The sequence below is a fragment of the Ostrea edulis genome, chromosome 9 (genome assembly GCF_947568905.1).
Source record: "Ostrea edulis chromosome 9, xbOstEdul1.1, whole genome shotgun sequence".
Taxonomy (NCBI): Eukaryota; Metazoa; Mollusca; class Bivalvia; order Ostreida; family Ostreidae; genus Ostrea; species Ostrea edulis.
In genome coordinates, this window is record NC_079172.1 from 47,066,672 (window position 1) to 47,138,760 (window position 72,089).

At 34.8% G+C, this 72,089-nt stretch overlaps 3 protein-coding genes and 1 non-coding gene across 5 annotated transcripts in view; 3 read left to right on the top strand and 1 right to left on the bottom strand.

Moving 5' to 3' along the window:
* Positions 1-267: 267 nt before the first annotated feature.
* Positions 268-31,395, bottom strand: LOC125660112 (neurogenic locus notch homolog protein 1-like). Its single transcript, XM_048891951.2, has 31 exons — positions 31,391-31,395; positions 30,871-31,073; positions 30,127-30,351; positions 28,417-28,533; positions 27,865-27,975; positions 27,645-27,758; positions 27,166-27,279; positions 25,678-25,791; positions 24,916-25,029; positions 21,496-21,609; positions 20,714-20,827; positions 17,832-17,945; positions 17,220-17,333; positions 15,181-15,297; positions 14,801-14,914; positions 14,471-14,590; positions 14,021-14,134; positions 12,122-12,232; positions 11,495-11,608; positions 11,158-11,271; positions 10,716-11,018; positions 10,193-10,513; positions 9,700-9,867; positions 5,238-5,342; positions 4,930-5,043; positions 4,387-4,500; positions 2,679-2,792; positions 2,199-2,312; positions 1,631-1,957; positions 1,153-1,467; positions 268-828 (listed from the first exon to the last, which is right to left on the bottom strand). The coding sequence occupies exons 1-31, from the start codon at positions 31,393-31,395 to the stop codon at positions 659-661; spliced, it is 4,542 nt and encodes a 1,513-aa protein (XP_048747908.2). The 3' UTR covers positions 268-658.
* Positions 31,396-47,304: 15,909 nt separating this feature from the next.
* Positions 47,305-64,032, top strand: LOC130050190 (gamma-aminobutyric acid receptor subunit rho-2-like). The gene is made up of 10 exons (XM_056149416.1): positions 47,305-47,639; positions 47,997-48,078; positions 48,300-48,506; positions 48,868-48,993; positions 54,085-54,276; positions 54,395-54,649; positions 55,594-55,746; positions 57,776-57,961; positions 62,289-62,336; positions 63,795-64,032. Exons 3-10 carry the CDS (start codon positions 48,303-48,305, stop codon positions 63,918-63,920), a joined length of 1,290 nt encoding a protein of 429 aa, XP_056005391.1. The 5' UTR covers positions 47,305-47,639; positions 47,997-48,078; positions 48,300-48,302; the 3' UTR covers positions 63,921-64,032.
* On the top strand, positions 53,072-53,144 carry Trnas-aga (transfer RNA serine (anticodon AGA)). Its single transcript has one exon. It is a non-coding gene; the product is annotated as a tRNA-Ser (tRNA).
* Positions 64,033-64,111: 79 nt separating the features above from the next.
* Positions 64,112-72,089, top strand: part of LOC130050189 (monocarboxylate transporter 12-like) — a 30,447-nt gene continuing 22,469 nt past the window's right edge. Inside the window, exons 1-2 of one of the 2 annotated variants that reach the window (XM_056149414.1) lie at positions 64,112-64,387; positions 71,750-71,973. In XM_056149414.1, coding sequence (XP_056005389.1) covers positions 71,757-71,973 — 217 coding nt within the window. In that variant the 5' untranslated portion in view covers positions 64,112-64,387; positions 71,750-71,756. Of the gene's footprint in view, positions 64,388-65,017; positions 65,202-71,749; positions 71,974-72,089 lie in introns of those variants that run through there. The other variant, XM_056149415.1, reaches the window with a different exon arrangement.

A 72,089-nucleotide genomic window follows, 5' to 3' on the forward strand; every position in this document is an offset into this window, starting at 1 on the left:
GACTAAATGCTGGAAATATTTTTCAAAATAGATATAGTATACACTGCCGTCTCACCTTCTCCGTCATCAAACAAAAAAAACCAACCGTGTAGGGCTAGTCCGTTTCAGAAACTGTCATGACGTCACGAAGTGACCTAATTCTTAGTTGAAAAGGTAAACGATCGGCTGTATATTTATGGCCCTTAGTAGAATAGAAATGTAGTTCTTGTTTTCGTGGATGATGAAGAATACCTCAGTGGTCGAGAAATGTTGTTTTAAAATGTAAACGAAAACGCAAATTTTATTTCTCAAATATCCTCTTCATTCATATTCGAGCGGGAGTACATGTGACGTATTAGTCATTCTAAATTAGTCATTGAGGATAGAGTAATATCAATCATATTTACCTATCCTTGCACTAGTAGAAAATACTCAATACGTATGAACATTCTAGATTGGTAATATTGCGCTATGCAAATCTAAAGGTATTCAAGCAACCACTCACGCAGTTTGAATGTGAACAGCTTTCAATATAGGATATATCATTTATCAATACAACTATTTAGAATTGCTCTACTAAAAATGATGATAATGCTTTCTAATAAATACACCAGACACTTTAAATGAATTTTTGTAATGAATGATAGTTTCAGATTTTAATCAAAATCTGAAAATGACTCTAATCGTCATAGTCACAAGTAAAAAGGCACTGCTGGGTTCTGTCATCAAAGCATGTAGTTCCCGGACAGTTCCGGACTTTCGGAGCCTCTATTGTACACGTGATGTATTTTCCTGGGTTGTAGGGGTGACGAATGCCGCTGTTAATGGGTACGCTGGCACAGATCTCGGCTACAGAAGAAATAGTTTGTAAAATTTGATTGTGATAAAATATGCATAGAAATACAATGTTCTAAAAAGGACGTAGGGATACTTATGTGGGATTCGGTGCAAGACAACTTACTACTTGATAATAGATTGTTTCATCAAACAAATTGGGGATGGACAAGGTATGTGATAATCAATAAATGTGTGTTTCATCGAACAAATTGTGGATAGATAAGGTACGTGATAATAGATAGACGTTTGTTTCATCGAACAAATCGGGGATAGAAAAAGTACATGATAATAGATAAACGTTTGTTTCATCGAACAAATCGGGGATAGAAAACTTACGTGATAATAGATAGACGTTTGTTTCATCGAACAAATCGGAACTTTTTGATTTACATCTTATCGCCGCTTGATTCCACTCCATATTCATAAAGTAAGTGGAGTTCACAATTTGTTTTCGGACACATCCCATATCTATGTTTTGTCTGGTGGCGCTGTAGAACGTAAAGTCTCGGAATTTTGTTTCGTTTTGAAGTTTGATCTGAAATTCTAGATCACCATCGGGGTATCCGGGTAACCCTGTGCAGTTGAAAGCGATGTTTGCTTCACCGTACAATTCTTCTATCTTTGAAATAGTTGGTGTTCCACGGGCTGGATCTGCAATACAACTTGGGCAATTACCGAGTGAAATTTACATCCATGTGTTTTAAGAATTGAAACGTTTGATTTTTTGCATTGTGAAAAAAAAATAACTATGGTCACATAAACAAAAATTACTATGATTATCAACTGTTTCCATGACATTTCAATGTAGTCTTACTTGTAACAACTATTCTTGCATCCTGCTTTTGATTATTGTCTAACAAACATCTGTACACTCCCTCGTCTCTACAACGCAAGCGCGTGAACTGTAGCGAAACTTCTGCTTGATCCCGCCCGGTATCAGGTGTGTAGATAACCTGGATGTTTCTCTTGTTTAAGATGGAGTTGATGCCACCGTTGGGGTTAACTCTGACAACAGGTCTATTATTTTTATCACTCCGAATGATATCAAGCCGTTTCCAGTCTTTATACTTATAAATTGTGCATGTGACTGCAGTGACATTTACCGAGTTCATTTCTCCCCGATGTCCGTCAACAAACAGACCTATGAAAACATAAAAACACATTGATTACTTCGTAACCAAATTATGTTTATCCATAAAAATTTCTTCGTACGTGTTCCAATGATCAAATACGTGTAATTCATTTTAAACATTACAGATTATTCGTACCTGTTTATATTAGAAAAAAATTGTTGTTTTGGAGGATGGAAAACTTGAGAATCTTGCCTTTTGTTGTTCAATTGATGACCTAGAGACATGCCACAGTAACACACTGCTACTTACCACTTTCACATATCTTTCCAAACCAAGGTTGAGGACAATTACAAGAAAAGGAACCTATCAGATTGATGCAGCGTCCACCATTTATGCAAGGATTCATCAAACACTCGTCGACATCTGGAAGACATAATCAAGATTAAGGTTGACGGATACCTCTGAATCAGTTTTTTTTTTGGTGGAGTTCATTTTTTCGTTGTTAATAGGGACCGAATTTTATGGTTGAAGAAGTATCATTCCTTACGTTACTTCCTCATGTACTAGTATATGGAACATTTCAATACATGTGTAAGAACCTGAAGACAAAAGGAACGAAAGTTAAACCACCATAGATATTGGTGATTTTACAATGAGAGCACATACATGTTAATCATCAGGTTCAAACACCATATTTGCACTTTACTACTAAATAAAAAATTACCTGTTTCATATTTTGCATAAAAATCTGACTATTTTATTTCAGTTCACGTTAGATAAGATATATACCCTTTTCACAGAGTGTTCCATTCCAGCCAGAAGAGCAAAGACACACAAACGCTCCCCGTGTGTTCAAGCATGTGCCTCCGTTGAGACATGGATTGGTCAAACATTCGTCAATATCTATAAATATAGAAAATTATTATATAAAAGGGTGAAGATAACGGAACAGTAAACAATCGCTTACATCCCATAGAATATTAAATTAAGAGTAGGGCAAAAACTGACCCCTGTATATACCAGAGGTGGGATCAGGTGTTTAGGAGGAGTAAGCATCCTTTATTGACCGGTCATGCCCACCGTGAATCCCATATCGTTTGTTAAAATTCATATTTAACCTAGTGGTTGTATTATTGTATACTGCAAAATGTGTCAGCATTGTTTCAGTATAACTTCTTAGAATCCAAAACAGGTATGTTTTTTTCCTCAAAATCTTTGTATGAAAAGGGGTTTAGTATTGTAGGTGACTTGTTTGATTGTAATGGCAACTATAGGTGTTTTAAAAATATTATTGAAATTTTTTCTCTTAAACTCCCTTTCATTTTTTATGAGGGAATAAAAAGAGCAATTTTGCATTACTGGCCTAATGTTAAAAATTACAAGTCAAACTCCACTACAAGACCTTTTCAGCCAGATTTTATGAAAATATTGAATAAGAAAGGTTCTAAGGCAATATATGACATATTTTTGTCTTCCCATAAGTACAATAAACCAAAATGTGAATCTAAGTGGACTAAAGAACTCAAGTTAAAGGAGGATCTGGATTGGAAACAGATTCATAAAAATGTTTTTCAATTACATTAGATACAAGGTTAATATAGTTCAAGTTTAGAATTATTCATAGAATCCTAGGCACAAATAAGTACTTATTTCTGTCAAAAATCAGAGATGACAATTTTTCAGTATGTCGAATTGAAGCTGAAACAATTCTGCATGTTTTCTTTTATTGCCCAAATGTTTGTCCATTATGGTCCCTTTTAGAAAAAGAGATATTTGAAAAATGTAGAAATTTGATGCACTATACAGTCATACTAGGTCTTCCTAGAGAAGATGAGAACTTTAATCGAGTAATATTGCTTATCAAAAGGTATATATTCCAAAAGAAAAATGAAAAATTACTATTTCAGAATGTAGTTAAGTACGTGAAAACATAAGTTTGAAGAAAAAATGTGTAAAGTAAAGAACGAAGCTGATGTGTTGAAAACAAAATGGTTGAACTGGAAATGTTTATTTGAAGATACATGTATGTAATAATCTATCAATAGTTTGTTGCCATATCTTCCAGCCATGATGTGCATGTGTGTATGTGAGTGATTGTTTGTTAATCTGCAATTGAAATTTAAAAAATTAAAAATCTTAGAACAGGTAGCTCAGTGTTGGGATGTTCGCTTCGTAACCGAAAGGTCGTGAGTTCGAGCAATGCTCGTGCTATCACCACGTCAAACCTAAGCCTTGAATATATGAAGTGATTGCTATCGGTATGCAGAAGTGAGAATCACGGGACTTTCGGTGATGACCATAAAAACGGAGGTCCCTTGTCGCGGCAGGCGCTGGCACGTTAAAGAACCTTCACTGCTACGGCCCTGAGCGCTAAGCATTGATCTAAATTTGTGGTTCTTCAGCCACAACTCCGACGTGACGTCTCAATATAGTAAAAAATTGTAGATGGGACGTAAAACAAACTAAGATTCATCGTTCAGACTTCAATAATAGTTACCAATATCGCATTGTTTTCCTGTCCAGCCATTAGGACAGGTACACGTGTAGGACGCTATCGTGTTACTGCATCGTCCGCCATTCGCACAGGGATTCATCAAACACTCGTTAACATCTGTTGAATAAATGTAAAGAAAAAATCATTCACACACACACACAGCTATATTTAGCATTATCGAACACAACAACGGGCGTCTATAAGTCAGCTACCAAATATGTTTGACTATTTCTAGTGGTACTTTAGATAAAAATAATCACTCAAAATCAGATTATCTCCTTGCTGATGAGGGAGGGTTTAGTCTTTCATTGAAATATATTTTGAATATTTTTCGTAATTTACCTCGCGGTTTTGGAGTTGGTGAATGTGAAAATACATGTAACGCAGACGATGAACATTCTTCAACCAGAAAAGCTCCCAATCTCTACTGGCGAAAAGTGATAGTTCGCTATCTTCACCTTTTCGTTGTTATAGAGATTTTTCTCCTATGTTTTCGGATGTTATTCAATATTGTATTGAAATCCATTCACGTCTTCCTGCACTTACCTTCGCCACAGACGGTTCCCTGCCACCCTGCGGCGCACACACAGTTATAGGTACCCGGAAAATTCTGACATAATCCTCCATTACGACATGGAGAAGACAAACACTCGTCCACGTCTGAAAAAAAAATATTAAGTGGATATTTTGCAAAGATTTGTCACATACATCTTTACAGGATGTCGTTTTCTTATTCATGTAAATTGCATTCATAAGAATTTCGATTTAAAAATAATCTGTATTAGTTGCTTAATATTTCACAGCTATAAACGATTGGATTTTGTGAATAAAGATGACTAAAAATAAAACCTTACCTATCTCGCACAAGGAACCACTCCATCCAGGTTTGCAATCACAAGTTAGATCGCCATTTATAATCCAACAGGATGCGTCATTGTCACACGTGTTCACAGGACATTCTATAAAGTGTAGAAAATACATTAAATAGGAAATGCAACGAACCAAGTTTCATTCTTGGGGCTCTCCATGAGTGAAAAATTCTCGAGCAATAATCAATCATTTTTAAGGTTGTATCAAGTCCATCAGAAAAGAACAGGCCAAAAATGTGTACTAATACATCCGAATGAAAACAACTACACCTTTTTCTTTCGAGGATATTATATAGATTTCATAATATTTTCTGTCCATTTATTAATGATGTCTACTGAAAAAATATTCGCTGATTTAATATTATCTGGTATTTAAAATGAAGAAACAAATACTAAAATTTCTGACAGGTTTCACTCCTCATAACCATTGGAGTAGGATATTTAAATCTTCATCCAATTTCATCAAAATAGGTCTATTCGTCAAAGAAATCGGTATGATTGCATGAAGTTTACAACTGGTTTAGACTGACACACGGGCACACTTTATTTTCCATATTTTTTAATACATTAATTAAACCGACAATTTCAGCAATTGTGCAAACGAAGAAATTTAAATTAGAAAGAATTGTTTTAGCACACTAAAACTGAGGTCCCCCTTCCATTTTCCATAGTTTTTAAAATATTTTAGGGATCATTTTTAAAGTAGAAAATTAAGAGTTAGGGTACATAAAAGTCACATATGTATTTGTGCTTCAACCACGGAACAGTATTATGAACATAAGATAGTAAATTAAACTTACCAACATACCCAGTCTAATTAAGATTAGATCCTTTGATCTGCTCACGTACATAACTACACAGGGATCTAACAAATCCGCATACGGAGGCCAAATCTAGTGACATTTTCGTCTACCCAATCCGCGCATTGGCTATTAAATTGACGGTGCAAACTCGGGTCATTCGGAACTCTGAAATCTTACTTATAGCTGTCAAAGTATCCGATAATAACAACGTGCCAGACACGCCGATGACACCTCTAAGAGTGTATAGTTTGACAAATATTTGTTCTTTGTATGGATTTTCACTTGTTGTAAGAGAGACCGACAGTGAAGGGGACTCCCAAATAAATTGAAATTAAAACTTAGAGAAAAAGTTTCAAGATGTGATTCGACAGATGATTAATTTATCACAGCGCGCGGAGGGTAGGAAAAATTGCCATACAGTCTTCATTACTCAGCACAACTATTAGCACATCTTTCTGTTCCTCTTTCAAAGATTGAATCTTGCAATATTTCAAAATTTATAACGTGCGCCAATATTCGGTGCTTTCCCAAACTTTTCGTTTACCGAATACAAATGTTAAGAGTTCTTTGATTGGATGAACATATTGATGAATATCCATGATTAAAAGGTCACTGGATTTGACCCCCGTATGCAGTTTCGTTAGATCCGTGTGTAACGATATACATGAGCGGATCAAAGGATCTAATTTTGATTAGATTGCAACATACCCAATATCAAAGGACTACTAGTATGTCAAATGACAAAAACGTCATTGTCCGGACAAAAAATGACCAAAATTCTAGTGTTTGACCTTTACATAAAACGTCAAGGTCAAAGATCTTACGAAATGCCACGCGATGGTATCATGGTATACCAACATTCCAAACATCAAAGGCCTATATCAAAAGACAAAAAAGTAATGGTCCGGACGTAAAAAATGACCAAAAATTTCTATTTTTTACCTTTAAATAAAAGGTCATGGTCAAAGGTCATAAAAAATGCCACGCGACACTATCTTATCATGCGATATCCACACACTAAATATCAAAGACCTATGTCAAAATCAAAAAAAAAAAAAAGTTTTGGCCCAGACAAACTTTGCATGAAAAATGGAAGAAGAAGGAAGAATTCACACTGAAAGAATATGCCACCCTTCAGGAAAGTGGAGACTTAATTAGATGCATGGCAAAGCTAGAAACGAATGACAGTAACTGACAATAATTTCCCAGCGTTATACACATGATGAGTTTTACAGGTGTCAGAAATTTTACAACAGTAAACAGTTCATTTCCATCATCATCTGCACTACCCCATTGGTAATTTCTTGCAACCACTCCTCGTCAGGGATAACATGGTACTAACCATTTCAATATTACCACCGCCTGTTGGGTTAACGTAAGACAGAGTTTAAAATAGCCGCTGTCAGGGTATATCTTATAATAAAACGTTTTGGACATTCCAAAACGAAGTACATTGTATATGGAGATATCCCTAGTGAACAGTTTGAAAGCAACTTCTTCTTTCTTCATAGAAAATTATGATTTGATACTTCCGGAGACTGTAAATTGCGAATGATACACGCTGAGGGACCATATGAGGTGCGGTGCTAAGATATTCTGTACCAAAGTCAATTAGAATATAATTTCCGAAAAAAGCTCATGGTGAAAAGATTCCTATTACCATGGTCTTTCAAAATATGCTAAGAAAAGTAAAGATCACCATACAAATTATTAGAATATTGAATTGTTTCTACATTTCTACAAGGGGAGATAACAAGAGTAACAAAAAAATCTAATTCACTATAAACTCGTAGATCTATAGGCACGATGCTGGTTCTGTCATCTTTATCTCACTAATTATTAGGAATTTTGTTTTCACAAAAAGATTTAGTGCTACAGATATTTTGACTTTTTATGAAAATAAATGCTTTCATGGATCAGATACCTTAAGTAGTTTAAATTTTAGTAAATCCTGAAACGTGTTAATTTTTTTTAATGATTTTAAACGTCAACAACAAAACATAAATAATAAATGAAAATGTTTAATTTTTCAAATGTAGTTCATGATAACCTATGTACAAATTTTCATCAGTGGAAAATTATATTTAAAAAAAAATATCTTGGTATCATATTAAAGATTCCTCATAAAAAATTATTAAGCAAGAGGTTATAGGGAAATGATAATTACATGCTTAAAAAATATTGGCTCTTTAATTTTACACTGAACCGTATGGGGGAAGTCTCTTCTGCATACGATCGAAAATTAAACATGATATCCTACGTAAAAATATATCTTTTCCTAAATCTACAAAAAAATATAGGTCACGTGGAATTATTCTATTTCATATATCCTATTTATAATTCTTATTTTCAATTTAAGCAAGATGAGGTAACATTTCATTTTTAGATTAACCTGTTTATATGATAATAAGTCGTTTATTTTCTAAAGCTTATTTGGAATATGTTAATTGACACTGTCTAATCATACCAGTAATTTCCCACTGTATCATTGGTTTAAAATTTGCAGACCTGCACTATTACTTATACATAGAATGCAAACAACATTGCAATAGAAACAAATAGGGGAAGTTTACCAGCTTATATTTCAATATAATTGTTTTTAAATTTCTTAATTCAGTCACCGTTGCATAAATTAACTGTTCATTTCCAAATTCAAACTAAGCAAAAACTTTTGCTCAAAGTCTCATGTAAATTATCATTCGTGGAAATATGTGGTAAAAAGATCGGTATATATTACATTGACATGTATATATTCATTAAATGTCTAAATCTATTACTAATTTTGTAAACAAAATAACTTTTCTTCCGACTTTCATGATAGAGTGGCTTTAAAATATCATTTATTTATAAATTACTAGATAATTTTATGCCTATCATCCGTATGTTACTACGTCATTCAATAAAGCAATGTTGTCAACAGACAACAATATTCGCATTCTTTTTTAGTATGAATCATCTCCATGCGACTATAAAATGTAGAGGACCACTATATACGTATTATCCTTTGTGTTACAAATCTTCAAGCGCGTTTTAGCAATTATGAAATAAATTATACTTATCACCCCTTACATTCTAGTAAATTCTATGCATTAAACCTTTTTTGTGGTGGGTGGGGGTGGGGTGGAACTTAATTAAACTTTCCAAGCCATCAAGCACAGCGCACATGGATATATTGCAGGGCGGTTGAGCTGCATCACACCTTCACTTTTCTTAGATACATAAATGAGATGATGGAAAACGTCCACCAATGTATGTCATCTTATATTCAAAACTCAATTCCAACACAGAAAGATCTGTTTCCTGATATGTAAACAGATGAAACAGATATGGATTTTTTTCTCAGTTTATTGTGTATCTATAAATGAAATAAACTTTAATTTTCATGAGCATTATGAAACTTGCACACGAGACATTATATGGACGATTTCTTCGCTGATTAAATGGATGGAAGGATTAGACACACAGCATAATAAAAATAAATGAATATGTTTCATTGAACCAATGCTAACTGCACAAATTGATTAAAACTAAAGTAATATTAAAAACCTGCGAAATTGCTTTGATGTGTACCTATTCGCTTGAAAAGTTCCACTCCAAGAAATACATTCTGTACTTTGATTTTTTTTTTAATTCACATCACTCACCCTTGATACACGATCCACATTGTTGCTCATTCTCGTGGAAACAGGTGTCTGTCTCACACACCATGACTGCCCTCGGTTGTTGATTGAAACAATGTACGTATTTCTTTGGATCGTGTGGATGCTCCAGAAATGACTCCGTAGAGAAGGGTGCTCTAGCACAATAGTTGTCTAAGAAAAAATACAAAACGTTGATATAGGTAAGAATTTCAATTAAAAGATGCCAAATAATTCAGTTAGCACATGCATTTATATAAGGTGATATCTAAATTAAATACGAGAAAAGGGATGAAATATTCAAGATTTCTCTGTTGAATGCTACGACCTGTACATTCGTAACATTGCTTATGCTATTTCAAAGAAGGTTAAATGAGAGAAGGTTAAATACTAAATGATTCAAAATAATAAATGCTACAAGTCAAACACTGTATTTCAATATCCATAAACATTATGCAAAAGAGAGGATATCATCAGAAAGAAAAGCAGATTTTCAAACCTGGGATGACATCTAAAACGGTTTCATCGAAATTTCCAGAATCTCCATCCACGCATCGAATACTTGCTTGGTCCCATTCCTGACCAAAAATATAGTTTACATACATTGTCTGTGTACGCCAACAGTCTATAGAAAGCTCGTTCCGAACTTCAATCGGAAAATTATAATCTTTGTAAACGGATTCATTTTTCAATTTCACTTGGAACTTCAGACTTCCGTGTGGATAAGAGGGGTGTCCTTGGCAATGTACGTTAACAGTTCTGCGATCATTAACAATTCCCTCCATCTGATAAATTCTGGTAGGTTCTCCAGAGGATGGTTCTGCGAAATCGAAGAAATGAAAAGGGTATTGATTTAAAGTTCTTTTATTTTCAATACTTACTCCTCTGAACTAGGAAAACAAAATAGCAGCTACATTGTTGAAAAACTAATATTCAGAAAAATAACTTTCAATGAGTATATGTAAATCATATGAATGTGTATCCAAAATGCTCTCAATGAATTTGCTTTGAAAAAGTCTTACTTTTTACTATGAGATTCATGGTGTTTTTAGAATTTCCATCAACAGTACAGTGATATTTTCCATCATCCTCACATCGAACAGTCTGGAAGGTCAGTGATAAATCAGCCCCACTGCCTCCTATAGTACTGTTAATTTTCACCTTTCCGCCGGTAAAATCAGTGAAAAGTCCATCTGGCCTAATTTGGTACAAGGTCTTGTTTCCATGTTTGACGTCAATTGATTTCCAGTCCTGCAGACGTTGAACACCACAGCTGATGGTAACACCAGAGCCATAGTCTGCTTCAGCACCCATTACAAACATTCCTTACAAAGTAAAGTCTGTTTATAATCATGTGTTGATCATACATATATCAAATGTGTGTATCATTTACTCCCCAAATCCATAGTATGATTCTTTAATAAGAGAAAATGAAAGTTAGTATGATGCTGGTGTAATACGTACGTGCTGTACAATTTTGTCCGACCCAAGGTGTAGGACAATCACAATGGTAAGCACCGACATTATTCTGACAAACACCTCCGTTAAAACAGGGACTTTGGACACATTCGTCCACGTCTACAAAGAAAACAGATTTTCTTATTAAAAGTGTATTGAGAAGTAGATTGTAAAAAGTTCAATTGAAAAACTTATTTTTTGCTATATACGAATAAAGCTGAAAATTTCTTTAGCTTTCCCATTTAATACATGAATTGTACTAAAATAGTAGTGTGCAAGCAAACCAGTAAACCGTTTCCGTTCTGGTTTTGTGTTTAATTTTGAACTGAATTTTGTGTGCTACCTGTATCGCATAGTTCGCCATTCCAACCCGATGTACATCTACATACAAATGAGCCAAGGGTATTCTCACAAGTACCCTCGTTGACACATTGATTGTGCTTGCATTCATCAACATCTATAAATAAGAGAAAAGGGCGACTAACCAATTTTGTTACTCCTATTTTATCTATATTACGCAAATGATGCTATATGATTGCTTGAATATTGTTTTACGTCCCTCTCAAGAATATTTCACTCATATGGAGACATCACCACTGCCAGTGAAGGGCTGCAAAATTTAGGCGCATATGGCCATTGAGCAGGGAGGGATCTTTATCGTGACACACCTGCTGTGACACGGGATCTCGGTTTTTGCGGTCTGATCTAAAGGATCGCCCCATTTAGTCGCCTCTTACGACAATCAAGGGGATTCTGAGGACCTATTCTAACCCGGATCACCACGGGACAAATGATGCTATATATACACTCCATAATGATGCTATATATACACTCTATACTAAGATGGTAAATAAACTATTCTTTAATTTGTGATACATGATCTTCTTATCTTAGTCGTCAATAGTGGTGTTTATTTACAAAAATATTAGTTTGTCACAACTTCATATCAAACGTATACTGTTTTGCTTACCTCTACAAGGTGTCCCCGTAAATCCATCGGGACAATCACAATCGTAAGAACCATTGTAGTTATTGCAAATACCTCCATTTCCACAGTCAGCCAACAAACATTCATCTACATCTTTATGACAGAAAATACTCAAAATGTGATCAAACATGAAAGGCAAAGATAACAAACAATCTCATAACTCCCACAATAAATACAAAACAAAGAGTTAGGCAAACACGGACCCCTGTACATACCAAAGGTGGTATTAGGTGCCATGGGCAAACTGAATTATTATAACAACTGTAGAAATTGCAAAATGCTGACTTTAAACGAGACTGTTGAAACCCCTGTAACATTAACTTGTTTGTCAATAGCCTGCCTTGATTTAAAAACGAATCATACGCAGGACTAGCTCTTGCGTATCCAGTCAAATGAGAGATGTAAACACCATATGCAGGTGATAATGGAATATGACTACATAAATCTGGGAAGTTGACGATGTAGAAGTTGAAATAATCCCGTTTGTCATGAAGTTGAGTTTTTAGTTTGTCGTTAATATCCATTTTCAATAAAAATAAATAAGTACGAAGCAGATGTGATGGACTCCGTAGTTTCTTTTATCTCGAGTTCACACAGATATATCGAATCAAAAATGAAAAGGATCATTCATACTAGATAAAACGTCGTCGAAATACATGTATCTAAATGTCGAATTGAAGGCCACAACAAGGGATTTTTCTTCTCATGAGGAAGCTTTTGGATAACCTCTGCTTTATGAGAATAAAAAAGGTCAGCTAACAAAGTAGTACAATTCGTGCACATGGGAATTCCAACAGACTGTTGGATGACCTGATAACCAAAGGAATCAGAGTGGTATTTAACAAAGTAATTTTTGGATGACTGATCACTAGATACGAATATTTCCTATTTCCATTTTTGCTGAAGAAACAGCTGTCTATAATATCAAAAAGGTTCGTCTTTAATTTATCGTAAGGAATGGTCATCTAAAGTGTTGAAAAGTCATATACGTTTTGATATTGTTGGTTTGAGAACGGTTTTGCGATTTGAAATTTACTAAAAGTTATTTAGAATTAGAATCTTTTAGAATCCAGATTTCATATACACCACTTCTGGCATTTGTTTTGACACAGTCCAATTTGTTTCTTCATCTTTTCGTAAAACTAATATACTAGTATACTACTCCTACTAGGCACTTGATCCCATCTCTGTTATATCGAGGAATTTATGTTTGCCGTACTCTTAATTTTGTATTCTTTATACTATTGATAAGATTGATCGCTGTTCGTTATTTCCACTTGTTCATTGAGATTTCTAAGCCAAGTTGACAAGTCAGAGCTGCTATTGAAAATGGAATACAATGAAACAGCAAAGGTTTATAAAGAGCAAGGTCAAAAATTCAATATCTGACAAAACAAAAAATTCAAATAAACCATGCCTTAAAACTAAATATGATGGTCGTTATACATTGAGTACCTTATTTTAGATATGATATTTGGATATTGAATGGTGAAGATAACGAACAGCGATCAATCACATAATTCCTATAACCAATACAAAATAGAGAGTTTGGCAAACACGGACCTCGAGGAGTAAGTATCCCCTGTCGACCGGTCACACCCGCCGTGAGCCATATATCTTGACCAAAATCAATTATCAAGTACAAGAGTTGATGACACACTCTATGTTGTATTTTTATACTATTTATTCACAAATGAACATGTAGTATTTAAATGAAGATTCCTTTTTTTAAAAGATCCTGTACTGAATATCGGACACGACAGCAGGAAGTTACCGTATTTTTATCCCTCTCAAGTACTTGAATTTAGATTTTTATCCGACATCAATCTTTTCATCTAGCACATTGATTGATGTAAACATATAACTGTCTATGATAATTACCTGTCTCGCAGTATTGTCCCGTCCATCCATCCATACAATTACATTGAAATGATCCAATAAGGTTTACACAACTACTTCCATCTGGACATGGCGAAGTAAGACACTCGTCGACGTCTGAACATAGAAAGATACAGTAAGGAAAGTGTATTTATATATAATATATTGAAAGAAGAAAACGTATTCTAATCTACCATTTATTATCATGAGGCAACCGTATATGAAAGTTTACGTTTTGTCTATTAAAGATCAATTTACGAAATTTCGTGTTTTGTCTAAGCAACCATTTACAAAATTTCACGTTCTATCAAAGCTACCATTTAGAAATTTTACATTTTGTTTTAGCAACCATTTGTGGAATTTTATGTTTGATTGAAAAGTAAATCTCATAGAGAGGCAGGAGAGTGAAATGAAAATAATACGAGTATTGGAAAGAAAAAACATTATTTCTACCTTCTTCACATGACCTTCCTGTCCAATTATTGGTACATTCACACCTGTACGAACCCTCTGTGTTATTACATATACCTCCATTGTTACATAGTTCTGGATCACGTAAGCATTCATCTACATCTGAAAAACATTTAAAGCCATGTCAAAATATTCATATATTGCTGTAACAGCAAAATCGTATATCTTAATTACACAAATATTTACCTCAAATGAATTCTTTCCACGATATTTTCTGATGAAACGTATGTACTAGAAAAAATACTACCCGCTGTAAATATCCGACTTAAGCAATTCTAAGGAATTACTTGAATAATATATAATAAGGCCTACCTTCTGTACAGTTCTTGCCTGTCCATTCCGGTGGACATTGACAGGAATAAGACCCCTCCACATTGAAGCAAGGTACATCCTCCCCACATGGTAAATGGGAACATTCGTCTACATCTGAAGCATGCCAATATTCAAACCGGTGTGTATGCAAGGTTTTCATCGTATCAAAACCATAATTAGATATAGCGTTATTTGCTGTTTTGCTATTTGAATTTTATTTACACATTATTTCTAGTATGTATAATCTAAAAAGCATGTTTATTTATTTGACAGTTTATATTTTTTCTATTACCTTCATCTTTCTTAAAAATTGATATAAGAAGCTGTCCTTTTTATGCCTAGGTTCAACACAAGTTCAGAAAGACATAATTTTATTGTACCTTCTGTGCAGTTTTGTCCGGACCATCCTGTGGAACATGCACATTCAAAAGATCCGATTGTATTTTTACAAATTCCATCATTGGCGCATGGTTGTTTGATTTGACATTCGTCTATATCTACAACGTATAGATTAATGGATAAACAATCGAACTTGACAAAGCAGTTGCTAGTATTTGTTTAAAGCAAATATATTTATAGTTTACATTATCTGGAACCATGTACATTATAGACAAAGTACGATACCGATTAATGATTACATCTTGAACCACAAAACATATTTGCTCTAATAATCATTGAGACCAACATGTTAGCATATGTCCTCGGCAAGTATCCTCGTCAAAGAAGGGCCACTTTGCCCCGGAGCTAGAGAGTCATATTTAGGCAATATTCTGCACTACTGTTAACGCGAAATTCTTGTGAGTAGCATTTGGTTACCTATCAAGTCCATGTAGTAGAGGAGTTTAAAAATAAGTAGCAGAACCTAATATGGCTAATATATGTATATTTAAAAACTTACTAACATGAAAGGTGAAGATAATAAACAACGATCAATCTCATAGCACTTATAAAGAATACAAAATGAAGAGTTGGGCAAAAACGGACCCCTGGACACACCAAAGGTAGGAGCAAATACTTATGAAGAGTAAGTATCCTCTGTCGACTGATTATTTTACAAATCATTTAGAGCTATGTATAAAAAAAATTATTTATAGTATTTCCACTTTAGGGTATATGTCTTCTTTCGCTAACATAAAGTGCTTGATATTCCCCCTCCATAATGTCTAAAAGCCGTGAAACGTTTTTATAAGAAAAAACGGGTATGCAACTAGAGGGTAAAGGGTTTACTGGTGCTACATGTATATTGCATTTAAAAAATCATTAAAATAGTGAATAATTCGATAGCAAACTTAAAAATTTATTTCATAGTAATATCCAAAGGAATACCAATTCAAACACAAAACGTAAACAAAACATACTCCATATTGTAGTGGAGAATAAATTCCGTCTCATCACGCCCTTATACTGTTCAGTTTGATAAGACTGAATGTCCCTCTTTTAATGTCTTATGAAATTTTGATAACAAATGAATGTAAGGGTTAATATAATGTATTGGGAGGAGGGTTTAGTTTCGTTGTAATAAGTAATAATATTGAATTCCTTTAGAAAGGAAACAAGGGACTTGTAAGTCTTTTATGATGTTTAAATGTTGAAATGTATTACCCTTCTCTAGATAACGCTATACAATTTTTTTCCACTGTTTTGGACTTGGTTGAGAAATCTTGGGAATAAATTATATTCCATATAAAAAAAATTATGTAATATATTTCTATTTTCCGATCTATGCAAGGTGAAGATAACGAACAGTGATCAATCTCATAACTCCTATAAGCAATACAAAATAGATAGTTGGGCTAACACGGACACCTGGACACACCAGAGGTGGGATCAGGTGCCTAGGAGGAGTACGCATAACAAACTAACAAATATTACCAAAAATTGACCGACAAAGAGGCATAACTCTCACATTATCTTAGTGGAATAAAAAATCTCTGGTGTCATGGTAGTCTGAATCATCCCGACGTATGTCTAGGATCATAAGAACGTCTAGACGCTTTCTGTAGAAAACAATTTTCCCCATCAGATTGTCCTAAATTATTGATTCAGAAAGAAACATGACGGCTTTGTTGAAAGAAAATGCGTCTTTGCAAATAGTATCTTCCGTAATTTCAATTGTATGAAATATAAATAACGATACATTATCGGAATTAGGTGAAAGTAGTATATTTAGAGTCACTCAGGTATCACATTCACTTTACATGTCCAGATATTTTTTGGAGATTATATACATAAACGTCGGGAAAATCCAGCCTAGCGTCATTTTTATTGCGGAAATAGGTATTGTACCATAAAGAACTTCACACAGAACATTTCATTCAGTTATAATTTCATGATTACCATATTATGTCAGTTGTGAAGCCTTCAGTTTTAATGGTTAAGTGCCTGAAGAGAATATATCATACTTTTATGAATTCACTACCTTCATTGCAGTCTCTGCCTCCCCATCCTTCGCTACAAAGGCAAGTGTAGGATCCGTTAGAGTTCTTGCACAAACCGCCGTGCATACACGGGGATGAAACACATTCATCTTCATCTACAATATAGTTCACAAAGTCCTGATTTAGATAGCAGTATAAATCACATTGCTCTATACACACAGTATATTATCGAACATTAATTAATTCAATAATTGAAGTTTTGTTGAGGTTTGACTAAAGTTACCAAAGTCAAAACCTAAAATTGCGCGCATGGTTTAATCCTTATGTTCGAAAAGCAGCAAAGCGCACATATGTTTTACTCCCACTGTACGAACGATTTCATTAAAGATGAATGCAAATGATTTAATAGAGGTTATGGGTTTTATCGCGTAATTTTTTTGTTGAAACAATGAATAGAAAAGTGGACAAAATATATTAAGTACAGAATTTCACGTATACTTCACAGATATTTATATATACATATATAATCCGCAGTTATCAAATGATTTTGTTTATGATCTGAAATCCAGTAATTTTCTAAATATAGTGCACACTTCATTCAACATGATTAAAAAAAGACCATTTGATGCATATGTAAACTTAGATCTCTTTACCTTCTTGACAGTTGTCTCCCAACCATCCTTGTTCGCAATTACATTTGAATGACCCCACCGTGTTCTCACAGGTACCTCTGCTTCCACATGGGAATGAAAGACATTCATCAATATCTGTAAGTATGAATTACAAAGGGAAATAACTCACAAATACAATCTCATGCCATCTTTCATCTGGAATCACGAAAGTGATTCATTACCTGTGTAAAGTATACCGGCTTTTTAATGTCTGCTGAAAAAATATTCCTGCCATTTATATTTTCATTACTTCATCAGAGCACGTATTGCAAAAAGCAGTCATCCAATTGTCTTTGAGCAAAAAGACTGTAATATTTTCTTTACTGTGCCTGTTTATAAATACTCGTACTTATAATTCTACTCCCAAGGACTTTGTTTTAGCTCATATTTCTTTCGTATTACATTACCACGTGGATTAGTTTTGGAGACGTCAGCATTCGATATGTTTCTTAATTGAAATGTTACCAATATTTTACTGTTCATTTTTGTAAACTTTTAGACATTGATACAAGCTCTTATGAGATGCATGCCCTTGAAAATAAGAGAAATGGTCATCATATGACTGCTGGTGGTCAATATACATTATAAGTATCTGACGCGGTAGTCTAGTGGACAGGACACTAGCTCCACAACAGGAAGACCCGGGTTGGATTCTTGATCTCTGCATCACACTAAAGCTAAAACGTTTAACATATGTATGACTGTTCCTTCATAAAACACATGACATTCCAAATTAATGTTAACGGTCCACAAAACAAATTGTATCTTGTATTATTGTAACTCCCACAAAGAACACAAAACCAAGATTAGAACAAACACAGACCTCGGACACACCAAAGATTGGGGCCAACCGACCACAAGCATCCTCTGTCGACCCGTCTCACCCACCGTGGGCCCTATATCTTGATCAGGTGAAATCAGTGTGTAAAGAATGGCTTAACAATTGGTACATGTATGAAACATGTCACCATTTGACCCAATTACAAGTTGCACTGGTCAAATAGATCGTTACTGCTATCTTAATACGTGACTGTTTCAACCCCTGTAACATTAAGTGATTTGTCAGTAGCCTGTTTCGATTTAGATACTGATTATATGCAGAACAAGCTCTTGCATATCGAATCAGTTGAGATATATAAACACCATACGTAGGTGATAATGGAATATTGCTACATAAATAAAGTTTACGATGGAGAAGCTGAAATCATCCCGTCTATCATGGAGTTGAGTTGGTAGTTTGCCTTCAATATTTATTTTCCATAAAATATCTAAGTTAGAAGCAGATGTGGAGTACTTTGTGGTGTCTTTTATTTCGAGTTCACAGGGATATATCGAATCGACGTATGAATGAAAATGAATATTGTTAACAGATAAAACGTCGTCGATATATCTAAATGTCCATTTGAAGGCCTCAGTGAGATATTTTTTCTTCTCTTGTAGAGATTTTGCATACTGTCTCATAAGAATATAAAAACAGGTCAGCTAACAAAGGAGCATAATTCGTGCCCATGGCACTTCCATCAGCTTGTTGGAAGACATAATAACCAAAGACTACGAAGATATTCTCAATGAGGAACTCCAACATATTTTTATCAACTACAAAATAATTGTGCGTAGAATCAGAGTGGAAGTAATTTTTGGATGACTGAACACTTGATATGAATATATGAGAAACTGATGGCATGATTGGGAAGGATTATCATTCATAATCCGTGCATGGTGAAGCTCAGTATCTCCCGACTTGAACAACTCCTCATTAGCATGAAAGATGAAGATAAGGAACAGTGATCAATCTGATAACTCATAAAAGCAATACAAAACAGAGAGTTGGGCAAACACGGATCCCGGGATATACCAGAGGTGGGAGCAGGTGTCTAGGAGGAGTAAGCATCCTCTGTCGACCGGTTAGCATGTAATTCGAAAGAACACCTCTTGGAACTTCTCAATGTGGAGTGTATAAAGGTTACTTAAGCATGCAATAGTATCTTCATTATGATCGAACGCTAATTTTTTATTAGATTTTTTATGAATTGTATATCTGTTTCCTGATCTAGAACAAACTAATCAAGATTACCCACAACCTGACCAAAAAGGGGTATAACTCTCGTAAATCTTAGTGGTATCTGGCGTCTTGATAGTCTGAATCATTCTGACGTGTGTATATCCTCCCCAAAAACGTCTGGACGCTTTCTGTAGAGAACATGTCCCCATTAGATGGCGCCAAACTGGAAACATGAGGGTGTTGTTGGGACAAAATATGTTTGCAAATAGTACCTGAAAATATCTTGCGTATTTCATTTATATTGAATAGAAACAACGATACCCTATCAGAATTATTAAAGTGCAAATATTGTATTTAAAACCAGAGTCATCCATGAGCCATATTCATCTTACATATTAGCGATACAAGGAAGAATCCAAAACATCTTTATCGAAAGAGGTATGTTATAAATACTATATTTATTATTCTGATAGTGGAATGTAAGCTTAAGCTTTCTAGAGTTTGCTCCAAGTAGCTTTTATAGGCATTATCTTTCTGAACCAGCCAATCAGCGTCTTTATCGACATCGCTTTCAATTGAGAAAGTGTCCAGATATTAGTGAAGAGTATATACATAAACGTCTGAATAATTCAGATTAGCGCCATGATGAATGCAAAAATAGTCCAGAGCCAAATTTTTGTGAGGTATTCTGTCATGAAGAACTCCACAGAAACAATCATCATTTGAGAGAAATCCTTAGGATTTTGTTTTCTTCAGAATATTCCTTGTAGTTTTACTTGCATTTAATGTCAGTTGTGAAGCTTTCAATTTTAATAGTGTAGTGCCTGTAGAGAATAGATTTATACTTTTATGAATTAACTACCTCGATTGCAGTCTCTGTCTCCCCATCCTTCGCTACAAAGGCAAGTGTAGGATCCGTTAGAGTTCTTGCACAAACCGCCGTGCATACACGGGGATGAAACACATTCATCTACATCTGTAATATAGTTCACAAAGTCCTGATTTATATAGCAGTATAAATCATGTTGGTCTATACACACAGTGTATTATCGAACATTTATTAATTCAATAACTGAAGTTTTGTTGAAGTTTGACTAAAGTTACCAATGTTACAAACCTAGAATTGCGCGCATGGTTTAATTCTTTAAACCTATTGAAAAAAGCACCGATATCCTATGTGCAGAAACGTTAATTCAAAAGTTACGATTTATTACAAAATTTCAGGTATCCTTCAGCGATATTCATATATACATTCTGATTCTCTTGTAACCTTTCACATTTTAAACGTTTTAATTAAGATTCTTAAAGGTTTTTTTTTTAATTTGCTTACAGTTACATGTGTTCGAAAAGCAGCAAAACGCACATATGTTTTACTCCCACTGTGCGAACGATTTCATTAAAGATGTATACATACCCTATGTGCAAATAATTTAGAGATTACGGGTTTTATCGCGTATATTTCATTTTGAAATTTCACGTATACTTCACAGATATTTATATATACATGTACATATATTCCACAGTTATCAAAATGATTTTGTTTATGATCTGAAATCCAGTAATTTTCTAAATATAGTGCACACTTCATTCAACAAGATTAAAAGAAAGACCATTTGATGCATATGTAAACTTAGATCTCTTTACCTTCTTGACAGTTGTCTCCCAGCCATCCTTGTTCGCAATTACATTTGAATGACCCCACCATATTCTCACAGATACCCCTGCTTCCACATGGGGATGAAAGGCATTCATCAACATCTGTAAATATGAATTACAAAGGGAAATAACTCACAAATACAACCCCATGCCAACTTTCATATGGAATCATGAAAGAGATTCCTTACCTGTGTAAAGTATAGTATACAGGCTTTTTAATGTCTGCTGAAAAAATATTACTGCCATTTATATTTTCATTACTTCAGAGCACGTTTTGCAAAAAGCAGTCATCCAATTGTCTTTGAGCAAATGGACGGTGATGTTTTCTTTATTGTGCCGGTTTATAAATACTCGCCCTTATACTACTAGTGCTAAGGACTTTGCTTTAGCTCATATTTCTTTCGTATTACATAACCACGTGGATACGTTTTGGAAACGTCAGCATTCGATATGTTTCTTAATTGAAATGTTACCAATATTTTACTGTTCATTTTTGTAAACCTTTAGACATTGATACAGTCTCGTGTGTATATATCTATTCAGTTGCATGCCCTTGAAAATAAGAGAAATGGACATCATGAAAGGTGAAGATAACGAACAGTGATCAATCTCATAACTCCGATATGCAATACAAAATAGATAGTTGGGCAAACACGGACCCCTGGACGCACCAAAGGTGGGACCAGACACCCAGGAGGAGCAAGCACCCCCTCCTCCGGCCGGCCACAAGCATCCTCTGTCGACCCGTCTCACCCGCCGTGAGCCCTATATCTTCATCAGGTAAAATCAGTGTGTAAAGAATGGCTTAACAATTGGTACATGTATGAAACATGTCAGCATTTGACCCAATTACAAGTTGCACTGGTCAAATAGATCGTTACTGCTGACTTAATACGAGACTGTTTCAACCTCTGTAACATTAAGTGATTTGTCAGTAGCCTGTTTCGATTTAGATACTGATTATATGCAGAACAAACTCTTGCATATCGAATCAGTTGAGAGATAACAACACCATACGCAGGTGATAATGGAATATTGTTACATTGTTTGATTGTTTTGCTGTTTTCTGCCACACTCAACATTTTTTCAGTTATCTGGTGGCGCCCATTTTTTTATTGGTGGAAGAGAGAACCCAGATACAATGTACCTGGGAAGAGACCACCGACCTTCCGAAAGTAAACTGAGAAACTTTCTCACTTACCGGCGCGAGCGGGATTCGAACCCGTGGAGAAGCTGAAATCATCCCGTCTATCATGAAGTTGAGTTGGTAGTCTGCTTTAATATTTATTTTCCATAAAATATCTAAGTTCGGAGCAGATGTGGAGTACTTTGTGGTGTCTTTTATTTTGAGTTCACTGGGATATATCGAATCGACATATAAATGAAAATAAATATTGTTACAAAGTGTAATAGCAAGGTGAAGATAACGAACAGTGATCAATCTCATAACTCCTACAAGCAATACAAAATAGATAGTTGGGCAAGCACGGACCCCTGGACACACCAGAGGTGGGATCATGTGTCTAGGAGGAGTAAGCATCCCCTGTTGACCGGTCACACCCGCCGTGAGCCCCATATCCTGATCATGTAAACGGAGTTATCCGCAGTCAAAATCACTGTGCCAAGAACGGCTTAACAATCGGTATGAAACACATCAGACAGCATTTGACCCAATGCGAGGTTAAAAAACGTCGTTGATATATCTAAATGTCGAGTTGAAGGCCTCAGCAAGAGATTTTTTCTTCTTATGTAGAAGATTTTGATTAAATTCTGCCTCATAAGAATATTAAAACAGGTCAGCTAACAAAATAGCATAATTCGTGCCCATGGTTATTACATCAGCTTGTTGGAAGACCTGATAACCAAAGACTACGAAGATATTCTCAATGAGAAACTCCAGCATAATTTTTATCAATTATAAAGTAATTGTGCGTAGAATCAAAGTGGAAGTAATTTTTGGATGACTGAACACTAGATATGAATATATCAGTAACTGACGGCGTGATTCACGGTGAAGCTCAGTATCTCCCGACTTGAACAACTCCCCATTAGCATGAAAGATGAAGATAACGAGCAGTGATCAATCTCACAACTCATATGGGGCCTCCGTGGCCGAGTGGTTAGAGCATCGTGCTCAAAATCACACGGTCTCTCACCTCTGCTCGGCGCGGGTTCGAATCCCACTCGCGCCGGTAAGTGAGAAAGTTTCCCAGTTTACTTTCGGAAGGTCGGTGGTCTCTTTCCAGGAACATTGTATCTGGGTTCTCTCTTCCACCAATAAAAACTGGGCGTCACTAGAAAACTGAAAAATTGTTGAGTGTGGCGGAAAACAGTAATCAATCAATCAAGCAATCAATCATAACTCATATAAGCAATATAAAGTAGAGAGTTGGGCAAACACGGATCCCGGGATATACCAGAGGTGGGAGCAGGTGCCTAGGAGGAGTAAACATCCCCTGTCGAACCGGTTAGCACGTAATTCAAAAGAACACCTCTTCGAACTTTGTATAAAGGTTACTTAAGCATGCAATAGTATCTTCATTATGATCGAACGCTAATTTTTTATTAGATTTTTTATGAATTGTATATCTGTTTCCTGATCTAGAACAAACTAATCAAGATTACCCACAACCTGACCAAAAAGGGGTATAACTCTCGTAAATCTTAGTGGTATCTGGCGTCTTGATAGTCTGAATCATTCTGACGTGTGTATATCCTGCCCCAAAACGTCTGGACGCTTTCTGAAGAGAACATTTCCCCCATTAGATGGCGCCAAACTGGGAACATGAGGGTGTTATTGGGACAAAATATGTTTGCAAATAGTACCTGAAAAAATCTTGTGTAATTTCATTTATATTGAATAGAAACAACGATACCCTATCAGTATTAAGTGCAAATATTGTGATTAAAAACAGAGTCATCCATGCGTCATATTCGCCTTACAAGGGAAAATCCAAAACATCTTTTTCGAAAGAGGTATGTTATAAACACTATATTTGTTATTCTCATGGTGGAATGTAAGCTTAAACTTTCTAGAGTTTGCTCCAAAGTAGCTTTTATAAGCATTACCTTTTTGAACCATCCAATCAGCGTCTTTATCGACCTCGCTTTCAATTGAGAAATTGTCCAGATATTTGTGGAGAGTATATACATAAACGTCTGAATAATTCAGATTAGCGTCATGATGAATGAAAAAATACTCCCGAGCCAAGATTTTGTGAGGTATTCTTTCATGAAGAACTCCACAGAAAACAATCATCATTTGAAAGAAATCCTTACGATTTTGGTTTCTTTGGAATATTCCATGTACATGTAGTTTTAATTGCATTTAATGTCAGTTGTGAAGCTTTCAATTTTGATAGTATAGTGCCGGTAGAGAATAGATTTATACTTTTATGAATTCACTACCTTGATTACAGTCTTTGCCTCCCCATCCTTCTCCACACAGGCACGTGTAGGATCCATTAGAGTTCTTGCACAAACCGCCGTGCATACACGGGGATGAAACACATTCATTTACATCTACAACATAGTTCACAAAATCCTTATCAGCAGTATAAATCGCATTGGTCTATACACACAATTTACTGTTAAACATTAATTTATTGTAAGAATTATTTATTACCTTACCAAACTAGTTCCTTGATTCTGAAGATCTACACTTATTTGCTTGTCTAGTAATTTTTTCAATTTCAAAACATTTTGATTAAGAATTCTCAAGTTTTGTTGAAGTTTGCTTTAATGCAAGGTGAAGATAACGAATAGTGATCAATCTCATAACTCCCATAAGCAATACAAAATAGATAGTTGGGCAAACACGGACCCCTGGACACACAAGAGGTGTACTTGTATTCCTAAAGCAGAAAAATGTGCATGGTTTACCCAAGCTGTTCGAGCAGTTTTATCCATACTCTATATGCAGATATATTACCGTAATCTAAAAGTTATGGTTTTGTAGCGTGTATTTCATTTTGAAACAATAAATAGCAATTTGAGCAAAATTTATCAATTACCGAAATTTCAGCGATATTCAAATAAACATTATATGCCTTAGTTATCAAAATTATTTTGTTTATTCAATATATCAGAAATCCAGGAGTTTTTCAAAATATATCGTGTACTTCATTAAAAGCATGACCATTTAATGCATATGTAAAACTAGTCTTTTACCTTCTTGACAAGTGTTTCCCAACCATCCATGGTCGCAAGTACATTTGAATGACCCCACCGTGTTCTCACAGATACCCCTTCCTCCACATGGGGATGAAAGGCATTCATCAACATCTGTAAGTATGATTTACAAAGGGAAATAACTCACAAATACAACACCTTGATGTGAAAATTTAGTTATGATTCATAAAGGATGACGAGAGCGATTCATCACTTATGTAAAATGTACTGGCTTTTTAATGTCCGCAGACAAATTCATTATTACCTTCATTTATATTTTTATCACTTTACAGCACGTTTTGCAAAAAATGCAGTCATCTTATTGTCTTTGGGTGACAGGAATGTAATCGTTTTTATTGTGCCGATCTGTATACACTCCGCCTTCTAAGACTTGATTTAGTACTTTTGATATTGTTCATTATCCATGAAATATTTCTGTTATATTATTAAAAATATATTACTATGTCGATCAGATTTGAAGACGTTATCAGTCGATGCGTACCGTAAATTGAAATGTTACAAATATGTTTCTGTAGAGTTTTGTAAACCCCTCAGAGATGAATTTCATTTTTGAAGTAAATGTGTGCATGCGATGCTTTACACCAACAATTGATGCCCTATGTATTTTCAAAAACGATTAATTTTTTTTTTTATATTTGCATTCTATTTTCATTTCTGTCGGAATTCCCAGTCATTATTGTTAACAAGATTCATACAAACACTCTTCACATCTGTATTGCATTGATGAGAAAATGGCTACCATTACGATTAGTAAAGATATAAAAGGCAGAAACATTGGAAATGACAATATTTAGACATTGCTACATGTTCATGAGTATTCTTTGAGATACATGTCTCTGGAAATAAGGGTAATGGTAATCATATGACTGCTGATGGTCAATATACATTATAAGTGACCTGGAGCGATAGTCTAGTGGACAGGACACTCGCTCCGCAACCATGAGATACGGGTTCAATTCTCGATCCCGGCGCGTGTCAAACCGTAGATGTTTAACACAAGTAAGTGGTTGTTCCTTCGACAATCATCCGGAATTAGAGGTTGAAGTTACAGATCCTTCCTATATAACCTTATAAACAGATACCACGTGCCATGGTATGCGTTGGTAAGATAAAGAACCTTCAATTCTAAATTTTGCAACCATTCACCGGCAATGATGACGTCTCCACATGAGTGAAAAATTCTCGAGCGGGACGGTAAACAATGATATACAACTACCCAACCGTCAATGCTACGCCTGTAAGCATCATGCATAGATCACAATTTGTGACACGTAAAGCTGTTGTCTTGTCTACATCAGTGAACAATTCTCAAATGGAACGTTAGCTAGCATTTTAAATGACATTGTATGTGAGTATTTATTTAACAAGAATTTTCACAAGGAGACGTTCGAAACTGCATGGCTTATTGTCTTTTAAAATACAAGTCACATCTTTTCAAGTGAAATAAGAATGTAATACTGTACTCACCATTAGTACAATTTTTTCCTTCCCATCCGTTGTCACATTCACACGTGTAAGTGCCTAACTTGTTCACACACGCTGTGCCCTCTTTACATGGATTGGAATCACACTCGTTTACGTCTGTATATTCAATATAAAACAAAAAACACTTTCTCATCATTAAAACTTTACATCTCATTTCATGGAAATGTCATCTAAACATACTTTTCAAGTTCCTATCAAACGGAAATACGAGCTCGTATGTTCAGAAAAACTAGATGTACAAATATGAAAACTTAATTTGGATTATATGATGTTACGGGCATATAAGACAATTTATACAGGAATGATTAAGGAGCGGGTGTGCTAAGTTTGAGGAACTTGTGCCGAATATGTTTGTTATAACATCTGGATAATCAAATCACAGAAATGATCGAATGTGTATTCATATTTATATCAAAAAATAACACAACTTATATTTTCAAATTTGCGAACGATATACCAACCTTGCTGGCAGGTTTTGGAGGTCCATCCTTGTTGGCATTTGCAAGAAAAAGAACCACGTGTGTTGATACACACTCCATTGTTTTGGCATGGATTGGTCTTGCACTCATCTATATCTGTAATTTTGATATCATGAGTATACTACATATAAAACAAAGATGTAAACTGACAAGAATCATACAGTCTTTCGTGATCACAATACAACATTCTATATTTGTGTACCTTTAGTGCATTGGTTCCCCGTGAATCCGTCTGGACAACCACATCTAAATGATCCTAAGGTGTTTGTGCAGTCTCGTCCGTTGCAAGGATTTTTCAGACATTCGTCTTCGTCTACAATTGCAGATGTATATTTTTCTTTAGATCATGCCCTACATGATGTTCTATGCAAGGTGAAGATAACGAACAGTGATCAATCTCATAACTCCTACAAGCAATACAAAATAGATAGTTGGGCAAACACGGACCCCTGGACACACCAGAGGGAGGAGTAAGCATCCCTTGTTGACCGGTCACACCCGCCGTGAGCCCCATATCTAAGAAACACTTTGTATGGACCGTGGGGATATTGCAAGTGAAAATTACACCTACTTGTATTCTTTTTAATGGAGAATTACAGGATCATTTAGATTTCAAAATATCACTCTTTTAGACGATGCTTCTATTTTTATAATTTTTCCGTGAGTATATCATCTGATATCATTTCTCCTCAGTAGTATGATTCGAAAACTGAAACTCTTACTGTTAACGTTTTAAAAGTCAATATATTTCTACCTTTCTCGCAATATTGCCCTGTCCATCCTGCGGTACAAATACAGTAGGTGGGCACGTCATCGCTGGCACAAGTTCCACCATTCTGACAGGGGTCATCGTAGAGACAGCTGTCCACTTCTATGAATAGAAAAAGTAAGAATGGTATGTGAGACGCTAGATATGATGCGAATTCCACTTGTATTCCAATACGTACAAGCATGTGTAATACTGTGAAATTATGTTAAGTCTTCAAGGAGATGTAATATCTTGGATTTTAAAATAGTTGTATTACCACTAATTTCACACTGTGGACACTTTCAGTTATCTATATATGCAATACATGTGATCTGGTCTGTTGTAAGGAAAATACTAGTACTTAAATTTTAAATTCAATTCTTCATTTAAAAAAAAAGTGAACATAACGAACATAATCAATCTCATAATTCCTATAATGAATACAAAACTCAGAGGCAAACACACCCCTGCACACACCAGAGTTGTGAGCTCTATATCTTGATCAGGTAAACAGAGTAATCAGTAGTCAAAATTAGTATATAAAGAATGGCCTAACAATTAGTATGAAACACGCCAAACATCATTCGACCCAATGACAGGTTGTATTTGTAAATTAGATCGTTATGACGACCATAAAATTTGCGAAATGGTTACTTTAAACATGATTGTCGAAACTCCTGTTTCATCAACTTGTTTGTCAGTAGCCTGCCTTGATTTAAAAACTTATCATAAGCAGTACATGCTCTTGCGTGTCGAATTGGTGGTGACACATTAATGACAACATTAATGAAAATTGGTTGAAAGAACACTGGTGTCCCGAACAGGAAGATGTCACGATGTAAATGTGAATACATTTGTATGTCATTAATCATCATTCTCTTTCATGATAGTGTTTATCATTACTTAATTTCAATAGTAATTGTCAAAATCTCAAGGAAATCTAATGAATATATATTTTTGCAAATAATTTCATCTCGAATGAGTTCACCAATTCAAATTTTAAATTTTTATGATACCTTTCATGGTTTACATTCTTCATTTAACAATACATATTTTCGGCGAGCAGCTTCTCCTGATTTTTTATAGATTTTCTATATTCACCCACGCGTAATCTAATTTAAATATCAAGAAGGAAACATTCAGACGGAGACTGAAATAAGAAGGGGTCATTCTTTTGACAAGGAAATTGTCATACTAATCACTTTTTTCATATTCTACATTTTCCGTGCTTAATAATCTGAAATCGTGTGTTCTATGTTAGTTACATTAATTCAAAACATCTACACCTTATACATTTAGTCATATTGAGAATTCATATTGCTCACACTCCTTAATAAAGACGATTGTGTCAAACACCAACAAACACTCAATTTGATTTTCGTTTCATATATTCAATGATGTTGAATATTTACGCAATTTTATTTCAACAACATGGTATTGTTCATTTCATTTTTGATATCATACTAGGAATTGGATTATTGAGAACCAGAATGTGTTATCAAAATATATTTTAATTCGAAAACCACAATTATACCACAAAGCACTCACAATTTATACCAAATTGAAAACGTAAATAAGCTACACTTAAGTAAATTGCTGTCATTTAAATATCATCACATCTATAATTATCCGTTGACATGTTCTAAAAATATTTGTGTTTTCTGAGTCGCTACAACTTAGAAATAAGGTGTTACATTTATAACTAATGACCATTACCTGGAACTCTGGATAGAGTAGATCCTGTGTTAGGTCCAAAGATATCATTTCCTCCCCAGTTATATCGGGACAGGAACACATCCCACCAATTAGTGGCCCATTCAATTCCCACAGTTGTGGGGCGGGGCTTCAAGGTGGTGGTCACCATTGTAGTACCCTCGGTGACCACGGGGTCCCCTCCTATATTCAAGCCTCTCCTCGATCGTTCGCTGTCTAGAGTTTGATCTTGAAAGTATGAAAATTAAAGAGCTATGATAAAATAGAAAAAAATCATTAATTGCGAGGGGTTTAAATTTTGTTGTATAGACATACCCACGACTTTGAATCCTACACGAGCAGGAATGATAGCTTCCTTAACCTTGACATCATATCCTCTCGAACATGCTTAGTTTTATCAAACCATGAAATGTAACCTCACGAAATGTGATTACATGTATACAATAGTGTGTAACAATTCTCAACAATATTTTAGGAAGGTGCCAATTAACAAAATAAGTCATAATCTTTGTTTTTCTCATTACCAAAAATTGAATGTATCAGATCTGTTCAATAAAGATAATTTTTGGACAATCTACGAATGATATTGACACGATGATTTTGAGTATATCAAATTTCTTTTATTTAAAGCCCAATGATGGAATATACATTAGTTTTACAAAATCCGCAACATTATATATCTGTATCTTACTGAATCCCTGTATTCTCTAGATCTTTTAATATGTATGCTAATAGTAAAGTAATTACTCGATATGGGTCGTCCTGTTGTGTTTGTGACATGCAACGAGGATACTGGTATGAGGTTACTTCGTATATCAATGTATTCTGTTCCGTCCTGAGTGAGACGTTTCGATTTCTGTAAAATTCTAAGAACAACTCCACCGCCATCACCCATCTCATAGGGATTTTTTATTCTGAGAGACACTTCAACTTTACCAGCTGTCGTTTTCCTGAAATGTTAGACACATATTAACCATGTGAACTGTGCTTCTGATGAAGAGGATTATATATAATAAAACAGGTTAATTTATAACATAATGGTAAAATGTTTGATAGGTGGTGTTCATAACTACGAAACTTCCACTGTATGTTTTCACACATATAATTTCAAATAATGAATTTTTCGTAGAGTGATATTTTCGTAGTTTGAGAAAAAAAATAGAGTTGGAGAATGCAATCCTTTATGCTAGCTCTAAATCTAAAAACATGTCCATACCATAAAATGGACCCAATATCAGATGTCATTTTGTAATGCAATCCTAAATACCTCATTTTTTGATTTATAATAATTTTATTCACAAGTAGTGAAAGGGATTGGGCAGCAGGTAGAGCCTATTTAGCCCTCTCTATCAAGGTCATCTACATGTAGATAAATATCTACACAAGTCAGGGTGTAGAAAAAGTATATAAAAGAATAGGATAAAAGAATACCTCATCTGATCCACATGGCAACGCAGCATTTCCTGTACATGCTGTCTCTTTTCAACTTTCTCATTAGTAAAATAATTGCTGATCTACAATAACACTGTGTTTTTAATTTGAATGTATTCAAAAAATTTAGTATTTGTATTTCTTTCAACAGTAATCGTTTTACTTGTTTTTGAAACCTCAAGCATGAAGATGTTAAATTTTCTTGAAACATCAAAGTTCGTGTAAAATTCTTACCTCGTCACATAGCATATCAGCGAGATCTGTGAATTCGCGTGATATATTTTTCTCCATCCCAGGAACATAGTCCAGATTGTCAATTACCAACGATAGATTAAGTTGTTGTAAATCTAATAAAACCATTTGACAAAAACGCACGGCATGAGAAAAGTGTTTCAAAGAAGAAATAGGAAAAAAAAAAAAGAGAACACAAATCCATGTATTTGTGTATATGTAATAATGGAATAAGGAAATGTTGACCTACCCTGCGATGCTGCCAATGATGAAAGAACAGTGATGAGTATTAGTATATTAAAAGTTGTAACGGATATTCCAGCAGTATTGCTCTTGGTCCATTTCATAGAACCATATAAACAATTTGTCATAGATATGATTCTGGTATTTTCATTTTTCTGCACCTTCAAAAAATTTCAAGTATGTATTATCAGGAGAAAATAATATGGCTTCAATGAAGAAAGTCACACTTTACCAAATGTGACCTTGTTCATTTCATATGTACAATATATTTTGATATGCTTCAGAAATAAGTACGTAGCGACTGAAAATTAATCGTCAAAGAACTACAAATATATACCAGGGAGATGTATCTCAATTGAACAATGTATCTTTGTTAAATTGGTTTTATTTCTGTAATGAAAAGGAATTGTACCTATTCCAACGACATCTAAATATAACTCACAATTTACCAAATACTCATCCATGAGTCAGTTTCCTGAACACAAATTGTCCTTAGTCGATCGATACATGAACAAAACTAAGTCATTCTAATCAAATCTGGTACCCTTTTTCTTGGTACAATTTTATCCAAACTACTTGTCATTCCAAAGGTATAATTGTAATTCATTATGAATTTAGGATACTTAAATCTGAATTTAGATCATAGCATGGTCTTCATGCTTTACACAACAACAGTACACTGGTGTTTTGTGTGTAATGTAATTTCATACCGAGATAACTAGTAAACATTATTATGCTAATGAAACTTCAAAATCAACTGTATAGTCAATGAATCAAAAGATGACATCTCAAACCAGCGGAATTTTATAGGAATATCATACGTAATAAATTTTGGCAACCAATCTTTGAAATTAATTACGATATAATAAAAATGCCATAAGTAATAAATTTTTATAATAAATTTCTTCAATCTTGATGGAAGTGAAAATTTTATATGTCTATGTAATATGACTTGACAGCTGGAAAATGAAATAGAAAAATAAACCCACACTTTATGACTATACTGAACAAAAGCTTTAGGCATCAAGAAATGCTGTGATATATGAAATCTATGGAAAATTGTGTACATATTTTTCAAAAGAAGTTGACTTTGATAACACTGTTTCATTCACTACATGTTACAATGAAAATATCGTGTATATCCTTGTAACAAAGCGTTTTGTGTTTAGGAATAAAACACATCTTGAAATTGACGAAAGTTATTTTCAGAAACATGCGTATTGATATCTTGTAAAATCTTCCTGAGAATCCGAAAATAGTTTTTCATTGGCTATCCATGCCTGTTGTCATCGATGGATTACATTGCCTTTCATCTTGAAAATATGTTTGGAGCTCCCTCTGAATCACTCACTTTTGGAATTGGTCACATCAGAGAGAAAACCAGCGGGTATACACCAAGATCGGTGCAATTGTAGTGCAAAACATTCTGCAGAGTCATGTATTCGGTTGAAGTGTGAACACAACGGTTTTAAAGTGCTGTGATATTTAATGTATAATCAAAAAGAGCATAAAAAGATGTACAGTGGGTTTCACGAAGTCTATGTTAGGTCATCTAATACAGACTCCCAATACTAATTTCTGATGAATGAAGAAGTGAAGATTACGAACAGTGATCAATCTCCTAAATCCTCTAAAAGATACAAAATTAAGAGAATGGCAAACACGGACCCCTACACATAATAGAGGTGGGATCAGGTGCCTAAGAGGAGACAGCATCCCCTGTTGACCCTATATTTTGATCAGATAAACGGATTAATCCGTAGTCAACATCAGTATCTAAAGAATGGCCTAGAAATTGATATGTGGAACACTATCGAAAAAGAAACAGACAACACAGTGCGGAGACTTCTTTGGTATACCAAAATTAAGTACCACATTGTGTGCTTTGAATCTGACTTCGATTATGGACATGGAGGATCCGTAATAGTTGGATAGGTGATAGTTTTGTTACAAAGGCAAGTAATACCTCACATATACTGTACTGTTGCCAGTTATTCATCTATTGTAAGACCTCGGTAGGGGCTGTAATGAATTGCTTTATGTTCATCCACATTGGGTTTGGGTTGTAAAGACATCTTTGGATCGAGAGAAAAACATTTGCTTATTTCGAGTGGACAAACTATTTACTTTACTCCATGCTCATTGACAATGCTTATGATACTCCTTTGAATGCATTCCTCCCATCTCATGTGAATTCAGAAATGGAGGAGGACTCCAGATGAGGTTTTTCAAGGAATGGCAATGACATCCTGTGCGAACTATTGTAACCAGGCATTGTCAGAGAAGGTTAATCCGTTTATAATTCAATGAGTGTTCGTACAAGATACTGAAGCAAATGTTTCTGAAATCAACTGTTCTTTTCATACTTTGTTTTACACAAAAACACTTCCGAATCTGTCACCTGTGGTCACATAATTCTTTATTGCACTGTTTGGAATTATATGAATGCGACATTTAGATATATCGACGACGTTTTATCTATTAACAATGCTAATTTTCATTCATATATCGATTCGATATATCCCTGTGAACTCGAGATAAAAGACACCACAGAGTCGTTCACTTCTGCTTCATACTTATATATTTTATTGAAAATAGATATTAACGGAAAAACTAACAACTCAACTTTATGATATATGGGACGATTCTCCATCGTCATCTTCCTATATCAATGTAGCAATATTCCATTATCACCTTCATATGGTGTTTATATCTCTCAACTGATTCGATACGCAAGTGCTTGTTCTGCGTATACATTTGTAATCAGTTTTTAAATCGAGGCAGGCTACTGACAAACAAGTTAATGGTGCAGGGGTTTCAACAGTCTCGTTTAAAGTCAGCATTTCGCAAATTCTATGGTCGTTATAACAATCTAGTTTGCAAATACAACCTATCATTGGGTCAAATGCTGTTTGATTTGTTTCATACCGATTGTTAGACCGTTCTTGGCACACCAATTTTGACTACGGATTGATCCGTTTGTCTGATCGGGATAGAGGGTTCGCGGCGGGTGTGACCGGTCGACAGGGGATGCTTACTCCTCCTTGGCACCTGATTCCACCTCTGGTACGTCCAGGGGTCCGTGTTTGCCCAACTCTCTATTTTGTATTGCTTATAGGAGTTATGAGATTGATCACTGTTCGTTATCTTCACCTTTCATGAAGTGCTATCAAAGTTTAATTCTTAAATTAGATCTGTAATTCATATCTCATCAAAAACATTCTGCCAAATATCACACAATTACTTGAACCCAAACTCTTCCTCAGCATGCCATACGGTACATTTCATTTTCTATCGTGAACGCAATAAATCTACAAACTCCACAAACATCCAAAAATTGATCGTTCAAAAATAAACGAGACTATCATGAAAGTGCAATGATAAATAATTGTGGGGTTTTTTTTTAATCGTCACGATTTCACAACGTTCTGAGAAAACACACGATGTGTTCATAGCTACTCGTTTCATCTTAAGTATATTGTAAACTTGACATGTAGTGGACCAATAAAATTTACACCTATCATTAAAACTGTCATATTTGTATCTAGTACATAGCAATACTCACTTTGCTTCGTGAACAGTTCGCAAGATTGGTACTTCCAGTCCCGTCGTGATTAGATTTCAAACCGCGACACATAAACTTTGAGTCTTTCCGATTTTTGTTTATGGTTTTCACTCCCTCTGTTATACTATCAGTACATGGTGTCCATTTTCTTGGACTTATCGACTGGCCGTTTTCGACGCCTTCTGGATTTCTATGTTTATTTTTCAAACAGCAAATACATTTTGTAATGTCACATAAACCATCCTTCCGTTCGTTCAATATGTTTTTGGAATCAAATTTTTGTTGTATATATCCTTGTGGATCTCTCCCTATCACTGAAATGTCGAAATAAGGCGTCTCTATATACTGCTCACTGATATCTTCAATCCTTCTGGATGGCAGGATCCCAGTGTCTTTTAAATCCTTCATTGCAAATTCATTTATCGCAGTATCTTCCATTCAAACCTTTCAAATAGAAACCTTTAATACGGCGTTTCCAAAGTCCACTGTTTCAGAGTATTTGTGTGGTAGGGCATGCCTGAATAAAACATTAATGGCGCCGTTTTTACTAAAGAATTTCCTGGTCACATAAAATTCCTCAGAATGTTTGACACGAACCAACAACAAAATGAGCTTGTATAATGAAGCCCATGAAGATATAATGATAATTAGCGTATGAGGTCGATGAAATGATCATATGCCAAAAGTTAACGTAAAGACTTAAGTTCTAGTTCAAACTCTGAAGACTTGCAGACATATAGTGGTTTAACTGAACATCCTATAAATGTCAACATTCAAAATAATTGAAATAAACAACCCACCACATAAGGTAAATAATAATCACAGACCAAATGGATCTTTTCGACTTGGTCCATAAAATTTGGAATCTACTCTTGAGAAATCATAAATCATCGTGTTGATATTCTGTGAGAGAAATGTACACTTGCGATACTTACCAACGCCCGCGATGAATTAATGTAAATGTATTTAAGGTCCACCTTGCATAAATTCATATGTTGCACTCTTTGTTTGAGTTATTCACGATGTCATGCGTACGAAAATAATTATGTAAAAAAGCTTATTTCGAGAAGTCAAAATCAACAATTCTTTGTAGACAAATGAAGTTTGCGTCGATGTCTATATTTCAACCGAGCGAATTAAACCCGAAACTTCAATAAGTGTTTTACGTGTTTGTTTCAACTTGTACTGAGATGTTACCACCTCGGGACTGTAGTACATAGAGTTCATTATCGCATCAACCCCTGCTGCGACACCAGACCTCGGTGTTTAAGATCTCACCCGAAGGACCCGTGACTCTCACTTCAAAAGTCCGAGCGTGTTGCAAAGGAACAGTCTTACGTCTTAAAAGTTCGACGCGATCAATGTACAAGTGGAGTTCAATCGCCCTAAATACTGAGCCACGCGATCAGTTTTTGATACATTTGATACACATCAAAGCTGGAGACATCGTCTTTAAGTGACTAAATAACTGACAGTTGTTTTAAACGATTTCAGTTTACTAAAGAGAGTGTGCTTTACTGAGGAATTGTAAATATTGATCCCAAATTACATGTACACTGAGGAACTCTATATAAATATGCGGGGATGGTAATGATTATACCACTAAACATCAACGTTGTATGATATATTACACAGTGATGCCCTATGTCGCGGTTTATTAGGCGTTGACACAATAAAGGATGATGTCTACAGTGTCGTTTGTTTGATTTTGATGATACTCTCTGCAACCCGATTTCTGATATACATAAACAATCAATCAATCAATTACTCAATCAAAATATCGATTTTTTTCTTTACAGATGGATTCTTAATATTACAAAGAAAACCTAAGGAATGATAAAATAGTCAGTGTTACAAAGTAAACCTGACTGATAAAATAGACAGGATTACAAAGTAAACCTAAGGACTGATAAAATTCTTAATATTACAAAGAAAACATAAGGAATGATAAAATAGTCAGTATTACAAATTAAACCCAAGGAAGCTAAAATAGCCAGTATTACAAAGTAAACCCAAGGAATGATAAAATAGCCAGCATTACAAAGTAAACCTATGGAATGATAAAATAGTCAGTATTACAAAGTAAACCCAAGGAATGATAAAATAGCCAGTATTACAAAGTAAACCTATGTAATGATAAAATAGCCAGTATTACAAAGTAAACCCAAGGAAAGATAAAATAGTCAGTATTACAAAGTAAACCTAAGGAATGATAAAATTCTTGATATTACAAAGAAAACATAAGGAATGATAAAATAGTCAGTATTACAAAGTAAACCCAAGGAAAGATAAAATAGTCAGTATTACAAAGTAAACCTAAGGAATGATAAAATTCTTGATATTACAAAGAAAACATAAGGAATGATAAAATAGTCAGTATTACAAAGTAAACCCAAGGAATGATAAGATAGACAGTATTACAAAGAAAACCCAAGGAATGATAAAATAGTCAGTATTACAAAGTAAACCTAAGGAATGATAAAATAGTCAGTATTACAAAGAAAACTTTAGGAATGATAAAATTCTTAATATTACAAAGAAAACCTAAGGAATGATGAAATAGTCAGTATTACAGAGAAAAGATAAGAAATAATTAAATTGCCAGCATTACAAAGTAAACCTAAGGACTGATGAAAGGTGAAGAAAACGAACATAACTCCCATAAGCAAGACAAAATAGATGGTTTGGCAAACACGGACCCCTGGACACACCAGAGGTGGGATCAGGTGCCTAGGAGGAGTAAGCATCTCCTGTCGACCGGTCACACCCGCCATGAGCCCTACATTCTGATCAGGTAAACGGCGTTATCCGTAGTCAAAATCAGTGTGCCAAAAACGCGGCCTAACAATCGGTATGAAACATGACAGACAGCATTTGACCCAATGATAGGTTGTATTGACGAACTAGATCGTTATAACGATCATAGAATTTGCGAAATGCTGATTTCAATCTAGACTGTTGAAACCCCTGTTCCATCAACTTGTTTGTCAGTAGCTTGCCTTAATAACATAGTTATTATCACAAAGCAAACCTACGGAATGATAAAATAGCCAGTATTACAAAGAAAACTTTAGGAATGATAAAATTCTTAATATTACAAAGAAAACCTAAGGAATGATGAAATAGTCAGTATTACAACGTAAACCCAAGGAATCATAAAATAGCCAGTATTACAAAGTAAACCTATGGAATGATAAAATAGTCAGTATTACAAAGTAAACATAAGGACTGATAAAATAGCCAGTATTACAAAGTAAACCCAAGGAAAGATAAAATAGTCAGTATTACAAAATAAACCTTAGGAATGGTAAAATAGTCAGTATTACAAAGTAAACATAAGGAATGATAAAATAGCCAGTATTACAAAGTAAACCTTAGGACTGGTAAAATAGTCAGTATTACAAAGTAAACCTAAGGACTGATAAAATAGTCAGTATTACAAAGTAAACCTTAGGAATGGTAAAATAGTCAGTATTACAAAGTAAACCTAAGGACTGATAAAATAGTCAGTATTACAAAATAAACCTAAGGAATGGTAAAATAGTCAGTATTACAAAGTAAACCTAAGGAATGGTAAAATAGCCAGTATTACAAAGAAAACATAACGATTGATAAAATAGACAGGATTACAAAGTAAACCTAAGGACTGATAAAATAGTCAGTATTACAAAATAAACCTAAGGAATGGTAAAATAGTCAGTATTACAAAGTAAACCTACGGAATGGTAAAATAGCCAGTATTACAAAGAAAACATAACGATTGATAAAATAGACAGGATTACAAAGTAAACATAACGATTGATAAAATAGTCAGTATTACAAAGTAAACATAAGGAATGATAAAATAGCCAGTATTACAAAGTAAACCCAAGGAAAGATAAAATAGTCAGTATTACAAAGTAAACTTTAGGAATGGTAAAATAGTCAGTATTACAAAGTAAACATAAGGAATGATAAAATAGCCAGTATTACAAAGTAAACCTTAGGAATGGTAAAATAGTCAGTATTACAAAGTAAACATAAGGAATGATAAAATAGTCAGTATTACAAAGTAAACCTAAGAAATGGTAAAATAGTCAGTATTACAAAGTAAACCTAAGGACTGATAAAATAGTCAGTATTACAAAATAAACCTAAGGAATGGTAAAATAGTCAGTATTACAAAGTAAACATAAGGACTGATAAAATAGCCAGTATTACAAAGTAAACCTTAGGAATGGTAAAATAGTCAGTATTACAAAGTAAACCTAAGGAATGATAAAATAGCCAGTATTACAAAGTAAACCTTAGGAATGGTAAAATAGTCAGTATTACAAAGTAAACCTAAGGACTGATAAAATAGTCAGTATTACAAAATAAACCTAAGGAATGGTAAAATAGTCAGTATTACAAAGTAAACCTAAGGAATGGTAAAATAGCCAGTATTACAAAGAAAACATAACGATTGATAAAATAGACAGGATTACAAAGTAAACCTAAGGACTGATAAAATAGTCAGTATTACAAAATAAACCCAAGGAATGGTAAAATAGTCAGTATTACAAAGTAAACCTACGGAATGGTAAAATAGCCAGTATTACAAAGAAAACATAACGATTGATAAAATAGTCAGTATTACAAAGTAAACATAAGGAATGATAAAATAGCCAGTATTACAAAGTAAACCCAAGGAAAGATAAAATAGTCAGTATTACAAAGTAAACCTTAGGAATGGTAAAATAGTCAGTATTACAAAGTAAACCTAAGGACTGATAAAATAGCCAGTATTACAAAGTAAACCTAAGGAATGGTAAAATAGTCAGTATTACAAAGTAAACCTAAGGACTGATAAAATAGTCAGTATTACAAAATAAACCTAAGGAATCATAAAATAGCCAGTATTACAAAGTAAACCTAAGGAATGGTAAAATAGTCAGTATTACAAAGTAAACCTACGGAATGGTAAAATAGCCAGTATTACAAAGTAAACCTAAGGAATGGTAAAATAGCCAGTATTACAAAGAAAACATAACGATTGATAAAATAGACAGGATTACAAAGTAAACCTAAGGACTGATAAAATAGTCAGTATTACAAAATAAACCTAAGGAATGGTAAAATAGTCAGTATTACAAAGTAAACCTACGGAATGGTAAAATAGCCAGTATTACAAAGAAAACATAACGATTGATAAAATAGACAGGATTACAAAGTAAACATAACGATTGATAAAATAGTCAGTATTACAAAGTAAACATAAGGAATGATAAAATAACCAGTATTACAAAGTAAACCCAAGGAAAGATAAAATAGTCAGTATTACAAAGTAAACCTTAGGAATGGTAAAATAGTCAGTATTACAAAGTAAACATAAGGAATGATAAAATAGCCAGTATTACAAAGTAAACCTTAGGAATGGTAAAATAGTCAGTATTACATAGTAAACATAAGGAATGATAAAATAGTCAGTATTACAAAGTAAACCTAAGAAATGGTAAAATAGTCAGTATTACAAAGTAAACCTAAGGACTGATAAAATAGTCAGTATTACAAAATAAACCTAAGGAATGGTAAAATAGTCAGTATTACAAAGTAAACATAAGGACTGATAAAATAGCCAGTATTACAAAGTAAACCTTAGGAATGGTAAAATAGTCAGTATTACAAAGTAAACCTAAGGAATGATAAAATAGCCAGTATTACAAAGTAAACCTTAGGAATGGTAAAATAGTCAGTATTACAAAGTAAACCTAAGGACTGATAAAATAGTCAGTATTACAAAATAAACCTAAGGAATGGTAAAATAGTCAGTATTACAAAGTAAACCTAAGGAATGGTAAAATAGCCAGTATTACAAAGAAAACATAACGATTGATAAAATAGACAGGATTACAAAGTAAACCTAAGGACTGATAAAATAGTCAGTATTACAAAATAAACCTAAGGAATGGTAAAATAGTCAGTATTACAAAGTAAACCTACGGAATGGTAAAATAGCCAGTATTACAAAGAAAACATAACGATTGATAAAATAGACAGGATTACAAAGTAAACATAACGATTGATAAAATAGTCAGTATTACAAAGTAAACATAAGGAATGATAAAATAGCCAGTATTACAAAGTAAACCCAAGGAAAGATAAAATAGTCAGTATTACAAAGTAAACCTTAGGAATGGTAAAATAGTCTGTATTACAAAGTAAACATAAGGAATGATAAAATAGCCAGTATTACAAAGTAAACCTTAGGAATGGTAAAATAGTCAGTATTACAAAGTAAACATAAGGAATGATAAAATAGTCAGTATTACAAAGTAAACCTAAGAAATGGTAAAATAGTCAGTATTACAAAGTAAACCTAAGGACTGATAAAATAGTCAGTATTACAAAATAAACCTAAGGAATCATAAAATAGCCAGTATTACAAAGTAAACCTAAGGAATGGTAAAATAGTCAGTATTACAAAGTAAACCTAAGGAATGGTAAAATAGCCAGTATTACAAAGTAAACCTAAGGAATGGTAAAATAGCCAGTATTACAAAGAAAACATAACGATTGATAAAATAGACAGGATTACAAAGTAAACATAACGATTGATAAAATAGTCAGTATTACAAAGTAAACCTAAGGAATGGTAAAATACCCAGTATTACAAAGTAAACCTAAGGACTGATAAAATGTTTACTTATATTTAAGCTGATTAACTAATTAAACACACATGCCTTAGGCAAATTCTCTCCCACATCCACATTTATTTAGATAATTGGCTTCTGGTCAGTCAATGTTCTTTTTGAATAGTTGTCTAAAGTTACAATGGAAACAACTCAAAACCTTAATATATAAGTGCGGTGGTCAGACGGGTTCGATCGTCAGTGGCCAGATAGCTCATTTGGTAGAACACAAGACTAGAGATTCAGGGGGAGGGGAGTTTGAATCCTTGCCAGGTCCGTTACATTTTCTTCTTTCCTTCATTTGGTGCCGCAGTCCAGTCCCTGGAATTGACAGGTGAAAATGCCCGCCAGGGGATTAAGATCCTGGGTTGATGTCTTCAAGGAGGGAATACATTAAAGAAGGGAGGAATGCAGAGGTCAGACGTATGGCAAGGCCTTTTACAATTTATTCAAAAAAATAAGACATCTCATTAGATTAAAGAGATATCTCTTATCGTAAAGTTATATCTCTTTAAAATGAGAGATATCTCTCTAAAAGAGAGATTTCTTTCATTTAGAGAGATATCTCTTTCACTTAGAGATATCTCTTTCACTTAGAGAGATATCGCTTTCACTTTGAGAGATATCACTTTCATTTAGAGAGATATCTCACATACTTTAAGCGACATATCTTCCAATTAGAGAGATATCTCTTCCAATTAGAGAGATATCTCTTTAACTTAAAAAGATATCTCTTTTACTCTGAGAGATATCTCTTTTACTTTGAGAGATATCTCTTTCACTTAAAGAGATATCTCAAATAATTCCCAGAGAGATATCTCTCAAAGTATAAGAGATATCTCTTTAATCGTTGAAAAAGAGATATCTCTCAAAGAGAGAGATATCTCTTTCCAATATTTTTATTAGTTTGAATACTTAAGGAATTCTCCCTAAACCGGAAGCCCGCCAAAGGAAATCTTAGCATGGTGGCTGCAATCCCGGGGGAAGATTTTGCATTTACATGTACTACATGTGAATAGTATACAAGTAACAAAAAACAAAGACAATGAATTGATAAAATATATGAGCTAGACTGGATTTAACCTCTCGGTAATGTGATAATGTTACCCCAATCACCTCATCAACCTTTTCCGTCATTTTACACTAGAAGTATTTGATTGGTTAAAAAATAGTGTTACATCATATCAATGGCGATGTAACAGGGAGAAGTCATTATGATCACCAAGTATGTGAGCGGATCCAACATCTAATTTTAATTAGATTGAGAGATATCTCTCTTTGAAAATTTAAAGAGACATCTCTCTAACTTAAAGAGATATCTTTTTTTACATTGATAGAGAGATATCGCTTTACGCTAGAGAGATATCCCTTTCCCTTTGAGAGATATCTCTCTAGCTTTAAAATTGCATCTTGCTTAACGTCTCGCTCGAGAATAAGAAGATATCTCTTAAAGTGAAATCTCTCTAGCGTAAAGGGATATCTCTTTTGTTTAAAGAGATATTTTTCTGGCTAAAGAGATATCTCTTTTGCTTGAAGAGATATCTCTTTTGTTTGAAGTGATATCTATCTAGCGTATAAAGCTATCTCTAACTTTAAGAGATATCTCTACAACCAATAGAGATATCCCTCTAGTGTAAAGAGATATCTGTTTTATTTAAAGAGATATCTTATTTTACGAATAAATAGTAAAAGGGCTAGCCATACAGACGAGATACCTCAGTTGATAGAGCACCTGTCTAGAGACACAGGGGACCCAGGTTCGAATCCCGGTCTGGTCTGTTGCATTTTCTCTTTTCCTGTTACACAAGAACGTCCTGTAAAGTACTGCAGTCTAATTAGGAGTCTTAACTTCTTGAGAAATTATATACTGTGTAAGATCATGAAGTTGCAGTGTTTATGTTTTACAAGTGAATGTTGAATCAGGCGAGTTTATTATCTATTTGTTGAAAAATAGCCATCACTAATCTGTACAGATAAACTAGTAAACCAGTACATGAGAGTACGTGCGTCGTATATTGACCTACAGATAATTTATGTACATACATTATCCCTCAGCTAACCCAATAACGGTAACCCAATAAAACAATGATATTCGGTCGATGCTCCAATCTATGAATAGCCTCGTGCGTTCTGTTTCTTTGTGATAAGATATTGTTTGTATATACATTTTGGTGTCAGGGACACAACTGTCAAGGCAATAAATCTGTGTATGCTACTTTTCTGATGAAAAGTGGGCAGGTTTCTGTTGATATTATGTTTAAACCAAATTTATACAATGTAACTGCTTCGCAGCCCGTGAGATTATGAGATTGATCACTGTTTATTATCTTCGCCTTTCTTACACTCCACCATTAAATCACACTTGTTTCAATACACTAGCCATAGCGTATTCAAGCGTTAATTGATAATTGTGTGCTGGTAATGCGTAACGATGTCGACACAAACTGAACTGCACATCATTGCATATATCAACCAAAGAGGTGTCAAAAACTGAGCATTTAGACGCGGATATTGAGGTTTGGCATTGGTAGATAAATCATGAAGTAAAAGTGGTTGAGAAGAAATACTACAAGGAAATAATAAAACAGAACGCCCACAGCTCGTCGAAGAATCGGACAGCCCGGGAAGCCATGAATAGAATAGACGGTGTGGGAGGTATTTGTATTTGACCTGCGGAAAGATATCAGATTAAAATCAAATGATTGATTGATTGTATCTTGTTTAACGTCCCTCTCGAGAATTTTTCACTCATAAGGAGACGTCACCACTGCAGGTAAAGAGCTTCAAATTTAGGCCTAGATGCTCGGCGCTTACGGCCATTGAGCAGTGAGAGTTCTTCTAAGTTAGTGTGCCACGCCTACTGTGACACGGGACATCCGTTTTCAAGGTCATCTCCGAGGACCCATGACGTTCACGCCTGATGCCGAGCGTTTTGGCGATGGAGTTGTCACTACCTGTTTTAACGACTTAGACCTGTCGCGGCCGAGATTCGAACTCCGACCCTCCGCATGCGGGGCGAACGCTCTACCTCTAGACCACCACGGCGGTTTCTATACAGAGAAATATAAATCATAGATAGTGAAAAACATGTAGCTCCAACCCCATGTGAATTAGGTTCAAAGTAGAAAGACTGTATTAAGTTCCACTAACTATATTTTAATTTAATCCATAACCAAAGAAACTGCATATGTCCACTTTTTGAAGATGTCAGACATACAGAAATTTGTGTACATCAAAATTCCTACATTTTCATTAAACAGCATATTAATGATAATAATAATACATATAAACTGGTTCAATGACAGACTCTTTTAAAATTCCAACAATTTAAATTTTTAAAAATGTTATTTTATAAAGATGTAAATTAATTGTGGATAACAGGGAATCTGTGTATGATAGACACGCAATAGAGAACATTGGAGTTATTGCCCTTGACCATTTTTTAAGGCAGCTCACCTCAAGTGCTGCATCAAGACTTGTACATTGTTTGACATGGTGATTCAAATGTTTTGTGAAATCACTTGTATCGATCGAATTGTTTGAATATCTACGTAGCTAAGTGTATACGGTACCGCATATCCTGAGTTGAAATCCGCCAGTGTCTTTTTGTGTTATTTATTGAAATACATGTAAATTTTTGAAAATCGTGCTTTTTCTCTCCAAAATTGCCTCTCTCTTTTTTTTTTTTTTTTTGGACATATATACTTATTACATATCATCATATCTTTCATAATTAAATCATTCCGTGCTGATTTAATAAACTCTTTCAAGGTGTAGTGAGCCACCTTAAACATACATGTAGATTATTTACAGAAAATATCAAATAGTTTACTAGTTTTTCTTTATATTATATCCAGTTAAAAGATCCCTCCACAAGATCTATTTGTATCATACACAAAGTTTGCGGGTTAATATGCGTTTGTGAAATGTGTTTGTAAATCTGTATACGAGAGTATGGTGAGGAATGCTAGCTCGATAGGTTTTAAAACTTGGTTTCAATGTGGTTGAATGTTTAGTCTGCTCTTCTATAGATGTTGTCAGTTTGACGGTATATTTATAATATTTTCTGAAGGACAAAGGATACCCCCCCCAAAAAAAAATCGTGTAGAATTTTGTAAAACTATCTGTAAATGTTTTTGCTAAAAACCATGTTTTCTACAAAATTTTCCTATGAAATCACCTTTACTTTTGCAATCTTGACTAGTTCAATGAGAAAACTACCTAATATATTGAAATTCTTCAAAACCGTCTTCTTATTAGTGCATTTCATGTGTTATAATGACCGAATTACATTTTTGTTTGATCAAATAATAGAAAATCCAACATAAACACCGTATAATCTTCATGTGATGCGTCCAAAATCTTGAGTATCCTATGCCTTTATTAACCATAATGAAGAACTACAAGAGAGAAAGGGGATTGACATCTAAATATGATCTTTGACTGAATCTGTATTTAATGGTCAATATCCAGTGGCGGATTTAGAGGGGGCGCCCCCCCCCCCCCCCCTAAAATTTAGATAAATCGCGGCATCTTGTTTCGGAAAATGTACTAAACGATAAAACAAAGCAATAATTTCTTCCATTCCCGGAGAAATAAATGACAAAATCTTTTGATTTCTTGAATTACTTTATTGGGAAAACTTAATTTAAAAAAAAAAAACAACTTAAAATTTGGGTCCTTATCAAAATGATAGAAAATAGTACAAATGACTAAATAGGAGAACTATTTCAAGCCCCATAAAATCTGTAAAATCCAGGGGCTTCGCCCCCTGCACCCCTACCAGGGCTTCGCCCTGGACCCACTGCCTCATAAAGTGGCGCCCCCCCGTAACCGCAATTCCTGGATCCCCCCCCCCCGATATCACCCCACCCATAGACGTAGCTTGGGTTCGAATATTACCGAGGCAGGGGGTTTGGGGGGGCTGGGCCCCCAGAAACTATAGACATTTTAACAACGTAAAAGGTGGGTTTTTTTTTTTTTTTTTTTACCGAGGCAGCTGCCTCAATGGAAGCTACGCCACTGCCACCCCATTTTTTTTAATTAAAGGGGGGGGGGGGGTATTGACCATTATAAATGCAATATACATGTAGTTATTATTACGTAGATAATGTGAAAGTTTTAAGATCCTCATGCATCGAATACCGTGGTACATATAATTTAAAAGTCAGGATACTTATAATTGGTAGAAAATTCTTTCACAAAATTTTGAATCTTACTAGTCTAGAATACTCGTCTAGTAATGTTATGTTTGTTAAGAAGAAGAAGAAAAGAAAAAAGAATAGGATGGATATTCGGATATTTTACCGGAACGGTTTTAGTAGTATAGCCGAAAAATAATATCCGGCTGTATTGCAGACGATTTTTATTTTTGAAGAAGTGTCGCCCCCCAAAAAGTAGGTTTTGTTTGCTCTAACAACTTCACGGGCCTTATCGGTAAAGTCGAAAAAGCTGTATTTCTGCTTGTCAGAATTTAGGCCCGAGAAGTTGTGCACGATTTCTTTGTTGATGTAGTTGGTATACACAATGTCCTTCAAAATGTGTGGTTGGTAATATAGCTTAGGCCTACTTCGAAAAGAATTTCGCCGTTAATGCGGTAAACGAATAATTTGCAATACTTATTAAATAATGTTGTATGCTATCATGAATATATATGTACAGTATCAAAACTATATGAACGTAGCATGATGCAGAAAATCTATTACGAGAATCTGCAAATTTTATACGAACTTGATCTAAGAATTTTGCTGTAGGACTTTCACGGGATAAATAACGTGGCACAAGCCCGGAATCCGAACCAAGTGCTGGTCAGCGCTTCCTGGACAAAGGGCAGAGGTGAATATACAATCGATTTCATTGAAACACAACTTGCTGCGTTTTTAATGAACTTTTTATATATCATATGCCTGTATTAATATCTCTTCCTGTGAAATATATATGTAAAATATCTTATAGTGTATAAAAAATAATATATAGTTCTCTAGGTAGATGGATGGAGATGGATAGATAACTTAGTACCTGTGGGTTTTATTTTTTAAAGTAAACATTTATTACAGATCATGATCACTGTAGAGACAATAAATTCTAAAGATACCTCAGAAGACAAGTCAAAGTTATCCAAAATATTGAAAGTATTGTCTCTCAACGTTGATAAAAATAATGAACTCCTTGGTCGACTGTTAGAATTATCAAGTGAATCAGAGAGCACACAAGGGCTAGCATCAGTCCTCTCCACAAGTAGTCCAGCTCAAAGAAAGGATAAGGTAGGTGTAATGTCTGATTCTATGACTTATAGGCTAGATATTGATTAACATTTTTAGATAATACTTCACAATTGTTACTTAAAAATCTTGCAATGTTACAATCTTAAAAGTTATTCAGATAAACAGATTGTAAATAACGGTCAAAGGAAGCAAAATTCACAGCCAAAGATGAAGGTCACAAGAGATGATGATACAATTATTGGTATTTACGTAATGCAGGCCCTGGATAATTTCAGTAGTTTTTAAATTAATAAAAAGTAAGGTATACAATAAGAAATTGAAGTTCTATAATGCTAATTCTTCAGTAGTTATCTGCTGTAAAGTTCTTTATAACGTGTAGATTACATTAAGTTTACTTCAGGTGACAGTTGAAATAAAATTGACTTTCATGAAAATCAACGATATTGACACAGTAGACCAGCAGTTTCAATCAGAGATCTTCATTCAAGCCAAGTGGGAAGAACCCTTGATCAAAGAAGATGAGAAAGTAAGTGAAATACATACAGTGTATGTACTGTCAACTGAAACTAAAATTTTCATAACGGATTATTGGAAATAATAATTGAAAGACCACCATCAATTATTAAATGATTGATTAAGGAGGTACTCTACATCATCATAATGGCTGACTTCCTTTTAAAACATGGATGAAAATATAGATATCAGCAATACTTGTTTATTCGTTTCAAAAATCATCGCCTAGCTGAGTAGCTAAGTAGATTAGCACTTTGACTGCTGAACTGCAGATCATGGGGTCGAATCCAGCAGGGGTTTTAAATTTTGTTTCAGATTGGTTTCTACTAAAACTGCATTTTTTGACTAAATAAAGTAAATTTGAAAGTTTTCACTTTCAAAATATTGTTGTACATATCCTCCACTTTTCATCCATATCAAATTTCTCTGGTGTACGTAGCATACATCCTTAAATCAATATTAAATATTCAATTTAAAAAATCAATAATTTCTGTCTCATGAAATACAAATATGTGATTGTATGTTGTATCTTGAGAAGATTTTAAAAGAATTTTTTTATATAAATCCTCAAACCCCTCTTCTGGCCCTTGGGGTCATAGTGTGAAGAAATTTGATTGTACTCTACATGAGGATGCAACTGATTGTGGCCCCACCTTGGCCCCAAGGCTTATTGATGGAATCAAATAAATCATTAAATAAGGAAGCTTTCTTACAAATTTTTGCTTTTCTGGTTCACAGTTTTTTTGAGATTTCTTTGACACCCCACCATATTTATTAATCATCTAACATTGGAAAGGGTCTTGACCCTTCATTTGAACAAATTTGGGATAAGTGCATTACCTTGAATAGCCTATTGGGTTTCCAATAATACTGAACTTGTTAATTCATGGTTTTCTAAATGAATATACACTTTTTCCATTTTCATTAATTTTGAATAGACTAAACCATAATGGTGGTTTTATGATTTCACTCACTGATTATCTAAATGAATATATATACAGTCCCTGAAACATTCTACTTTCCCACTTGAACGGTGAACGCACAGTGAGCAAATGGTGAACGCACGCAGAGTGCACGGTGAACGCAAAATGGTCTATTCATTCGGAATATTTCTGATTTCTCTTGATTGTACTTATTTTATAATCCGGTACATGTACATGTATTTAATAGATCTTGGAAAGGGTGTGTGTAATCATATAGTTTTTCCGATCTACTTGAACAAGCATTTATTAGCTCAGATGAGCTATAAGCTCAAGTGAGCTTTTATGATCTCCTGTTGTTTGGCATCTGTTTGTCAATCTCACAGTCCATCTCTGAACTTAACACTTTTTTACTTTTTCTCTAAAACCACAGGGCCAATATCTACCAAACTTGTCATAAAGCATTCTTGGAGGGAAAGAGGATTTATTCTAATGAAGGGTCACTCTTTTGTAAGTGAAAGTTTCTTTAAAGAATGTAGATTCAAAATTGTTCAAGTCATGGCCCAGGGGGGTAGGATGGGGCCACTTTAGCAGATCAGTTATACACAGGGATATATAAGAACAATCTTCTTTTCAAGAATGAAAAGACCTTGATAAGTCATATTTACATGTATATACAAGCATCCTCAGGTAGTGCAAGTTCAAACCATGACCACAGTTGGTAGGCTGTGGCAACAATATTAGCTGCAGATCTGTAGATCTCTTGGAAAATAATGGGACAGACCAGAGAAGTACAGACAGATCCATTCCTTATAAAAAGTTGATTAAAAAAAAATTGTGCACTATTGAGGCATTCTATTGCTGTATTCTTGCATCACTGTCTCAAAAATTTAATATAAAAAATTTCCTAACATATTTTCCCCAAGATACTCAGTGGCAGATTTAGGGGGGAGGGGGGGGGGGGGGGGGGGGGGCCCCGTTGGCGCAAGAGCTGAAAGCTCAAGTGAGCTATTCTAATCACTTTTTGTCAAGCGTCAATCTGTTCATCTGTCTGTCGGAGCATAAACTTTTAACATTTTTGACTTTTTCTTTAGAACCATTGGGTTTTTTTTCCAGCTAAACTTGGCACTAAGCATGCTTTGGTAAAGATGATTCAAGTTTGTTCAAATGAAGTGGGGGGCCTCCGTGGCCGAGTGGTTAGAGCATCGCGCTCATAATCACACAGCATCTCACCTCTGTCGGCGTGGGTTCAAATCCCCCTCGCGCCGGTGAGAAAGTTTCCCAGTTTACTATCGGAAGGTCGGTGGTCTCTTCCCAGGTACATTGTATCTGGGTTCTCTCTTCCACCAATAAAAAATGGGCGCCACCAGATAACTGAAAAATTGTTGAGTGTGGCAGAAAACATCAATTAATCAATCAATTAATCAAATGAAGTGTCATGCCCTTTCTGAACTAGAGATAATCAAGAATTCGTAAAAAGTAATTTGTGGCAGCTTTTAAAAAACCACTGGGCCAATTTCAATCAAACTTGGCACAAATCATCCTTGGCTAAAGGGGATTCAAGAGGTTTTTTTCAAAGTAAGGGCCATGCTCCTTTCAAAGGGGAGATAATCAAGAAAAAATAAAAATGGGGTGGGGTCATTTAAAAATCTTTCTCTCAAGAACCACTAGGCCAGAAAAGTTGAAATTTATATGGATATTTTCTGACATACATGTGGTGTAAATTTAAATTTGTTCAAATTATTCCCCCCAGGGATAGGATGGGGCCATACTAGAGGATCAATGTTTTAAAAAGGGGATTAATATATACGTGTATTTTTAGATGGATCTTTTAAAATATTTTTCTCAAGAACAACAGGGCAATGATGACTCAAATTGATATGCAAGCATTCCCAGGTAGTACAGATTCAAATTTGTTCAAATTGTGCTCCCCAGGGGTAGGGTGGGTCCATAATTGGATATCTAAGTTGCACATGGGAATATATATAGGAAAAATCTTCTCAATAACAGCAGGGTCATGAATACTCATATTGATATGCAAGCATCCCCAAGTAGTGCAGATTGAAGTTTGTTCAAATCATGACTCTTGGGGATAGGATGGGGCTACAATAGGGGTCAAAGTTTTATGTTAGAATGTATAGGATAAATCGTTAAAAGACTTCTTTTCAAGAACAACAGGGCCATGATTATTAATCAAATTTATTATTAATATGCAAGCATTCCCAGGTTGTGCCGATTCAAATTTCTTAAGTTAGTGGTCCCTGGGGGGTAGGGTGAGGCTACATTAGGGGGACGATAGGGGATCAAAGTGCTTTATATGGGAATATATAGGGTGACATCTTTGAAAATCTTCTTCTCAAGATTTAGTCAACAACAGGGCCAAGGTGATTCATGTAAGCAAAGTGGCCCATGGGCCTCTTGTATATATTAATGATTTGTGTTTGTGATGAATGAAGACCGAATCCATACCTCATATCAGATAATTATGAATACAATAATCAATGAGGTTTGAATTAACTGACTATCTAATATGGCTACATCAACAAATGAAATCATTTGAAGCTTTTTATAATAAAGGATCAGCGTAACAAAAGAAAAAACTGATAGGGCCTGATTTAGTTTTAGTCTTTACAAAGAGGATCTAAAGCTCATCCATACTCATTCTAGTTTCTAGTGTGGATTCAAGTTGGATTATGTCATAACCCTGTTTAGCTTAGGTGGGGGTCATGATATGTGTTCAAAATTTTTTATGGGAGTAAAGTGGGTAAAAGAAAATCTTTTGGAGAACAATAGAACTTGGTTGACTAGGGTGAGCTTTGAGGCCCATTGGCCTCTAACACATGCATCCAACCAATAAATTTGGCAACGAAAAATATTTCAAAATATTTACATTTCCAATGTAATTGTAGCGATCAGCCGGGTTCGATCACCGGTGGCCAGTTAGCTCAGTTGGTAGAGCACCTGACTAGAGATTCAGGGGGCCCGGGTTCGAATCCCGGTCTGGTCCGTTGCATTTTCTCCCTTCCTGTTACATTTGGTGCCGTAGACCAGCCCCTGGAACCGACAGGTGAAAATTCCTGCCAGGGGATAAAGATCCTGGGTTGATGTCTTCAGGTGTGAAGACATTTAAGGAGGGAGGAATGTAGCGGTCAGCCGGGTTCAATCACCGGTGGCCAGATAGCTCAGTTGGTAGAGCACCTGACTAGAGATTCAGGGGGCCCGGGTTCGAATCCCGGTCTGGTCCGTTGCATTTTCTCCCTTCCTGTTACATAATAATAAATTCTTTTATTTGGACAGGATAGCACAATTTGTACAAATGACTTAGTTTACATTGTGGTTCTGTATAAAACATATTCACAGGCAGATAAATGAGAGAATAGAAAAATAGATAACATAATATAAAATATGTATATAAAATATACGCACGATATAACTGGGGAAAAAATAAACATATACATCATATCTATATATCACTTATTTGAGTAATAACGCTGCAAATATGCTATAATGTGTTTGCCTTTGATATCACTACAAACTCTAATGATAGCCTATTTCCTCATGTTGTAAACAAAGCACATATGAATACAGATAAACATATTATGTCTACTTTAATGGCTGGGAATTGAAACAGAAATGAAATGTATAAATAAAAGAATTAAATATCATTTTTGAAAATACATGAGAGTAAGAAGTGCAATGCTTAACGCCGGCACACTTTTCATGAGGCACTAATGCTGTTCATGAAGTATGCTGATGGGAAGCATTATACACTGTAGTTCATACCCTTATGTACATGTATTTTCAAAATTGAAATTTCAGAATTTCTTAAATATGAAAAGTAAATTTGAATATTTATGCATATGATACTCAAAGTAGAATAAAATGTATGTATGGTGTCATCATTGTCCCATTGATTTTTCCATTTCTTTAATGGCAAACTACAGTAAAACATGGTTACAATGAACACACTTATAATGATTTATGCTTACAGTGAAGTGATTTTCATTCCTTGAAGATAAACTTATTGGATATAACAAATTTAATATATCATGTTTATAGCAAATTAAAATTCTTAGTCCGCGACACTTTGCTTTAAGCATGTTTTATTGTAGATATAAAAACAAAGGAATCACAAAAAATTGTATTTTGGCTTAGCATGGGTATTTTATTCATTCTTTGAATAGGTATTTGACCCAATAATGATGTGGACTCCAAAGTTAATCATTCTTAATGTTGATGGTTCCGTCCTGGAAGAACATGCAGAATATTCTATAGCTCACAAGCAAGCTGACTATCCTCTGGTTAATCTTATGTGGCGGTTCAAAGCATTCTTCAAGGAAAACTTAGAACTACAGCACTTTCCAATAGATGTCCAGGTAATCTTGCTTTAAGACATACTAAATACTGGCCTTATGTCTGCAGCTAAAATATGTGACAATAAAATGTCGTAGTCATTTGTTGTATGTCTGCTCTTTCAATTCAAACTATTCACAGGACCTGACAATTTCCGTGTCCACTGAGAAGTCAAGTCAGGAGATAGAATTGCTAGAGGACCAGCAGTCTCTAAGTTCAGTGAACACTAAAGCCTTTTTGGATGCCTCCGAGTGGAGCCTGTATAACCACACGGAGACCTATCGAGATGAGACAACTGTTGAGTACGCTAGATCTACAGTACATCCTATCCTTCACGTCCAGTGTCGTGTGGCACGGAGAATCGGATACTTTGTCTGGAACATTATATTTATTGTTGTAAGTATTAGTACTTATATGATTTGTGGATGGTAACAGTATGAAATGTGTATTCTAATGACTTGATGTTTCTTACTATTGAATCAGCAATAACAATCACAAACTATTTTTGTATCCCTCCACAGTTATTCAGTCAAGGCATGTATTGAGTGATGGGGGGTTACAATGCTACAAAATGCGAAAATGCACTAGAATAGGAACAACCGTGTTCTCGTTTGTTGTGACTGTTGATGCTGATTAAATTGCCGCAAACATCTGTCTTACTGACAATGCAATAGTTTGCATCTGTTACATCAGCATTAATAGCCACAAATAATTAATGAGAAGATAGTTATCCTTTGATTAACTGGAGTTTATGACAAATGAGGAAACTAATATATTCATGCATATATAGTATAGAAGCCATGAAGCGTTGATGAAAATTACTGTTTTGAGTGACCACTGCCAAAGATAGTTAATTCTATATAGTTTAGCTTTATGGGGAAAAAAATAAAAGTTTTGTATAAATCAAAATGAAGGAGTGATGGCTTAACATGTCACAAAACTTTGCTTTTGTAACATGACTATGTTAGAGGTTCCATAAATTGTTCAAAAACACTGTCATTTTTTCAATTTTGTAAAAGTGAAATAGAATTTTTGTGTATGTACATGTAGGTTATAGCTCCTACATTCTTTAATGTTATCGCTAATTAGCTATGTTCACTTTCTTACTGGATACAAGTATGCGATCAGCAATATAAAGGATTGTGCATGTAAATAACAAATTAAATTTCCTTGTTTCTTTGTGGAATAAAATTACTTTATTTCGTATTTAATATATATGTATCATGTTTTTATTACAAGCATGCTTTCATCTCTGTTTTGAAAATAGTTTACAAAAAATCGTTTGGTTTGATTCAATATACATGAATTGATGATGAGTACACTGGTGTACTTTTTAACAGTTCCTCATCATTGCCCTGACCTTTGCATCTTACTCCATAGAAGTAGACTCCTCTGACAGATTGGCGGTCAACATCACTCTCTTCCTCACAGCAGTAGCATTTAAGCTTGTGGTCAAGCAAAGCCTGCCAACCATTTCTTATCTAACATACCTGGTGAGTATTATCAAATATCCAAGATTTGTCCTTGTACCTGTTAGAAAAATGAAGTCAACTTTTGGTATCAGACAATGTCTGGCATAATCTTAGCATTTCTTCACAAACTTTAAATACAAGTGTTTTAATTTTGTTCATGTTGTGTTGCATCATGCTAACTGAACTTGACACAGTTTCATGACAAATACTTATTACATTTGCAAAATAAAAACTTGCATGGTCATGCCATTTTTCAATAAAATTGATCAATAAGTCTTTTCTTTAAAATGTTACATTTTTACATTATTACTTCTAAAAGCTCAATTGTTGCCTCATTTTAAAAAAAATCATGTCAGGTATACGTACCTTCTATTGATGTTTAATGAAAGTTTCAAGATTTAGGATGATATGCACACTGATTTTTACTACGGATAACTCCATTTACCTGATCAAGATATTGGGATCACTGCAGGTGTGACTGGTCAACAGGGGATGCTTACTCCTCCTAGGCACCTGATCCCACCTTTGGTCTGTCCAGGGGTCCATGTTTGCCCAACTCTTTATTATACCCCCCGCAACAAGTTGTGGGGGGGTATACTGGAATCGGGTTGTCCGTCCGTCCGTCCGTCTATAGACGCAATGGTTTCCGGACTCTAAAGCATTATCCTTTCCACCTACCGTCACCATATCATACATATGGACTACCCATGGGATGAAGATGTTCCCTATCGATTTTGGGGTCAAAAGGTCAAAGGTCAAGCGCACTGGACATCGAAGAAGCAATATGGTTTCCGGGCTCTAAAGCGTTATCCTTTCCACCTACAGTCACCATATCATACATATGGACAACCCATGGGATGAAGATGTTCCCTATCGATTTTGGGGTCAAAAGGTCAAAGGTCAAGCGCACTGGACATCGAAGTAGCAATATGGTTTCCGGGCTCTAAAGCGTTATCCTTTCCACCTACAGTCACCATATCATACATATGGACTACCCATGGGATGAAGATGTTCCCTATCGATTTTGGGGTCAAAAGGTCAAAGGTCACGTGCACTGGACATCGAAGTAGCAATATGGTTCGGTTTGTCATGCCATTTGTTTTTTACACTCAGAAAAGAGGTAGTTTATACCTATTACCAACACACTTTGGGAGATTGGGGTAAGTGGGGGGTATTCTTAGTGAGCATTGCTCACAGTACCTCTTGTTTTGTATTCCTTGTGGAAGTTATGAGATTGATCACTGTTCATTATCTTTGCCTTTCATGCTTACCTAAATACATATGCTAAGTAAATGGTATAGAGTTTTAGGTGACATATTGGAAATTATATTCAATAAAATTTTCTGTATGAGTTAGAAAAGGCAAACAACTCTTGTTAATGCACTCTTATTTAGTTGGTTATTCAGGGGAATTTAACCCCCAGTTGTAGCTATTACATTCATGGCAGGAAAACAATCATCACTGGTGTTGCAATACATGATAAGTAGTCGGGTAAAACCTGGCAAGAAAACAATTTGCGCAGACAGGTACACTAGGTAGTGCCTGAATTTTTTTGGACAGTTTGCTTTTGTCCCTTAAAATTGTGTATATTCAGGTCTTCAAAGATTATGATTTTAAAACGAATACATACTTCAATTGTTGAGTGAGAATGTACATGTAGTATTTATAAACAATTAAAATCGATATTCCTCAATGCACTCTATATTTGAAGAAAGGAAATATATGTACAGAAGCATGCTTTTGAATTAAAAATGCTAAAATTTGAGGTCATATCTTAGGAGCAACAGCATTTTTCTATAGATCAAATATATATTAGAAAATTTTGCATACAGTACACTAGTACTCTTCATCGGAATGATTTAACTTTGAATGAAGTAAACATTGCTTCAAAGAATTGAAAGTCAATCATTTTGGGGGCCGAGATTACACCCATATTATATGCATACATGTAGTTCTTTCAACACACACAAAATACTTCATATACATGTATGTATGTATGTGAAAATCATATGATAATTGTATAATGTGTAATTCACCAATTTTTTTGCAGGATCTCTATGTATTAGCTGCTCTGATATTTCTTGCACTGAACGCCACACAGAATGCTGCCGTGAAATACTTGGCTTCAATATACCCTGTGTCAGAGGTTACTCTCTATGACCGCTACTCCATCATAGGGTTGTTCATCATATTTCTCTTCTTCCACATCATCTTTGGGATCTACATCATTGTCACTGTAAGTAAAAGAAGTTTTATAACTGGGAAAAAAAAGGGGTCATGTCTCAATATCTGTATTATGATGCAGTACAGACTCTGAAGTGTAATACTACATCATTTGAACCATTCCATTCTCAGCAAGAATCGTTCTGTGCCTGCATCAAAACATTCCATTCAAACCGTTCAGCTCCCAGACGAAAGCGTTCCATTCCCAGACAAAAGCGTTCAGTTCTCATCTAAAACCATTTGTTCCCTCAAAGATTTTGTTCCCGCATGGTCATTTGAAACTTGTGCGTCAGTCAGTCATTGTAAGTCAACACGGCGCTTGGTTGAGGTGGAAGAAGACAATAATAATTGCTCTTAATTCAACACAATATCTTAAAAGTTGCACAAGACTGGACTTTCTATTGTCCAAATCCGTAAAATTTTACAAATTACCTATTCACCATGACACAGCAGAGCATACATGTATTTTTATTTTGGGGTAAAAGGGAAATTAACTTTCACCAAAGATTGTGAATGTGTGAAAATGGATTTTCCTTTACCAAAAAATGAATAAATAACAATAATGTCACTGTTGATGAAAAAATATTTGTGCAGTATTTTTTTTAATTTGTCGATAGGGGATTTTGAAACAAACAAAATATCAAATTATTTCAAAGATATATTTTAAGTAGTATACCTCTTGGACAAATATGAATTTGACATGTTTTGGTGAAAATGTTTGAAAATTAAAATGAATTCAATTACCTACATGTAAGTTGCATTATTTTGTTAGATAAGACAATTCAACAGGGCTCGAAATTAACATATGCCCGTCAGTCTGTGACTGGTTAAAAGTATGGCGGACTGACTGATATTTGTTTTAGTCAGTCTGATGGGACTGGTTAATTTTCTAAAGCATCATTTTGGAAAATATACTTATGAAATTTTATACACACATTTGGCATGCTTCGATCTGTAGATATGAGACGAATCTGATTTGTAAATATAAATCCCACATTTAAGTGTTACAATATTGTCTGACTGAGGCATATTGAGTTTACTTTCATTTTAATAACATTAACGAAATATGTTTAATATTTCCGGAAAACTCTGTGGGACTGGTAAAATTTTCTGCGGACTGGTTGAAATTATACCCCATTAGTCTGACTGGACTGGTGACATAAAAAGTTAGCTTCAAGCCCTGTTCAATATCAATGCAATACCTACCGCCTAATGCCAAATTCTATAAACATAATTTTGCAAAATGGGGAAGCAACTAAGATTCATTGCCATTTAGCAAAATATCATCCATTCATCACCACTATCAACACTTGATAACAATTATTTAGGGGGGAAAATCCACGACGCATTATCTATTTCATAGTAGAGAAAAGGATTTATCTATTCAGAAAAAATCATCAATGACTTATCTTTCATTTAATTTTAGAGGTAGAGTTGCCAAATACAAGTAACTTTTAACATCGAATGGAATCTTTGGATCAATGAGTCGCTTAATACAGTGGGTCGCTATGGCAGTTTTGACTGTACTTGTTAGTATTATACAACTGTCGTGGTGTCATATTAGAATAGGTATGAAGTGATTGAGACACTAGGAGTTGCTATAGTATCACTAATCTATGGGTGAATTGACACAGAGTCCCTAAGGCACCTTTTCATATACATGTACACTGTAATGTGCATTTGTATAGTTACGTTACATATGTATGAGTGGTTGATTTAAAGTTTACAAGAAATACATGTAATTACATATACAATTCCTCTTTAAAAAACATCTGCATTAAGTAAACTAAAAATTTCATAATATCTTAAGGGTGTCAATATTATTGAAATTGGACCTGGAATGACCTAATGCGATAATTATTTTCTATTGATTACACTGAATACATGTAAATATCTCCATGTGGAAATTAAGACTTGTATAACTGTATATATGTATTAATTTACTTTCATCCTCCATCCTTCCATTTCAGAATTTTCAGAATTTTAATTAAATTAATCTTTTATTTAGGCAAGGAATTTTTATCTTTCCAGCAAAGTCTATGTATAAACGAAAAGTACCAAAAGTGTCTGAAATGCAAAATTTGAAATCAAGGCCAAACCGTTCATTCCAATCTAATTGGCCCAAACAGTTCAGTTCTCAATGTTAACCATTTGCTCCCTATTTCAAAGCATTCTGCTAGTGGACTGTTAGTCCCCGAGGGTCTCTACAGCCCAGTAGCTAAGTACTTCGTTACTAGCTTGAAAATACGGATGTATATTTAATTGCTGTTATAAAATTTAGAAATGCGTTTCAAAATTAAGGATTATCTCCCTCACGCATAGCTCTTATCCTTAGATGAATTTGACTTCACTTTTTTGGCACACTGTTTTTCCCTATAATAGCTCTAAAACTTCATTGTTATTTCGGATTTCAAACATTTCGGTTGAGCATCACTGAAGAGACAGTATTTGTCAAAATGCGCATCTGGTGCATCAAAATTGGTACCGTTTAAGTTTTACATTCTGTTCTTGATCAGAACAGTTCTGTTCTTGCTGAGAACTGTTTCATTCAAACCATTCAGTGTTTGTTCCCCAAACAAAACTGTTCATTCCCAAACTGTGCAGCGTTCATTCACCTTTCCACTGGTGTAGTAGTACATGCTTCAGGGTCTGTACATTTGCACCCTAAAAAGAGGAAGGAAAAGTGGATATTTGCTTGAGAATGTTAGTTACTTCTATTTGGGCCAATACACAATTTGACGGAGAAAACACAAAAACCACAAAAAATTGGGCTTAAAATTTTTATATTTACCATGTATTTTTTTTATGTCCTCGCAACAAAGTGGTTGGGGCATTTAGTTTTACCCTTGTTTGTCCTTCCGCAACACCCAGTTTTCTGGACTTTTTTTCTAAAGGCTTTGAGATATTGAATTGATTTCTTTTATAGGCAGGTGTATATTGATGAGATACAGATTTTGATGGAGTTGTGCCTCTTTAACATTGAAAAATTATTGTTATGACCAGTTTCCAGACCTTTTTCTAAACGCCTTGAGATATTGAACTGATTTTTGTATGCAGATGTTTATTGATGAGTTACAGATTGAGTTTGAGTTTTGTTTTGGTTCGTTGATTTTTGATGGAGTTGTGCACCTTTGATGTAGAAAAATTACCGTTATGACCAGTTTTCCGGACTTTTTTCCTAAAAAGCTTGAGATTTTGAACTGATTTTTTGTATGCATGAGTATTTTGATGAGTTACAGATTGAATTTGAGTTTTGTTCCAGTTCGTTGATCTGAATACCACATTCTGATTCAATGCTACATGTATGATTTGATGTATTTCCTACATTTGATTTTACTGCAGACGGGGGCATTCGTGTCGTACCAACAAATCTAGTTGGGTTTTTTTAATTGGGCATCTGTACTTCCTGAAGGTTTGGTTTAGGTTTATTGTAATCTCTGTCCATCCATCAGTCACACTTTCTAGTCATTGGAACTTTGGCATTTTTTGATAGATCTTTAAACAAATGTATATATATTTTTAATATCTAAATAAACAAAAACTTTTAAGGATTTCGATTTACATGTAGGTCGAGGGTTTCTGAATATAGGTAAAAAAAAAAAAAACTTGGTTTCCTGCGCTTGGGTAAATCAATGTCATTTATGCATGGTCGGTGTTAATAAACAAATTAAACCACATGTGCAAACCACTCAGCATTTGTTCCCCCAAACAAAACCGTTCGTTCCCAAAAAGCATTGTTTCTGTTGTACAAGTATTGTAGCACAAATGTATCTCTAAAATCATATAGTTTTACAGGGAAGTCATTCTCATTAACAGCAAAAAAAAATCCATCCATGGTTTATTCAAATTACATGTACCTTTGGTTAGCCTCTTGATGCAAGAGCATTTAAGTGATACAATGAAACAATTGAGATCTATCATTTTCAAACCTCCAGAAAGATAGTCTTGTGTAATGACATTCCTCTGTACTTTGTCTACCTTGGATTTCCATAAGAACTCAAAAGATTGTTTTACATAATAATGATAGTCTCCTTACAAACAGTAGAATTTAATAATTAATTCATATTTAAATATTCAGTATACTTACACTTACTATCTCCATGTTAATTGATATGTGACTGCTAGAGGTGAAGGTTATCCATCAACATTAAATTGCCACAAATGAACTTAACCACACAGAAGGGGGGGGATCGTGTTTCACGAGCACATTTTGTTCTTTCATGCAAATGTCCTACACCCAATACAGGAAAATTTTAGAAAATGTCCTTCGTCCATTTGCAAGTCTTCAATGCTTCATTACATGAAATTAAAATATAAATCTGTGTTATCTGTTTTCAAAGGCAACCAGAAGACGATGGAAAATGAAGGAAAAGGACAAACTGTATCAGGTGAGAATAGTTCATATAATATACTCATTCTGATGTAATCATCCTTTGCATACTCCCATTAGTATATACATGTAAACGAGAGGGTGGGGTGGGGGGGGGGGGGGGGGGTATAATCAGTCTGTCATGTAAAGAAGTTTTTATTTCATAGCATTGAATTTTCATGAATTATTGATGTGCTTCTTATCAAATTTGAATCATACATTTAGTAAGGGTTAATTGCAAGATTTTTTGTTTTCCATAAGAGAATTCCAAATCAATTTTGTAGTCATCAGATTCAGGATTTGTATGCCCCCATTAGGTACATGTATTAAAGTTTCAGGGGTATATGCATGGGTTGTTTTTTTTTGGTTTATCTTTCTGTTTGTCTACAAAAACTTGAGCCTTGGTCATAACTTTTGAACATTTAGTGCTAGGGGTTTCATATTTCACATGTTTATCAAGCTGCAATAATGCAGCCATCTCCAAAACATCAGAATAAAAAAAGACCGGAGAGGGCTACATTACTGCAGCTAATGTTTATCCTTTGTGATAAGTCCTTTCTTTGGATACTAAAGATTTTGATCTTCTGACCTTGGAGTTTCACCTACTTTTGAAAAACTTTAAACTTAGCGGTTATCAACTTTGCTGTCATACAAAAAAAAAAAAATTGCTGCCATACAGGGGCATCAGTGTTCCAAAAACACATCTTGTTATTTTGGAGGAGGGAGTGTAAAAATCTGGTAAATATTGATATTTTTATGGGGTTTCCAGCATATGATTTAGCCTCACACATGTAATTTTCATGAGATAATGATGCTCTCTGTTGAATCAGATGTCTGTAACAATTACTTTTGTAATACTTTCTGGAGGGATTTATAGTTTTGTGGACTATTTTCTAATCACCAAGCAGCACATGGAACTGTAGTCATTTTTAATGTGCCCAATTTGGAATTGCCCTTGGTGGGAGGTTTCTTAGTTCCAGTAAGGACAGCTTAGTTGAATATTGGTATGTAATGGCATGAGAGTTGTGAATTTAGATTGCTGACATACAGGTCAGAGGTGATCGACCCAATGCCCTACCAAATATCAAATGATAATTGCAAAATATCAATAAGTTTGAATCTTATCAGAATGCATAGCAATATAAAAACATGATCTCTTTTGTCTGAAATCCATACTTGGTTCTGTTGAAGCACATGGCATTGTTTCTATCTAAATTTCAATCTGTCTTTTGACTTGAAAAAAAGGGGGGGGGGGGGGGGGTGTTGGTGTTATTGCACTGCCATATTCTCAAAAAGTGAAACACTTCCTAATGAATTCCACAGGATTTGCTCAACATCATCAAAAAAAGTATATTTGATACTCAATGCAAAAACATGACATCTTAAAACATTACGTAAATATTGATCGCAGTAGGATGACTTTTGGGAGTAATTTTAAAAGTATCTCTGACTAAGTATAAAGTCTTACACTATTTAGGAGAAGAAAGAGTATATGGACAGATCAAGGTCACCACCAAGGGGATCCAATAAAAGGAAAAGGAAGTACCAAATGGATCGCAGAAGGGGGTCTCTGGATTCTTACTTTGAACCTCGTTACCGATGACGTTGCATTAAGGACTCAAGTGAATAGTTGTTGTTGGGTTTGTTTTTTGGGGTTTTTTTTTTTTTGGACAGGGTGAAATTTGTTTAAATCTATTAAATGATGAAAGATCGTATTTGTTTCTCTTTATTTGCTAGAAAGTAATCTCGATATTGTTGGCACTGTGTTCATTTTACTCATTTTGAGATTTATTGGTTATATAAATCGATTCCGTGTTTCACGTCAGAGATCACGTGATCATAACAGAAAAAGAATATACGTTTACGTACCACATTGCAAAATTACTGCAATAAAGGTTACGCGAAATGACCGTTGCACCGTGTTCGTCGTTCACTGAGTGATTAAAAACAAGCCACGCATACCCACGGGGGCTGTCAACAGCATGCAACGTTTAACGACACGGACGGAAGTGTTAAGCGAATGAAGAAAAACATGGATGAACAAAGCCAGAGGATGTGAATTGCTTCAAGGTAATACACAAGGCAATATGTGTATTGTCTTTTGCCAGGGACGCAACCAATAATTAGATTCTTCTATTGTATAAGTGTAAACTGAGTGTTTTATAGTGAAATCTTGTAAAATTTAGCATTTCAGGTCTCGTTTTAAATCTTAAACACGTGGCATGTAATGGAATATTCAAAGTATTCGCGTTATCATTTATTTAATATATTTTTGGACTCGCAACGTCGTGAATGTTTAAAAAAAATATCTGTGTTTTAATATGTTCAATATCCTGCCCATTAAGTATATATTCGTATGATGACATTCCGAATTATTAGTAAAACCCCGTGTACATTGCCAAGAATAACAATGTCAGCTTTCTTTTTTCAACTGTCATGGATTGTACCGTACAATACAAAAGTAGTTAAAACTGTTATGAAAGAAGAGATAAACTGATCATTGTATGCAACACATGCATGCTGCGGTGTCAATATTTGATCTCTTATCGAACGGAATGAGAGGGGGAAAGTTTAATTGAAACGTTGAATACCAATGATTTTGCACGAAGGGAGTAAGTACGAGTACTGTAACATTTTTCACATCTAATGACGTGAGCTAGGTACATGATTGACAGCTGTAAACAACCTAGTCACGTGGGATGTCAGGTTGACCTTTGCTCTTTTTTCGTTCATTGTCATCGTCAGCTGTTTCTCTTCAGTGCTCGAGTGTGACACAAAGGGAAGTTTCTGTTAATACTCTTTTTCCAAAGACTAGGATAATGGTTGTGTAGGGATAACTGACAGAGAAAAGTGTGAGTGAGGATGATGAAAAGGATCATTTCAGGTGAGCAACCAGATCATGCTGTTTTGCCAGTTGGTGGTACAGTCTTAATAAGCTGAACACTGACCTACAAACTGGAAATCGACCTTTGGTCTGAACCCAAGAGGATTTTGGGAATTGGTTGAATATTTTTGTAAACTGCTTGTAAAATTAGATTGACAACTTCCTTTAGCAGCATTTTTTGTTTAATGAGTATATAGATTAGACAGGATAGTTTATAATAGCACCTTATCATAAAAATATTGTAAGATGTACATGTACTTACAATATACCTTTGTCTCAAACTTTTGCAATACAAATCCTATTCGTGAACAGATTGTTGTAAATTGTTTGTATAAATAATGTACATTCTTTAAATTAATTGGCAATTGTATGCACAGTACAGGTTGAATCCTTAAATTTTAAATGTACTTTGGAGAGGGTTTTAAAGTCTTTGATTGGTTAAATAGTCTAGGAATTATTGAACCTTTATGTATTGCATATTGAAGAGTGTCTTGAATATCATGCTTTCTGACATCATATATCCTACATCGTACAAATAATTTGTTGATAGAGTTTTAAAGTGATTACGTTTTATATCTTTAATTAAATTCTCATTGTATAGAGTTTATACTTTCTCTTTAATGAGAAATCCTTGCTTGATTTCACTGACCAAGACCTTGAAGGAGACTTGCTATTAAGGATCGTGTATATTGACATGGAGATCAAGCTTTTTATGGTCGTTGATTAAGCTTTAATATTTGTCGGTTTACATTTGATTTCTAAATCAGTATGTATGATTTATTCGTTGTACAAAAACATTCATACACAGATGTTGCTCATAGAGAAGTGGACAGGCATATAGCCCTTACATTCTATGTTGGCTATGCCTGACCACTTATGTAATGAGAATAACTTATGTAATGTACAATTACATACATAATTTCAACCTGGAAACCTGGCATTTCTGTTGAACAAAATCTGTTAACATATGTTGTTATATGACTTGTAGTTTTGTTCAGTGCAGGCATATATTTGTACATGCTCGTGTTGTCACACTTAAGTAACAATCAGAATATGCAAACCTGACTGTTTTCATTAATGCTGAGTGCACAGAAAAAGTGTTTACTGATTGCAATATTCAGATGTTAATTATTATTTGAATGTCTTTAAAAAAAAACACACACAAAAACTGGCTGCCAAAAACATTGTACTTCTTCTATTGAATAAACATGATATGTATCATGTGTTCCCGAGTGGAGGATTACAATGAATCATTATTAAAATTCAACAGCACGGTAAGGGGACAATTCTGCATGCTTCACTGCTGTGTGTGAAGAACAGACAAGGGCTTACCTATAAATTACCCTGACATTAATTAGATTCACCTAAAGCAGTGGTTTTGGCCATGGTAGAGATCAAGTCTACAGTGCCCATCCATGGTGCTTGGGGTTTGGGCATGTTGTGCTTGTGTTAGGTATGCACATTGGTTGTACTCTGATGCTACACACATGCACATTTAATTATCAAGTGACCCAGTGAGTGTTTGGTTTGATGACTTTTCCTGATGATCAAGAGTTTTTCCAGACATGTATAACTTGTTAATGGCAAGGTATTGTATCACCATGTATTTTCATGTACAGATATTCACCAAAACATTGGATAATAAGATTTGAACTTTTTTACCAACAGGCATTTAAAAATATTCTTTTACATATTAGAAAAAAATATTAAAACCGCCCATCAAGAGATATAGTTCAGCGTACAGGTATTAAAAGAATAAGTGCACTTGTCTTGGTATTTTGGTACATTTTCTATTGTATTGAGGCTTTCAAGTAAATTAATTTGCATATATAAGATATATTGTCTGAATTTAATAAAGATTGAAATAAGAAAGCCCCCCTAGAATTCATAAGTTTAGTTCCACTTAGAGGATAATTAGGTTATATTACTTTAATTAATCTGCATTAGCAGAACAATTATGATTGGAACTTTTAGATATAGTGGTGAATTTGAAATAATTTGGCATGTTTTAGACTGTTGGGAGGGGGGGGGGGGGGTGTTCTTTCACATCTTTCTTCTGCTTTGGTTGCTGAAGCAGGTCTGTAAATTGTTTTGATATATATCATGTGAATTGTAGCTAGTCCTTGTAGAGACCACACAATATATATTATTCTTCACCTAAGAATTATACAAATCACATGGTAAAACAGAATTATTCACCAGGTCATAACTAGGTCTATTACATGTACAATAAAAACTATTCCTGATAGCAATGAAGAAGCCAACTGGTTATTGTAACTGGGTTATTATTATTATTATATATATATATATATATATATATATATATATATATATATCAATATTGGAATGTTAAAGTGATCCTCTGGCCAAAATAACATAAGATTATTTAATTGAAACAAATACAATATTAAGGCAAGGAATGACAGAGATTTTACAATACACACAAAACCAGAGCTCTAGAAAACTATACCTATCTGTTCTGATGGAAAGCATGCACGGCAGAAAGATAATCTGCTATCGGCTCTCTGATGTCACTGCTATAGTGCAACTCCTCAGGTGGATTGTTCCTACAGAATTAAACCTCCAAATCACTACACCCCACCCCCATTTTGTGGAGGAATGCTCCAATTCTGATAATTACCCATCCCCCTGAATGTTGTTTACACAAACAACAAGCAATAGGCAAATGAGGCAATGTAAATTTTGCACTATGATTTACATCAAAATTTCACTTTTAACCTGACCCTATATAATAAAACATTTAAACTATTCATGAAATTGTACAATTAATAAGCAATACTTATCATTTCCATTAGTGGAACTCTTCAAATTAAAGGCGCGTAAAGTCCTGCTACCGGGACAACATAATGTAAACACATTACTTAGGCATACATAATATGAATTATGGTATCGAATACATATTATAACCGACTGCAAACCACAACACTGATTAAAATTCTAAAGTCAAATTTAGGAATTGATTATTCTTACAAGAAAACAGACGAACTTATTAAACTATGTGAGGAAGAGAAGCTACTATATTTGCCAAATCTGACGGATATAAAGTGTCAATCGCAAGAAGAACTGTGAAGGGAAAAACCTATATGCACATCCAACACAAGAACTTTTCTTGTAATTAATGTGATGAATATGTTTTTAAAGTTATTCTGTCAGACTATGAAGACATTCTATTTTATCATACAATTAGGACAGGTTCATATGACATGGACTTTGTAATCGTACACGTACACCCCCCCCCCCCCCTACACCCACCCCCCCCCCCCCCCCGTCAATTTCCATATTTTAGAACAAGTTATATACATGTATATGCCAAACTACATTTTTTAAAGACGTTTATAACACTAATTAACACACCTAATGCGTTTCCAAACTGCATCTAAGCTAATTTGAAAATTACAAAATATTGATGGACTTGGGTGTCCAGAGAACATCGTTGTTTGGAATTTTTGAAATAGGTGTGGTGGAGTTTTAAAAACATGTAACATCTTTAATAAGATAGTGTTAGAATATTTGAAAAATGCAGTTTGACTAATGGTAATTTTATTTAAAAATACACCATGTATTTTAACTTTTAAAAGGGGGGGGGTGCTATGACCGGTTTATGTCCCAGTAATCTCGCACTTGCTCGCGAGATTTGAGCATTTTCTTACCAATGACGCACAAGAGTCATCAAAGCGCGATAACTCCAACGAGCTGGTAATGAGAAGTATTCACATCACACTAGACTGGTTCTTCGTGGTAAAGTATCAGCAGCATGTATGGACAGGGACATCACATCATGGAACAGAAACGGAACAACATTACTGGAATGACACGACATATTACAGGTTGACAGGAACACAACTTAATGCCCATACATTAGGTGCCATAAGGAACTAATGACTATCCCGTAAAATATGGAGATACTCTACATCAGCCAATGAAGAATCTATGAATGGGGACAAAAAAAAACCCCAACTTCTACGCCTACACACACCTAAACCAATGCTCTCTGACAGCAGGAGGCACATATCCTCCCCTTTAAAACAAAAGGTCTGGCCATTAACACACTTATTTTCTTTATTACAACCTTCCCTTCCGATAACTGGACCTTGTTCGTCCCAGTATTGCTGTCACCAGAATCTGGGACACAGAGGTATACACAGGCATCAGCCCAATACCAATGAGAATTTTCTAAGCTGCTAACCATACCCTCCATTATGTGAAGATTAGAAGGGGAAAGCTTCATAGTCTGAGAGGGATTACTCCCATTCTATTGACTGTCAGCGACACAATCCTGGACTGCCGATCATCGACACACCCTTACTCTACTTCTCATCGTCATCAAAGATCTGTTTTGAGTCTGTTGCTGTTTAGTATCATTGTACTAGAAGCACTGGCACTCCAATTTCATACAAGCTGTCCTTGGGAGCTCCTGTATGCTGACCTAGCAGTTTTTGACACCTCCATTGAGTCTCTGATCGAAAGAGTGGCCGAGTGGAAGAAAAGTTTGGAGGAGAAAGGACTTGAGGTCAACATGGCCAAGACCAAAGTGATGATATCGGGCTTGAATATGGAATCTATGAGAAGTTCAGGAACGTACTTTGAATGTCACTGGATATCGAGCTCCAAGCAGACAAAAGGTGACATGGGTATTCTAATATTGGGGCAGGGGAATACTGGTTGACAGGATCTCCCAATTGTTTGTTATAGATGCAAGCTCTCTCATCCTGCTTCACACAGGAATACTAGATGCATCAGTTCTAATATAGGTGCCACTGCTACAGCTTGTTAATCTGAAAAATCCAGATGACTTGGATGCAGTACCCCTCAATGATTGTGTTGGGTTGATGAATGGGCTACTTGTATCTCTCACTGACCCCAGAGCTCCAGACTCTGCAGTAAACTTTTCTGTGACTGCACCCAACAGCTGAATATTGTTAACCACTTGGACCATAATATGAAAACACTTTGATTTGGTGATTGTCACCTGTTGATTTGTATCTGCAAGACTGGACAACCAGGAGAAGATAAAGTGCTAATATCCACCTGTTTGGGACTTGACATTGCCCCAGTGATACCCACTGGAAACTGGAACCATACACTGTCCCTCGATATGCTCCAGCTCAAATCAACACAGAAATCTACACTGCTGCTGGAAGGGGTGACCTGGGTAGGCTTGTTATACAAATGGTCACTGAGAGATCAACTATAAAAATTGGCAACTAGTTGAACTGGGAGTGTATTGCTAAAGCTGCATCAGGCTTGGATTTTTCGAAAAAAAATCTCAATTTTTATGTTTTATTTTATTTGAGCAGTCGAAATTTGAGTAAAATCTCAAACTTAAGTCCAAGTTTTGACTTGAGTTGTTTTTTATTGAAATCCAGGCCAGGTCCCTGGAAGTATCAATGTAAGCCCACACCCCCAGGAACCCAATAACATCAGCAGCAGTTGTGTCACCTAGCTAGCTGTAACAAATTAACTCAGATGCGGTGTTTCATAATGCTCATGATTTTTTTAAAAAAAATAAAAATTGGCGCATTTGAGAATTGGTAAGTTATGTTCTGCTATGAGCTCTAATTGTTTGCAAAAAGGAAAATGTTTCAGAAACATGCATTTTTCATCAAAAGTCCAAATATTTACACAAATCAATTCATTTTTGGCAACATATGGATCACCAGCATTTCCTTGCCTAAATAATAAAGTAAATTAAACCTTGCTTGAAAACTTTGAAAGTCTGATAGGAGGCCAAATTAGGCCTGTGCTGTACAACATAGTACTTTAATCACAAACTTATAGTTTTAACACCATGTGGAATGAGTAATGGATATTTGGGTATGTTGTCAAAAATAAATTGTGTACATAGAGTATTTGTCAAAGAATCTTGGGATCAACCATTATCCTACTTCTGAGAGTTTTGATTAAATGTTGGCTAATGATTTGTTTATGTCAGTCACATGAAGGGAAGACCTGTCTCTAGATATGATGTCATAAATTGCACTACTTATAACGTGTCACTAGAAATTCAATACACGGTCAGTGTCTGTTTCGATGTTACAGTTAACGTGATGCTAACAAAGCACATATATCTGTCAGTTATTTGAATTGTGAAAACCTTATATATCTGAATGTGTATTGATGTAAATTCGTAACATGGTCATTTAATGACTAGGTAGTGGATATCTGGCCTGGAGGATATAAAACTTTTGAGAGCAAGTTTTCATACCCGGGACTCGGACTCCATGCTCTAAATCGTACTAATACACAAAAGTGAAGGTTATAAAACTTTTATAAAATCATTCTCGTACTCAAATTGAGTACATGCATTCTCAAGATTTTTTTAGTATGCTTTGGATCTTGCTCAGAGTTGTACTCAAAACAAACATGACTGAGTTTGAGTATGAGTACGGTAAAAGTTTTATAACCTCCAGGCCTGGTTAGTGACTGTCACTGATAATGAATATTGTAAAACTAAAATTTGGCTATAATATTTGGCCCAAGAGACTTCCTTTTGCTTATGAGGTAATGTGATATATTTTATTTTTTAGTCCCTAGATGATTGTGATCAGTGTGTCCGACATGATTCTGCCTGTGGATCGGGGAAACCACCGATGGATTGTCGCCATCGCTGCCTTCTTTACCCAGTTTATTATTTGTGGAATAACATACAGTATTGGGGTGTTCCACGTCGTGTTCAGCAAAATATTTAATGAGGATCATTTCAACACATCATGGGTTGGCTCCATATTGCTGTACACGACTGCTTTAACAAGTGAGGTTTTAATTTTGTGAACCTTTATATCCAATTAAGAGTTTAATTGTGATCTGAATTGAGATTGTGTGAACTTTAGGAAAAATTAATTCCATTCTAAAAGAGTTTTCACTATA

Bases quoted from the DNA above. Each gene is read 5' to 3' on its own strand.
- LOC125660112 (XM_048891951.2), bottom strand. The intron at 25,792-27,165 runs GTGAGTACAGTA...TCATACTTACAG, and splicing joins AGGAAAAAATTGTACTAATG to ATGTTGATGAATGCCTTTCA. The intron at 1,958-2,198 runs GTAAGTAGCAGT...ATGTTTTCATAG, and splicing joins TGGAAAGATATGTGAAAGTG to GTCTGTTTGTTGACGGACAT.
- LOC130050190 (XM_056149416.1), top strand. From the start codon at position 48,303: ATGATCACTGTAGAGACAATAAATTCTAAAGATACCTCAGAAGACAAG. The intron at 48,507-48,867 runs GTAGGTGTAATG...AGTTTACTTCAG, and splicing joins CAGCTCAAAGAAAGGATAAG to GTGACAGTTGAAATAAAATT. The intron at 55,747-57,775 runs GTGAGTATTATC...ATTTTTTTGCAG, and splicing joins TTTCTTATCTAACATACCTG to GATCTCTATGTATTAGCTGC.